The following is a 68,532-nucleotide window of genomic DNA, read 5'->3' on the forward strand; positions in this document are numbered from 1 at the left end:
TGGCGGAGTAGGAGATGTGAGAAAGTGCTGATTGCTTGGTATGCTGAAGTCCAGCTGCCCCTGAGAAGGGAGGCAAGCAAGATAAGGAGGAGGCGAGATCTGGGAAAGAGAGCAATTAGGCCGGATAGAAGAATTCCACAGAGTTGTGAAAACAATGATGTAACCTTTTAGAGAGCAACCAATAGTATGTTGCCAAGTGGGCATAATTATAGCAAACTGTATATAAGATGTGTCTGATGCTCAATAAAGTTGGAATCCGCTGATCAAATTGGTCGAATAAGCGGCCCCCTTCTTGCAGTAGAGGCCCCTTCCAACCTCAGCCCTTCTATGCTCTTTCAAACACAACTCACCCTACGAAGCAGTCTTGCTTTTCACTCACCTCAGACAGGGAAGAGCACTGCAGGATGCACAGCCCAGAGTGGCTCCCAGAGCCCCTGCTCAGGCAGCATTGCCCCTGGCAGCTAAAGATCTGCTTGGTTTCAGCAGCAACCTGACTCTGTCAAACTGCTCAAAGGAACTACAGAGCCTGCACGTCCCCCACACTCCCGGGGGGGGTCAGGGTCGCTGAGAGATGTCTGTGTTCCTCTTGGCCCCACACTCCCTTGCTGCCCAGGAGGCCCATGGTGGGCTGCAGGACACGGTCAGCATGCTGTGCAGCACTGCTGCAGGTGCTGGCAGGGACACTGCCAGTGCCCTTCCTTCAGCTGGCCCAGGATGTCACCCAGCTGCTTCACCACTCCTCCAGGCGTGGCTGGAGACCGGGGAGCACAGTGCTCAGTCAGCTCAGCATCTCCCACAGCCATGCCCAGGACCTGCTTGGCCAAGCAGAGGCCCCAGCCAGGCCCCAGCTGCAGTTCCTTGACCCCCAAACCCACCTCCTCTCAGCCAGGTGTACCTGCTGGCAAAGATTCTGCTCAGCTCCTCCAGGACATGGTTGAGTTTCACCTGCAGGTCCTTGAGGCTACCTCTGGCTTCTGGGTCCAGCTGGAGGAGGGACAGATTGGAGAAGCCATCAGGGTCCCTGGTGCAGCCCTGGGGGACAAGGCCCTGGGGATGCCTGCAGAGCATCTCCCAGCAGCAACAGCAGCTGAGGGAGAGCAGCCATTGACCACAGCCAGCGACTCCAAGAGCCCCTGCTCAGGCAAAGTTGCCACTCTGCAGCCATTGCACTCTGCAGCCATTGCACTCTGCAGCCATTGTGGCTCCAGAGCTGACTGGCACCGGCACCGGCACCAGCACCGGCACCGGCGTGCTTGAGCTGAGAGCTTCCTCTGTTGGTTTATAGTATTTAGGGGAAATGCAAATGATTGTATTTATAACTATAGCACTGAAATAAATACATGATAGTATCGAGGTGGAACAGATATATGTATTGATTAGTTTGTTTTAACAGCTAACAACAGACCCCTAAGCCATGGCAACAACTCAGCCAAAGGCTATTAGAAAATCACTTGGTGCCCAGACAGAGTTGGTGCACAAACACACAGGAGTCCAGGCTGCTGGCTGCAGAGAGTGCTGGAGCCTGGCACTTGGAATGGAGGGGGAAGGAGACAACACCTCTGTCAGGTGTGAGCAGGTGAACTTTCTCCTCAACCTGGTGGCTGAGCTTAAGGATGAAGTGGCCGAGCTGCAGGATGAAGGATCTAGGCTCAGGACTACAGGGGAATGTCAAAGGCAGTTAGAGATGTGGGAGCAGGCTCTGCAGCCCTCCCCTGTTGAGGGAGGCATCCCTGGAGACAGGGAGGGATGGGTACAGGTCCCTTTCAGGGGAAGCAAGGGGAATCCATCCCGGCCCTCTCCCCCCCCAGTTGCCCTTGCACAATCAGTATGAGGCCCTGCAGGCCGAGGGCAACGGGGATGAGAGGGCTGAAGAGGAACCATTGAGGGAGATGCCTAAGGCCAAGCAGTCCCCACCAAGTGTAAGGACCAGCACTGTCCAGACAAAGAGAAGGGTTATAGTTGTTGGGGACTCTCTCCTGAGGGGGACTGAAGGAGCCCTATGTCATCCTGACCCATCCCATAGGGAAGTGTGCTGCCTGCCTGGGGCCCAGCTAAGGGACATCACCAGGAGACTCCCTAAGCTGATCCAGCCCTCTGACTATTACCCATTGCTGGGAATCCAAGCTGGAAGTGATGAGGTTGATAAGAAGGGCAGCAGGACAATCAAAAAGGAACTCAAGGCCCTGGCACAATTGATTGATGGGGCAGGAGCTCAAGTGGTGCTCTGCTCAGTCCCCTCAGTGGCAGGGGAGTACACTGAGAGGAACAGGAGAGCCCAGACCATCAACAATTGGCTCAGGGGATGGTGCCAGCAGTGGAATTTTGGGTTCTTTGATCATGGGGCAACTTCTCCTGCACCCAACCTGCTGGGTCCTGATGGGGTGCAGGTATCCAGAAAGGGCAGGAGGGTACTAGCACTGGAGCTGGCAGGGCTCATTGGGAGGGCTTTAAACTAGGTCTGAAGGGGGTGGGTGAGGAAAGCAGTCTCTCTGGAGAGGAGAGAGTGGGACACAAATGAGGGTGGATTGAGAAGTTGAGAGCCCAGCTGCAGTGCAGCTCCACCAATGCACCCAGCATGGGCAACAAGCAAGAGGAGCTGGAAGTCCTGGTCCACCAGGAGGACTAGGATACAGCTGCTAGTACAGAAGCATGGTGGGATGATTCACACAAGTGGGGCACTGCACTGGGGGGTTCCAGGCTCTTCAGGAGAGACAGGGGAGGGAGAAGAGGAGGAGGGGTGGCTCTGTGCGTTAGGGAATGGCTCGATGCCGCAGAGCTTGAGGAGGAGGATGAAAGGGTTGAGTGCCTGTGGGTTAAGATCAGAGGGAGGCCTAACAAATCTGACATCCTGGTTGGAGTCTGTTGCAGACCACCCAGCCAGGATGAGGAGGCTGATGAAATACTCTCTAAGCAACTGGAGGCTGTCTCAAGATCATCAGCTCTTGTCCTTGTGGGTGACTTTAACCTGCCAGCTATCTGCTGGGAACTTAACTCAGCAGAGAGGAGGCAGTCCAGAAGGTTCCTGGAGCGCATGGAGGACAGCTTCCTGAGGCAGCTGTTAAGTGAGCCTAGCAGGGGTCAGGCTCTGCTCGACCTGCTGGTCTCCAACAGAGAAGGGCTGGTGTGAGATGTGATGGTGGGAGGATGCCTAGGGTGCAGTGATCATGAGAGAGGGAAGGTTTCAGTATGCAGGGAGATAGGGAGGAGCAGGAACAGAAGCCTCGCTCTGGACTGCCGGAGGGCAAACTTCAGCTTGTTCAAGCAGCTGACTCGGAAAGTTCCCTGGGCAGCAGCCCTCAAGAACCAAGGGGTCCAGGCTGGTTGGCCCTACTTCAAACAGGAGCTCTTGAAGGCACAGGAACTGGCAGTTCCCATGGGCTGAAAGATGAGCCGAGGGGAAGGCTCTGGGCCTGGATGGGCAAGCAGCTCCTGAAGGCATGAAGGGAAACAAGAGGCTGTATCCCCTTTGGAAAGGGGGGAGGCAACTGGAGATACATTTAAGGATGTTGCTGGAACGTGCAGGAGACAAATGAGAGAGGCAAAGGCCCAGCTGTTCCTCAAGCTGAACTCTGCTGGGAAGGAGAACAAAAAGCAGCTTTCTAAATACATGAATGCTAAAAAGAGGGCAAGAAGAACCTGCACTCCTTCTGGGACCTGGAGGGGAACACTGTGACTGAAGAGGAGGCAAAGGCTGAGGTCCTGAACACCTTCTGTGCCTCAATGTTTAACAGCAAGGCAGGAGGAGTTCAGGGCGAGTGGCCTCCGGAGCTGGGCGATGGGGTCAGGGAGCAGTGTCATGGAGACTCCAGGCCTGGCAGCCTGAGCTCAGTGCCAGGGAAAGTGATGGAGCAGATTGTCCTGGCGGCAATAACTGCGCACCTGAAGGACGGCCAAGGGCTCAGGTCCAGCCAGCATGGATTTAGGAGGGGCAGGTCCTGCCTCTCCAACCTGATCTCCTTCTATGACCAGGTGACTGCCTGGTGGGTGTGGGGCAGGCTGTGGATGTGCTCTGCCTGGACTTCAGCAAGGCCTTTGACACCGTCCCCCACAGCAAACTGCTGGCCAAGCTGTCAGCCCCTGGCTGGGACAGCAGCACTCTGAGCTGGGTTAGGAACTGGCTGGAGGCTGAGCCCAGAGAGTGGTGGTGAATGGTGCCACAGCCAGCTGGCAGCCAGGCACCAGTGGTGCCCCCCGGGGGTCAGTGCTGGGCCCCATCCTCTTTAACAGCTTCATTGATGATCTGGATGAGGGCATTGAGTCAGGCATCAGCACATTTGCAGATGACACCAAGCTGGGGCAGATGTTGGTCAGTTAGAGGACAGAAGGGCTCTGCAGAGGGACCTCGACCGACTGGACAGATGGGCAGAGTCCAACAGGATGGCATTCAACAAGTCCAAGTGCCAGGGGCTGCACTTTGGCCACAGCAACCCCAGGCAGAGCTACAGGCTGGGGTCTGAGTGGCTGAGAGCTGCCAAACAGAGAGGGACCTGGGGGTGCTGATTGACAGCTGCCTGAACATGAGCCAGCAGTGTGCCCAGGTGGCCAAGAAGGCCAAGGGCATCCTGGCCTGCATCAGGAAGAGTGTGGCCAGTGGGAGCAGGGAGGTCATTGTGCCCCTGGACTCTGCTTTGGTTAGGCCACACCTTGAGTCCTGTGTCCAGTTCTGGGCCCCTCAGTTTAGGAAGGAGGTTGACTTGCTGGAAGGGGTCCAGAGAAGGGCAACAAAGTTGGTGAGGGGCTTGGAACACAGCCCTGTGAGGAGAGACTGAGGGAGCTGGGGTTGCTTAGCCTGGAGAGGAGGAGGCTCAGGGGTGACCTTATTGCTCTCCACAAATACCTGAAGGGAGGTTGTGGACAGGCAGAGGCTGGTCTCTTCTCTCTAGCAACCAGCCCCAGAACAAGAGGACACAGTCTCAGGCTGTGCCAGGGGAGGTTTAGGCTGGAGGTTAGGAGGAAGTTCTACACACAGAGAGTGATTGCCCATTGGTGTAGGAAAGCAGAAAGTATCTATGGAAGGTTTCAGGATGACAAAGAACAACAGGCCACTGATACTGGAAGGATGGCTTGATGATAAAGAAGAGCTGACCGTGGTAAACAACCTGACGTGCCAGACAAGAGGATGCTTGCCTCCATGCTGGAGAAGACCAACCTGATATGGGATGAAGATAACAATGGACAGCTGCATATCAAATGAGAAAACCCAATTAGCAGCAGTGGTGCAAGAATGTCAGGGAATTGCTTTCCCTGCCCGATTTTTCCTATATAAGCTGCTTGTTCTGTACCAATAAACGATTCCTGCCTCACCAACATGGGAGTCCGTCCATGCTTTCCGAAAGAGAAGGGCAGCTAGAACAGGGGGGAGATAAGGAAGCTGCCTGAGCAGCAAGAGTCCTGGTTAGGAAAGCCAAAGCAGAGTTTGAATTGAATCTAGCCAGGGAGGTTAAAGGGAACACTAAGAACTTCTACAGGCATATGAATGGGAAGAAGAAGCCTAGGGAAGGTGTGGGCCCCCTCAGAAAGGAAACTGGTGACATGGCCACAAGTGATGAGGAAAAGGCTGAGGTACTCAATAACTTCTTTACCTCAGTCTTCACTGCAAGGGCCTCCAGCCACACTCCTGATGTTATGGAAGACAATGCCAGGGACGGGGAGGAAGAACTGCCCATGGGAAGTGAAGATCAGGTTGGTGATCACCTGAAGAACCTGGAAGTGTTCAAGTCCATGGGACCCCACGGGATACACCCACGGGTACCGAGAGAACTGGCAGAGGAGGTTGCTAAACCCCTCTCCATTCTATTTCAAAAGTCATGGCAGTCTGGGGCAGTCCCCACAGACTGGAACAGGGGAAACATTGCCCCCATCTTCAAAAAGGGTAAGAAGGAGGAACCAGGGAACTCCAGGCCAGTCAGTCTCACCTCTGTGCCTGGAAAGATCATGGAGCAGATCCTCCTGGAGGCACTACTGGCTCAGAAGAATAGTCCCTGACAAGTTGGCCTGAAGGTACCAACTGTGCTAAACCTCCAGAGGAGAAAGTAACTCGTGCTGAGGAAGCTCCTCCTTACAATGACCTTTCTGATGATGAAAAGAAAGATGCTTTGTTCACAGACGGTTCCTGTCATCTTGTCGGGAACAAGCGAAGGTGGAAGTCTGCAGTGTGGAGTCCAACACGCCGAGTTGCAGAGGCGAAGGATGGAGAAGGAGAATGCAGTCAGTTCGCAGAGGTAAAAGCTGTCCAGCTAGCTCTCGACGTGGCTGAACGTGAGAGATGGCCAAAGCTTTATCTCTACACCGACTCATGGATGGTAGCCAATGCTCTATGGGGTTGGCTAAAGAACTGGAAGAAGAGTGGTTGGCAGAGGAAAGGAAAACCCATTTGGGCAGCCGACCTGTGGCAGGACATTGCTGACCGAATCGAGAGAATTCCAGTGAAGGTGAGACACATCGATGCTCACATTCCTAAGAGCAAAGCTACTGAGGAACAGCAACACAACCAGCAGGCAGATCTGGCTGCAAGAGTGTCTCAAGCAGCCATGGACTCTAATCTTGATCTCGACTGGACACACCGAGGTGAGATGTTCTTAGCTCGGTGGGCTCACGATTCGTCAGGACATGAAGGCAGAGATGCAACATACCAATGGGCTCGTGACAGATCCATAGACATTTCTATGGATGCTATCACAGCTGGGTTAGGAAGTGGCTGGAGGCTGAGCCCAGAGAGTGGTGGTGAATGGTGCCACAGCCAGCTGGCAGCCAGGCACCAGCGGTGTGCCCCAGGGATCAGTGCTGGGCCCCATCCTGTTCAATATCTTCACTGATGATCTGGATGAGGGCATTGAGTCCATCATCAGTAAATTTGCAGGTGACACCAAGCTGGGGGCAGGAGTTGATCTGCTGGAGGGTAGAGAGGCTCTGCAGAGGGGCCTCAACAGGCTGGACAGATGGGCAGAGTCCAAGGGCAGGAGATTGAACACATCCAAGTGCCAGGTGCTGCACATTGGCCACAGCAACCCCAGGCAGTGCTAGAGGCTGGGGTCAGAGTGGCTGAGAGCAGCCAGGCAGAGAGGGACCTGGGGTGCTGGTTGATGGCAGGCTGAACATGAGCCTGCAGTGTGCCCAGGCAGCCAGGAGGGCCAATGGCATCCTGGCCTGCATCAGGAAGAGTGTGGCCAGCAGGAGCAGGGAGGTCATTGTGCCCCTGGACACTGCACTGGTTAGGCCACACCTTGAGTCCTGTGTCCAGTTCTGGGCTCCTCAGTTTAGGAAGGAGGTTGAGTTGCTGGAAGGTGTCCAGAGAAGGGCAACAAAGCTGGGGAGGGGTTTGGAACACAGCCCTGTGAGGAGAGGCTGAGGGAGCTGGGGTTGCTTAGCCTGGAGAAGAGGAGGCTCAGGGGAGACCTCATTGCCCTCTCCATCTCCCTGAAGGGAGGTTGTAGACAGGCAGAGGTTGGTCTCTTCTCCCAGGCAGCCAGCACCAGAACAAGAGGACACAATCTCAGGCTGTGCCAGGGGAGGTTTAGTTTGGAGGTTAGGAAGAAATTCTTCCCAACTAGAGTGATTGCCCATTGGGATGTGCTGCCCAGGGAGGTGGTGGAGTCACCATCACTGGAGGCGCACAGGAGGAGACTTGATAGGGTGCTTGGTGTCATGGGTTACTTGATTAGGTGGTGTTGGATGATGGGTTGGACGTGATGATCATGAAGGTCTCTTCCAACCTGGTCTACTCTATTCTATTCTATTCTATTCTATTCTATTCTATTCTATTCTATTCTATTCTATTCTATTCTATTCTATTCCCCTTCACAAGGGGAGGATTAGGTTGGACTCTAGAAGAAATTGCTCCACCAAAATGGTTCTCAGCTCCTGGTACAGGCTGCTCATGGAGGTGCTTGAAGCCCCATCCCTGGAAGGGTTTTGAAGAGGCAGAGTTGTGGTGCTGAGGGTCAGGCTTTAACACCAGCCTTGGTAGAGTTAGACTCCATCATCTCAGAGGTCTTTTCCACCTGAGATGATTCTCCCTTGTCTCTGTCCAGTTGATCTCTGGTGTGTTCATATTACCAAAGGGCAGGAGCAATGTGCACAAACTCCCTCCTCCCAGAAAATCTTTGTCAGTTGTGCCTGATGCTGCCAAGAGTTTCAGCTTCTCTGTTGTTGGCATTGGTATTAGAAACAAAAGCATTCACAGAATCACAGAAAGCATCTGGTTGGAAGAGACCTCCAAGCTCCTCCACCCAGCACTGCAGGCTCAACACCAAACCCTGTCCCTAAGCTCCAGCTCCACAGCTGTTGGAACACCCCCAGGGATGGGGACTCCAGCACTGCCCTGGGCAGACCATTCCAATGGCTGAGAGCCCTCTCTGGCAAGAAATAGTTCCTAGCATCCAGCCTGAGCCTCCCCTGCTGCACCTTGGGACCATTGCCTCTGCTCCTTTCCCTTGCCACCAAGGAGCAGAGGCTGTCCCCTCCTGGCTCCAAACTCCCTTCATGGAGCTGCAGAGAGCAAAGAGGTCTCCCTCACCTTCCTCTTCTCCAGCCTGAACACCCCCAGCTCCCTCAGCCCCTCCTCTAGCCCAGGGGCTCCAGGCCCTTCCACACAGTGGAGCTGCAGCTCTTCCTTAAGAACTTCTGGTTCCTGCTTTAAGGATTGATTGAAATGTGTAGCTGTGGCACTCTGTGGCATGGTTGAATGGCCCCAGTGGTGTTGGCTTGACAGCTTGAGCTGATGGCCTCAGAGGTCTTTCCTAACTGAAGAGATTCTCTGATGTTTATGATCCTAATGCAAAGGCTGGGGCACCTTCCCCTGGGGACAGGCTGAAGAGTTGGGGCTGTTCAGCCTGGAGAAGGGAAGGCTCCAAGGAGACCTTAGAGCAGCCTTCCAGTACCTGAAGGAGGCTACAGAAGAGCTGGGGAGGGACCTCTGACAAGGGCTGGGAGTGCCAGGATGAGAGACAATAGCTTTGAGCTGGGGGATGGAACAGCCACTGAACACTGGCAAGACACATACACAGTCAGAGGCAAGACACTGGAACAGGTTGCCCAGGGGGGCTGTGGATGTCTGCAGCCTGGAGGGGCTCAAGGTCAGTTGGATGAGGCTGTGAGCAACCTGGGCTAGCAACAGGTGTCCCTGCTCTGAAAGGTCCCTTTCAAGCCAAACCATTCTGTGGTTTGTGACATGAAACACCTCACTAAAAATCTGCAGGCTGCCAAATACTCTTCCTTCCTTTACAGGCTCACAGGATGTCAGGGGTTGGAAGGGACCTCTGGACATCTTCCAGTCCAAGCCAGAGCAGGAGCAGAGAATCCAGCACAGGTCACCCAGGAACACATCCAGACAGGGATGGAAAGGCTCCACAGAAGGAGACTCCACAACCTCTCTGGGCAGCCTGCTCCAGGCCTCTGAGATGCTTAGAGTATGGAAGTTCCTCCTCATGTTGAGCTGGAACCTCCTGTGCTGCAGTTTCCATCCATTGCCCCTTGGCCTATCCCAGGGCACAGTGAGCAGAGGCTGTCCCTGTCCCTTCCTTCCTGACCCCCTGCCCTCAGCTCTGGATAGACATTATTCCTTTACTTTGACTTAGCAGTGCCCAAGACCATTGGTTGCTCCTAGTGGGATGTGGGGTTTTTTAACCATGGGTTGTTACCTAATTAGCACTAATTAGACTTTGCAAACATACAAATGTTGTGCTGCAGAGGAGGAGAGCTCAGTACTATTTTTACATCTTGACACAAAAGCTTCCTAGTGACAAACAAAATCCAGAACAATTACATTGTTCATGTTCTTGCCTACAGCTAAGAGGCACTCAGCAGTGCCCCCCAGCACCCACCTCACTCCAGCCTCCCTTCAGGGACTTGTAGAGAGCAAGAAGGCCTCCCCTATGCCACCTCCTTTCCAGACTGAATACCCCCAGCTCCCTCAGCTGCTCCTCCCCAGACTGAATTCCCCCAGCTCCCTCAGCTGCTCCTCCCCAGCCCTCTTCTCCAGACTCTTCCCCAGCTTTGTTGCCCTCCTCTGGGCATGCTCCAGCCCTCAGTGTCCTTCTGGGAGTGAGGACTCCAAAAGCAACCCCAGTATTTAGGAGGTGGCCTCACCAGTGCTGGGCACAGGGCAGAATGACTTCCCTGCTCCTGCTGGCCACACTAGTGCTGACCCAGGCCAGGATGCACTTGGCCTTCTTGAGCCCCTGGGCACACTGCTGGCTCATGTTCAGGCAGCTGTCAATCAACACACCAGGTCCTGTTTCTGTTCCTGAGGCCTTATCTGCAGCCACTCTGCCTCAAGCCTGGAGTTTTGCAGGGGGTTGTTGTGACTCAAGTGCAGGACCTGGCACTTGGCCTTGTTGAACCTCAACCTGAGCTGCAGCAAGAGAAGTGTGGGCAGCAGGGCCAGGGAGGGGATTCTGCCCCTCTGCTCCACTCTGCTGAGACCACAGCTGCAGCTCTGGGGCCAGTGCTGGAGCCTCTGTGCCAGGAAGGCTCTGGAGGTGCTGGAAGGTGTCCAGAGAAGGGCCACGAGGAGGAGCAGAGGGCTGGAGCTGCTCTGCTGTGAGGACAGACTGAGAGAGTTGGGGTTGTGCAGGCTGGAGAGGAGAAGGCTCCCAGGAGACCTCATTGTGGCCTTGCAGGATCTGCAGGGGGCTCCAAGAAAGCTGGGGAGGGACTTTTGAGGGTGTCAGGGAGGGATAGGACTGGGGGGGATGGAGCAGAACTAGAAATGGGGAGATTGAGATTGGCTGTGAGGAAGAAGTTGTTGCCCATGAGAGTGGTGAGAGCCTGGCACAGGCTGCCCAGGGAGGTGGTGGAAGCCTCCTGCCTGGAGGTGTTTGCAGCCAGGCTGGAGGTGGCTGTGAGCAACCTGCTGTAGTGTGAGGTGTCCCTGGCCATGGCAGGGGGGTTGGCACTGGCTGAGCCTTGAGGTCCCTTCCAGCCCTGACAATTCTATGATGCTGTGATCCTGTTGGTCTCAGCTCAGTCTTTCCAGCTCCTTCTGTAGAGCCTCCCTCCCCTCAAAGAGGTCCACACCACCTCCTTCTGTATGGTTTGCAGTGATCATAGAGCAAAAGGCAGGCATGAATCTTCAGCAGCATTAATCACAGGAGCTGAAAGCCTTCCTCAAGAGGGACAGACCTCCTCTTCAGTCTACCCCTGTGCACCACTGAAAGGAGGTGCTGCCTAGCAACACTGAGCATTAATATCCATGGTGTGCTCTTTGGGGATGTAATTTGTCCTAAACTTAGTGAGACTGTTGTGTTATGGTGGGCTGGGATCCATGCTGTTCCAGTTCAGAGCAGTTACATGACTTGCTAGCATAGCAGCAGGTAGAAGTGTAGGGGCTGCATGGGTGAGGCCTTTCTCCACATGGCTCTAAGAGAATCAAACATCTCTCTGCTGGCAATTCATTGGGAGAGGAAGAGAAGGGGAACAGAGGAAGTGAATTTACTTCCTCCACTACTGCTTCACAGAAGGCATACAAGTGAAATGGGAGCTCCTGTTGCACAAAGACATTCCAGGGCTACAGGCCAATTAACTTCAATGAGTTGATTACTCAAACCAAGTGGCCTGTTTGCAGCTGCTGGACCACATCACTTGAAGGCTCAGGCTGCCCAGAGGGGTTCCCAGCTCTTCCCAGGCAGAGTGGCTGCCCAAGGGGAGGTGCTGGGGTCATAATGCCTGGGGGTGCATAAGAAGGGAGTGGATGAGGGACTTGGTGCCATGGTCTGGTTGGTTAGTTAGGGTTGGGTGATTGGTTGGGTTTAATAATCTTGAAGTGCTCTTGTTTGGATTCTGGACAGAAGGGTGGAGTCCAACAGGATGGCATTTAACAGGTCTGAGTGCCAGGTTCTACACATTGGCCACAGCAACCCCAGGCAGTGCTGTAGGCTGGGGACAGAGTGGCCGAGAGGGACCTGGGGGTGCTGGTGGACAGCAGCTGAACATGAGCCAGCAGTGTGCCCAGGGGGCCAAGAAGGCCAATGGCATCCTGGCCTGAATCAGGAAGAGTGTGGCCAGCAGGAGCAGGGAGGTCATTGTGCCCTGTGCTCAGCACTGCTTAGGCCACACCTTGAGTCCTGTGTCCAGTTCTGGGCTCCTCAGTTTCAGAAGGACATTGAGAGACTTGAAGGTGTCCAGAGAAGGGCAACGATGCTGGGGAGGGGTCTGGAACACAGCCCTGTGAGGAGAGGCTGAGGGAGCTGGGGTTGCTTAGCCTGGAGAAGAGGAGGCTCAGGGGAGACCTCATTGCCCTCTCCAGCTCCCTGAAGGGAGGTTGTAGCCAGGTGGGGGTTGGTCTCTTCTCCCAGGCAAGCAGCACCAGAACAAGAGGACACAGTCTCAAGCTGTGCCAGGGGAAGTTTAGGCTGGAGGTTAGGAAGAAGTTCTTCATAGAAAGAGAGATTGGCCCTTGGGATGTGCTGCCCAGGGAGGTGGTGGAGTCCCCATCCCTGGAGGTGTTCAGGAGGGGATTGGATGTGGCACTTGGAGCCATGGTTTAGCAGTCAGGAGGTGCTGGGTGACAGGTTGGCCTTGATGATCTCTGAGGTCTTTTCCAACCTGATTGATTCTCTGATTCTCTGCCCACGGGAGCTAAATGCCTGATGCCTAGGAGAAGGCAGGAGTCTAGGTGTCGACAGCTCCTTTTGATCCCTGGCTCTCAACTGCTGTGTTTAGGGAGAAGCAGCCAGGTTGCTCCTGGGAGGGGGCACTCAATTTTGCAGCAGGCAAAGTGAGGCAGCAAATTAGCAGTGTTTCTAGAAATCCTTTGCCCCTGCTTGCTGGGTGGCATTGAATCTCACAGGTGGTGAGTGGATGAGGTAAAGAAAACCAACAAAACAACAAAGCCCCCAGGCTCTGGCTGAGTGAGGAGGTGTGAGTGCAATCAGGAATGCACAGCAACTTGAGAGGCTTGAAGCCTTTCACTACCTAAATGAAGGTTTCACCTGCAGGAGTGTCCCAGGTGAGGCAGACTCTCTAAGAGCTCTGCACACTGACATAACAAAATGATAACCTTTGGGTTTTAAGAGTGGTGGTGTTAAAGGTAAAAGCTTGGATGCAGAAGTTAACTGACAGGAATCTTTTCTGTCTCCTCCAAGAGCTTTTTCTCTTGTCTGAGACAGTTCACAGGCCCACAGGATGTCAGGGGTTGGAAGGGACCACTGGACATCTTCCAGTCCAAACCCCCTGCCAGAGCAGGAGCATAGAACCCAGCACAGGTCACCCAGGAACACATCCAGACAGGGATGGAAAGGCTCCACAGAAGGAGACTCCACAACCTCTCTGGGCAGCCTGCTCCAGGGCTCTGGGACCCTCACAGTCAAGAAGTTCCTCCTCATGTTGAGCTGGAACCTCCTGTGCTGCAATTTCCATCCACTGATATCCAGGATATGGATATCCAGATATGGATAAACATTTATTAAATCCTCTCTCAGCCTTCTCCTCTCCAGACTCAACAGCCCCAGGGCTCTCAGCCTCTCCTCCCCAGGCAGTGCTGCAGTCCCTTCAGCAGCCTTGCAGCCCTCCCTTGGACTCTCTCTAGCAGTCCCTGTCTCTCCTGAGCTGGGCAGCCCAGAGCTGGATGCAATATTCCAGGTGAGGTCTCAGCAGGGCAGAGCAGAGGGGGAGGAGAACCTCCCTGGCTCTGCTGGACACCTCCTCTGAATGCCCCCCAGGACCCCCTTGGCCTTCTTGGCTCCCAGGGCACATTGCTGTCCCATGCAGAGCTTGCTGCCCACCAGAACTCCCAGCTCCTTCTCCCCAGGACTGCTCTCCAGCAGATCCCCTAATTAATCACCCAGTTAATTTTATACTGGAAGTCAATTTTGGTATAGGCAGCAACAAGAATTCTTTTTTCTTATCTCAAAGCAGTTTGTTAGGAATCATGTCCATGACTGAGGCTTAACATAAAATAGAATCAGAGAGTCACTCCAGCTGGAAAAGTTCTCTAAGATCATCAAGTTCAGTCATGAACCTTACTGCACCCTGCCCAGGAAGCCACATCCCAAAGTGCCATATTCACTCATTCCTGGAACACCTACAGGCATGGGGACTCCACCACCTCCCTGGGCAGCCTGTGCCAATCCCTGACCACTCTGGCAGGAAAGACTTTTCCTGATCTCCAGACTAAACCTCCCTTGGTGCAACTTGAGGTTGTTTTCTCTTGTCCTGTGACTTGCATCTAGGGAGAAGAGCCCAACCCCACTCCACTCCAATCTCCTTTCATGGAGACTCCCATGAGTCTCTTCCCCATGAGTCTCTCTTCTCCAGGCTGAACAGCCCTACTTTGCTCAGCTGCTCCCCTGCAGCCCTGTCCTCCAGACCCTTCCTCAGCTGTATTGCCCTTCCCTGTACCAGCTGCAGGACTCCAATGGCCTCCTTGTAGTGAGGAGCCCAAAATTCCTCAAGGTGTGGCCTCACCAGTGCCCAGCACAGGGGCACAATCATAGAATCAACAAGGTTGGGAAAGACCTCAGAGATCATCGAGTCCAACCTAGCACCCAACACCCCCAGACAACCAAACCATGGCTCCAAGTGCCTCATCCAATCCCCTTTTGAACACCTCCAGGGATGGTGGCTCCACCACCTCCCTGGGCAGCACATTCCAATGGCAAATTACTCTACCAGTGAAGAACTTTCTCCTCACCTCCAGCCTAAACTTCCCCTGGCACACCTTAAGACTGTGTCCTCTTGTTCTGGTGCTGGCTGCCTGGGAGAAAAGACCAACCCCCACCTCCCTTCAGGGAGTTGGAGAGAGCAATGAGGTCTCCCCTGAGCCTCCTCTTCTCCAGGCTAAGCAACCCCAGCTCCCTCAGCCTCTCCTCACAGGGCTGTGCTCCAGACCCCTCCCCAGCTTTGTTGCCCTTCTCTGGACACCTTCCAGCATCTCAACCTCCTTCCTAACCTGAGGGGCCCAGGACTGGACAGGAGGAGTTAGGTATTGGGTGAGAGGTTGGACTTGATGATCTCTGAGGTCTTTTCCAACCTGATTGATTCTGAGATTCTGTGATTCTATGACTCCAATCACTTCCAAACCCACCTGTGACAGTTTCTACCTCCTCAGAGGTCACAAGTTCAGGATAATGCTGGGAAGTGCTTCCCCAGGCTCTGCTCTCATTTGGTTTCAGTGTCATTTTTATTCCAGGCCTTTTGTCTCCTTAGCACCAGAACAAGCTGAACACAAGCAAGTGATGCCAAACACTGCCCCACAGCCTCCTCAGTTAACAGCAGGAAGGACTTGTTGTGGTTTAGGGAGTTCAGTAAGCAGAATGTCCTCACCAACAAATCAATGATTTGATTAATCAGTTCCTAGTTAGTCAGCAACACAGAGAGAATAAATGCTGCAGACCACCCAGACTGTGAGACAGCAAAACCTCTCATGAAAGCCACTGTTGTGCTCATAGTAAAGAACTTCTTCCTCATCCAATCCAAACCTACCCTGCTCCAGTTTCAAGCCACTGCCCCTGGTCCTCTGGCTGCATACCTTTGGAAACAGCTCCTCCTCAGCCCCCTTCAGCCACTGGAAGGCTACTGTAAGGTCTCCTTGGAGCCTTTGCTCCCCAAGCTGAACTCCTTCAACTCTCCCAGACTGTCTTTAGAGGAGAGATGCTCCACGCTGCTGCTCTCAGCTTTGTGGCCTTCCTTGGGGCCTCTTGGTATAGAATCATTGAATCACTAAGGGTGGAAAAGACCTCAGAGATCATCAAGTCCAACCTGCCACCCAACAGCTCCTGACAACTAAACCATGGCTCCAAATGCCAAGGTTGAACACCTCCAGGGATGGTGACTCCACCACCTCCCTGGGCAGCACATCCCAATGGCCAATTTCTCCTCAGCTCCAGCCTGAATCTCCCCTGGCACAGCTCCCCTGAGCCTCCTCTTCTCCAGGCTAAGCAACCCCAGCTCCCTCAGCCTCTCCTCACAGGGCTGTGCTCCAGACCCCTCCCTGGCTTCATTGCCCTTCTCTGGACACCTTCAAGTCTCTCAATGTCCTTCTGAAACTGAGGGGCCCAGAACTGGACACAGGACTCAAGGTGTGGCCTAAGCAGTGCTGAGCACAGGGCACAATGACTTCCCTGCTCCTCCTGGCCACACTACTCCTGATGCAGGCCAGGATGCCCTTGGCCCTCTTGGCCCTGTGGGCACACTGCAGGCTCATGTTCAGCTGCTGTGCACCAGCACCCCCAGGTCCCTCTCTGCCTGGCTGCTCTCAGCCACTCTGACCCCAGCCTGTAGCACTGCCTGGGGTTGCTGTGGCCACTGTGCAGAACCTGGCACTTGGATGTGGTCAATCTCCTGCAGGAATCCTCTAGCTACTAAATTCTTCAGGACGTAGCTTCCTCCTCCTTGCTGCTGCAAGACTTATTGTTGGAAACCACCAGTAACTAATTACAGACCAGGTCCTTGTGTCAGGAGCTCCAAAAGAAAGGAAATATTCATTAGAGATGTCTGCTTCCCCTCCAAATGAAATAGCACCCACAAGCAACTCCTTATGGGCCACAACTGAGGGAGTGGAGCCTGCAATGAGCAAGGGCAGGTGTCATGCCAGGGCTGTGGTCACTGAAAGTCCTCCTAAGATGTAATCTGGCAGAGAGAGTGCACAGCAAGCCCTTGAATCATAGAATCATAGGGAAGGCTGCCTGGGGAGGTGGTAGAGTCACATCCCTGGAAGTATCTCAGAGAGCTGTGGATGTGAGTCATGGTCCAGACAGGGGACTGGTGGTGCTTTGTGAGAGTGATCTCAAATGCAACAACTCAGGAGACTACACCAGGGGTTCACTTCCATCAACAGTGAACCTTCACTGTGTCATCACAGAATGCCAGGGGGGGAAGGGACCCCCAGAGCTCATCCAGGCCAACCCCCCTGCCAGAGCAGGAGCACCCAGAGCAGGTCACACAGCAACACAGCCAGGCAGGTCTTGAATAGCTCCACAGAGGGAGACTCCACAACCCCCCTGGGCAGCCTGCTCCAGGCTTCTCTCACCCTCACAGGGGAAAAATTCTTCCTCCTCTTTCCATGGCACTTCCTCTGCCTCAGCTTCCACCACTGCCCCTTGTGCTGCCATTGGGCATCCCCCAGCAGAGCCTGGCTCCAGCCTCTGGGCACTCCCCCTGCACAGCTTTAGCCACAGCAAGGAGCTCACCCTCAGGTTCCTCCTCTGCAAGCTCCAGAGCCCTCAGCTGCCTCAGGCTCTCCTCCTAAGGAAGATCTTCCACTGCCTGCAGCATCTTTGTGGCTCTGTGCTGGACTCTCTCAAGCAGCTCCCTGTCCCTCTTGACCTGAGGGGCCCAGAACTGGACACAAGATTCCAGATGTGGCCTCAGCAGGGCAGAGCAGAGGGGGAGGAGAACCTCTCTTGACCTACTCACCACAGCCCTTCTAACCCACCCCAGGATGCCCTTGGCCTTCTTGGCCACCAGAGCACATTGCTAGCTGATGCTCAACCTCCCATCCAGCAGCACCCCCAGGTCCCTTTCCCCTTCCCTGCTCTCCAGCAGCTCAGTCCCCAGCCTGTACTGCTGCATGGAGTTGTTCCTTCCCAGGTGCAAGACTCTCCCCTGGCTCTTGTTGAACTTCATCAAATTTCTCCCTGCCCAGCTCTCAGCCTGTCCAGGTCTTACTGCATGGCAGCACAACCTTCTGGTGTGTCAGCCACTCCTCCCAGCTTGGTGCCAGCAGCAGACTTGCTGGCAGTGCCCTCTGGCACTGTTTGCCCATAAGCTGGTGTGCAATAGGTAGGGAAAAGTGAGAGGAGAAAGGTGGAAAGGTAAAGTGAAGAGAGGAAGAAGTTTATGGCTACCACCACTGTGAGGGTCCAAAGCTGTCTCTCTGGTGCAGTCCTGCTGCTCCTTCTGATCTTCTCTGGATCCTGGTGGGGAAAGCTTTCCTCCTAGGTATTCTTTGCCTTCTTGTGGCAGCCTCTTCTTCTTCTTCTTCTTCTTGTAACCTGTCCCATTGAAAAGGAGACCTCTGTTATAACCAGCTTCACACCTGCCTGTGTCCAAACTCCTCCTCTTTCTCCCCCTCCTGCCCCCAAGAGTAAGGCTTCCACTCATGCCCAAGGAGGAGTGCCTGAGGTGGGGTGTGGGCCCAAGGCATGGTCTGCCTTGGAGCTGGGCAGCTGTGGGCCAGGAGCTGTGTTTGTGTATTCTAATGACATCAGAAGGAGCAGAGCTGCTTCCACCCTCAACAGACCTGGGATGCTGTGGTTCCACACTGCCAGTCACAGAGTCACAGAAACACTCAGGTTGCAAAAGAGCCTCAGGGTCACCAAGGCCAACCCAGAACCCTGCTCTGCAAGGGTCACCCCTCAACCATAGCCCCAAGCACCACAGCCAAACCACAGGAACACATCCAGACAGGGATGGAAAGGCTTCAGAGAAGGAGACTCCACACTTTCTGTGCTTGGATCCTGGCTGGGGAGGAGCTGGGCAAAGAGGAATCCCTGGGGAGCTGCTTGGCAGCTCAGGGGCAGCCCGAAGCCCCCACACTGTCCCCTACCCTGCGAGGGCTGTGCCCCCTGGGGGCCTTCAGGGAGTCTGTGGGGCTGGAGGTGCCCTGACCCCAGGGGCTGGCACAGCCACTGTCCCTGGGGCTGTCCCTGGGGGGCAGGGTGGGGATGCCAAGTGCCACTTGTGGGGTACCTCGGTGCCCCAGAGCAGGTGTCTGTGTGGGCAGAAGCCCTGCCTGGCACTGCTGCCAGCGGCCCAGGACAGCCCCAAGGGCACAGAGCTGGCTGGGCACGAAAGGCAATCCAGCAGCCTCAGTGCCACCAGCCCTCTGCTCCCCAGAGCCTCTGGGTCCCCAGAGCTGGCACCCAGGGGCCATGGGGCTGCAGGGAGGCCTCTGCCCCGGGCCTGGCTGGGTGCCAATGGCCTCTTTGCCTTCCTCAGAGCCCTTTGCCCCCCGGGGGCGGGCAGCAGGCACAGAGCTGATGCAGGCAGCAGGGCAGGCAGAGCAATCTATGCCTCAGGCTGGGAGTGAGGATGGGGACCAGGTGCCTGCAGCAGAGCCAGGGCAGCAGGTCAGTACCTGCAGGGCAGGATTCAAGAGCAGAACCTCTCAGCACTGCCCTGCAGCTCTCTGGTTCCCTACTGCAACTCCTGCCCCACGAGCAGCAGCTGGGCAAGGAGCTCGGTGCCAGCGTGGGGCTGGGTTAAGCAGCTGATTGCCAGCTGCCCTCTGAAGCAAAGCCTCTGCTCGGGACAGGGACTGCGGCAGCCGGCAGGAGCGGAGCTGCGTTTGCTGCTTGTGCCCAGCGCTGCCTCCTGCCCTTCTCTGCTCTCTCGGCAGCCCCGCAGCATCCTTCAGGCCCTCTGAGTGGCAGCGCAGCGAGAGGAGCCCCAGAGTGCTCCGTGCCCCGGCTCGGAGAGCAGAGCCCTTGGCGATGTGTGGGCAGCGCTGGGGCTGGGGCCGGGGCCGGGGTGGGGGACCCCTTGCAGGCCCTGAGGGGTGCCCGGGGCTGGCTCCTCAGGGCAAAGATGGCGGCCAGGCCCCGGCGGCCTACAGCTCCCATGGTGCACTGCGCGGAGCGGCCGCGGCTCGCGGGCGGAGCGGCCGGCAGCAGGCGGGGCTCGTGGGCGGGAGCGGGCGGGGCTCGCGTTGCTGAAGAGCCAATGGGAGGCTCTGCTCGACGATTGACCAATGAGCGCAGGGGGCGTGGTCGGCGGGACTGTTTGAGCCCTCATCGGTGGAAGCAGCGGTAAGAGGAGCTCCGGCGCCCAAAGGGCTATGGGAGAGGGATGGGGACGGCTGCGGGGCCCGGGGGCAGCCTGGAAAGGCAGGGGAGGACTGCGGGGCTGAGGCAGGATTGCGGGATCCGGGACAGCCTGCAAGGTCAGGGGCAGCCTGTGGGGGCTGCGGGGCTGCGGCGGGCTGCGGGAGGCGGCGGTGGAAGCGCCCTGGGCAGTGCTGGGTGCGGGGCCGGGGGAGCGTTGCGGGGCCGGGGCTGTGGAGCGTTGCGGAGCCGGAGCCGGGGGAGCGTTGCGTGGCGGGGCCGGGGCCGGGGGAGCGTTGCGTGGCGGGGCCGGGGCCGGGGGAGCGTGGCGGGGCCGGGGGTGCGTTGCGGGACCGAGGCTGTGGAGCGTTGCGGGGCCGGGGCCGGGGGTGCGTTGCGGGACCGAGGCTGTGGAGCGTGGCGGGGCCGGGGCCGAGGGAGCGTGGCGGGGCCGGGGGTGCGTTGCGGGACCGAGGCTGTGGAGCGTTGCGGGGCCGGGGGTGCGTTGCGGGGCCGGGGGAGCGTTGCGGGACCGAGGCTGTGGAGCGTTGCGGGGCCCGGGGGTGCGTTGCGGGGCCGGGGCCAGGGGAGCGTTGCGGGACCGAGGCTGCGTTGCGGGGCCGGGGCCCGGGGGAGCATGGCGGGGCCGGGGCCCGGGGGAGCGTGGCGGGGCCGGGGGTGCGTGGCGGGGCCGGGGCCGGGGGATCACGGCCGAGGCTGTGGAGGGGCTCTGGGGACCCGCGGTGGGGTCGGAGCGTTGGGGCGGTTGTGAGGACCCGCAGGGGATGCAGGCTCCTTCCGGACCGGGAGAAGGCGCAGGGCTGGGGGGGTGTAACGGCAGCCCCGGCGGCAGCGGCGGCGGTTAGGGCAGGCAGGGCTCGGGAGCAGGCTCCGGGCTCGAGAGGTAAAGGCTTTCTCCAGCCTCAGGCTCCCCCTCCGCCGCTTCCCCTCCCCGCCTGACCCTTGTTGTGTCTTCTCAGAGTGCACTCTCAGGACTTTCGAGCCCAGAGCTGTGTTCTTCGGTGTTCTTCAGCCGGCGCTTTCCTTCGAGCGGTGCTTTGCTTTTCTTGTGGCGGTGCTGTGCGAACCCTAAGGGGAGTGCCCTGAGCCTTGTGTCACCTTCGTCGCCGCCATGGCGGCGGCCCCTGCCCCCCAGGAGGGCACCGTGACCGTCATGGTGCGAGTGCGACCCCCGGCCCCCGGCGAGGGAGCTGCGCAGCACCCGCTGCTGAGGGTGGTCGACCATCACACCCTCCTGTTCGACCCTGAGGGGACTGCTGGTGCCTCCGGCGGTGTGCTGCCTGCTGGCCGCGGCAAGAACCCAGGCAAACATCAGAAGTTCCTCTTCGACCGGGTTTTTGCTGAGCAGGCCACCCAGGAGGAGGTGTTCCAGCACACCACCCGCCAGATGGTCGATACTCTCCTCGACGGCTACAACTGCTCTGGTGAGCCCTAGCAGCCTGCTCTGGCCCTTGCAGGAGCTCCTGCCCATCTGCCCCTGCTCTGGGTGGGCTCAGCAGAGCTGGGGGTTGGTTCCAGAAGCCCTGAGCGGCTGTGGCAGCAGTGGGGACGCAGAGGCTCTGCAGAAAGAGAAAGCCTTGACCTTGTTGTTGGCACCAAGCTGGGGCCGTGACAAGTGTGGCCGGGACAGGGCCAGTGCTGGCCTGGAGATGTCATCCGAGGGCTCTGGGGGCAGGCAGGGCCCAGGCCAGCAAGAGGAGAGCAGAGACAAGCCCAGATGAGTGTGGAGTCCTGCCTGTGGGGTGGCATCAGCTGGGAGCCCTGTGCAGGCTGGGCAGCAGGCTGGTGCAGAGGGCCCCGGGGGCCCTGCTGGACAGGATGTGAGTGGGAGGCAGCAGTGCCCCACAGCAGGAGCTGGGTTTGGGGCTGTGTCCCCAGCTGAGGCAGAGCTGGCAGCATCCCCCCAGTGCTGCTGTCGATGGAGGCTACTCTCAGGGCTCCTCCCTTTCTCCTCCCAGTGTTTGCCTACGGAGCAACCGGAGCAGGGAAAACCTACACCATGCTGGGCTCGGAGAACAGCCCTGGCATCATCTACCTCACCATGGAGGAGCTGTTCAGGAGGCTGGAGGCCAGGCAGGAGCAGAAGAGCTGCGAGGTCCTGGTCTCCTACCTGGAGGTAGGCTGTGCCCAGCTGTGCCCCTCCTGCTGCCAGGCCACCACCTCCAAGGTCTGGGCTTGTAGTGCCAGGGCTACCCCTGTGCTGCCAGCTGTGCCCAGGGCAGCCCCAGACTGGAAGCAGGCTGCCCCTGGCCAGGCTGCTGGGCTGGTGCTGCTGGCCTGCCCCCTCTGGAGCTGGGGGCCACAGGGCAATGAGGGCTTCCTGGCTGCAAGGCCTTTGGAGGAGCAGTGGCTCAGTGCCTGGCTGCTGAAGCCTCCTGAGCTGTCCCCTGCCTTAGGGCACCTTCAGCTGCTCCTGCTGGCGGCAGGTGCCAGAGGTGCTGTTGGGTGGGCAGCAGGCCCTGGGGTCCCAAGCTCCTCTGCCTGCTGCCCTCTGGGGCCCCAAGCCTCATCCTGAGCTGGAGCTGCCTGCTGCAGGTCTACAACGAGCAGATCCGTGACCTGCTGGAGCCCAAGGGCCCTCTGCCCATCCGGGAGGATCCTGAGAGAGGAGCTGTGGTTCAGGGCCTCTCCATCCAGCAGGTGGGGGTGGAAGCAGGCACAAGGTGTGGGCAGCGCTGTGCCCGCCCCAGGGGTGCCAGCTGGGACCGGGGGAGCTGGAGGGGGAGGGGAGGGCTGCGGGGCCCCGGGGCAGGGGCTGCGGGGCCCCGGGGGTGCCGGCTGGGTGGGTGCCGGCTGGCAGCAGCGCTGAGCCCGAGGCCAGAGGAGCCCTGCAGGGGCGCAGGAGGCCTCAGCCTGTGGGCGCTCGGTGCCCGTGCCGGGGCTGCGCTGATCCCTGCCCTCTGCCTGCTCCCCGCCAGCCCAGCTCGGCAGAGCAGCTCCTGCAGATGCTGCTCGGGGGCAGCAGGAACCGCACGCAGCATCCCACCGATGCCAACGCCTCCTCCTCCCGCTCCCACGCCGTGCTGCAGGTGAGGGGTGGTGCTTGGGGCAGCCCTTGGCACCGCTGCCCGGAAGGGGGCAGGCGGCGATGCTGTGCCAGGGCCGGCGTGCCAGGGCTGCTGCCGCGGCTGCGAGCGGCGAGCCCGAGCGTCCTGCGGAGCTGCAGCCTGCCCTCTGTGTGCCCTGCCAGGTCTACGTGAAGCAGCAGGACCGCGCCGAGGGCCTCGCTGGGGCCGTGCGGGTGGCCAAGATGAGCTTGGTCGACCTGGCCGGCTCGGAGCGAGCCGCGGTGGCCAAGACCAGCGGCGAGCGGCTGCGGGAGGGAGCCAGCATCAACCGCTCGCTGCTGGCCCTGCTCAGCGTCATCCAGGCGCTGGCTGGGGCCAAGGTGAGGCTGCCGCTGAGGGGCCCTGAGCGCCGTCCCCACGGCAGAGCTGCCGTGGGCTGGGCCTGGCCGGGGCTGGGAGCCGAGGGCCAGCCCCTGAGCGGAGCCTCGCTGTGCCGGGCAGGGCAAGCAGAGCCACGTCCCGTACCGGGACAGCAAGCTGACGCGGCTGCTGAAGGACTCCATCGGCGGCAACTGCCGCACCCTGATGCTGGCTGCCCTCAGCCCCTCGCCGCTCTGCTGCCAGGACACCCTCAACACCCTCAAGTATGCCAGCAGGGCCAAGGAGATCCAGGTCTCGGTGAGCACCTCGCCCCGCGGCCGGCAGCTGCTGGGGCTGGCTGGGAAGGAGCCTGGGGCAGGCTGCTGCGGGCTGCTGCCTCCCTGCCGCCTCCCTGCTGCAGCCGGGCTGCCTCTGGAGCCCCTCTCAGAGTCAGCTGCAGCCCCTCGGGCCCCACCAGCCCAGGGCAGGCTGAGGAGCTGCCCCGCTGCCGCCTCAGCGGAGGGGAAGGAGCTGTCCCGGTGCTGCTCTCAGCTCCGCTCCTCCCTCTCCCCGCAGCTCAAGAGCAACCTGCCGAGCCCGGACTCCCACGTCTGTCCGTACGTTGTGCTGTGTGCGCAGCTGAGAGCGGAGGTGAGCTGCCGGGGGCAGGGCTGGGCTCTGTCTGCGGCTCTGCTTTGCCTGGCACCCAGCCTGCTGAGCTGCTGGGGCTCAGGGCATGCTCTGAGCCAGGGCTGCCCCTTGCTCACAGGTGGCAGAGCTGCAGGCCAAGCTCCGTGCCTATGAGGATGCTGCCCGCGGGGCACAGAGCCAGGCGCCAGAGCCGCTGCCTGCCCTCGGCTCCAGCCCCTTGGAGCTGCCCAGGTGAGGCTGCTGGGCAGGAGGGAGGGAGCCTGGGCTGGCACCTTGGGGTCCCCCAGGGCCAGGAGCTTGCAGAGTTTGGCTGCTGGCTGCAGCCCAAGTGGCTGCCAGGATGCAGCTGAGCTGCTCTGCTGCTGTGCCACAGCCTCTCCGCTGCCCAGCTGGAGTGAGGAGCCTGGCAGCCCCCAGAGCTGGGGGACAAAGGCCAAAGCTGCCCTTGGCTCCATCCCAAACCTTGGTAGGCCAAGGGATGGCTTCCCCAGAGGCTCTTCCCTGGCTCAGGGGCTGCTGCTGTGACTTGTGTAGGGTGGAGGAGGCTGTGCCCGAGGCGTGCCTGGAGCTCCCTGGTGGGGAGAGTGCTGGAGAGCAGCAGGAGCTGGCAGCTGGGTGTCCTGCTGCCTTGCAGCTGGCCTTGGAGGAGGTGAGAGGAGGGCTTGGCCTGGTGATGGGACCCAGCTCAGGTACCTTGCTGGGCTGCACTGGGAAGGCTGGGAGAGGGCAGGAGCTGAGCTGCTCTGGGAGGTCTGGGCTCAGCAGGTGCTGGGCTGTGGAGTGCTGGAGAAAGCTCTGAGCCTGGCAGGGAAGGGGCAGCTGGGGGCCCAGGCTCAGCTCAGCTCTGGCCTGATGCTGCTCTGGGGGCTTGCTGCAGGCTGCAGAGGAAAGGTCTGCCCCAGCCATCCAGCAGGCAGATGTGCAGCAGGAAGCAAAGGAAGCAGCCCCCCTCCTGCAGGGCTTGACTGCCAGCCAGCCAGAGGGGTGAGTGTCCTTGTGCCCCCTCCCTGTGCCACTTGCTCCTGGCTGCTCAGAGAGTTTCAACCTTCCTGTGGTGTGCAGCCCCCTGAGGGTGCTGGAGGTGGGGGAGGGCCCAGGCCTTGGCTTACAGAGCAGTGCCTGCCCTCTGAGGTGGGATTTGGCTCCTAGAGAGCCAGTCCCAGGGGAGAAGCTCCCCTGGAAGGGTCAGCAGGGAAGGTTTCCAGGCACAGCAGCTGAGAGCCTTCAGTGCCTCTTGCCAGGCCTGGAGCTGCCTCCCCCAGGGCTCTGCTGCTGCCTCTGCTCCCCGAGGTGCTGCCCTGGCACCACCTGCTGCTGTCTGTGCCCCAATGTCCTGGCAGGGGGAAGGTCTCCCGAGGGAGGCTGCCTGTGCTGTGTGCCTGAGGCCCAGCACAGCTCTGGGGCTGCTGTTGGGTGCCCTGCAGCCCACAGGTGATCTCCCAGCTCAGGTCCTGCAGTGCCAGCCTGGGCACCCCTCAGTCTCAAAGCTTGCCTGGCCCAGAGCTCCCCCCAGGCTGTGCCCCAGCTGAGGAGGGGGCTCAGAGGTGCTGCTGGTGGTGCTGAGCCTGTCTTGGGTGCCAGGGGCTGAGGTTCAGCCCCTGACTGCTCCTTGGCTCTGTCTCTCTCTGCCCCAGGGCTGCAGCTGCTGCCAGGAGCTCCTCCCCAGAGCAGCAGTCCCTGCCCCAGGCTGGCAGCTTCCTTGCTGCTGCTGTGGCCTCTGAGGCACTGCAGCCCCTGGCCCCTCAGGAGGCTGCTGCCAGCCAGGAGCAGGCCTCCTCCCCAGGGAGGGCTGCAGAGGCCAGCAGGGCCAGCCCAGCCCAGAAGAGCCAGCAGGGCAGTGCTGCTGAGGATCCAGGTTGGTGCCCTCTCTCTCCTCTGTCCCAGGCTCTGCTGCAGGGCTGGGGGGTGGTGGGAGGCAGCTGCCAGCTGTGGGCACAGGGCAGGGGCAGAAGTTTCTCCTGCCCTGGCACCCAGTGGGGGCTGAGCCTGCCTTTATCTCCTGTGGGTGACCGCTCTGGGCTGCATCTGCCCCGCTCAGCCCAGCTGTGGCCTGGCTGCTGGCAGCCTGTGTCTGGGCGGGGCTGACCTCTTCCTCCTCATCCTCGGTGCCCATGCATGAGGCCAGCAGCAGAGCCTGGCTCTGCAGAGGCTGCTGCTGGGCACAGGCCAGGCCCTGCCACGGGGCACTTGCTCTGGGCCCAGGATGGTTGGTGCTGGCTCTTGGGCTTGGTGTGGTTTGGGGCAGTCCCAGCAAAGAGCTGAGGGGGGTGGGGGGCAGGGGGGGAGGGCCTGGGAGCTGCAGCCAGGGAGCTGACTCGGTCTCTGCTCTGCTCCTCCAGCCGAGAGCTGCGTGGCTGTGCCTGGCGCCCCCGTGACCAGCTCTCCCCTGCCAGGCTGGCAGCACCTGGCTGCGCTCAGCAGTGCCAGGCTGCTGGCCCTCAGCCCCATCGGGAAGAGGAGGAGGTCCCCTGAGATGCCAACTCCTGCCCAGCCGGCCTCTGCCTGCAGCCTCTCCCCGCGGCCCAAACGCCGGCGGCCGAGTGGGCAGCCGGCAGAGGCTGCCAGGGCGGCACAGAGCCCCCCCAGCCCCTGCCCCCCGGCTGCAGCCCCCCCAGCCCCTGTGGCGCTGCCAGCCTGGCCCTGCGGCTCCAGCCTGTGCCCGGAGAGGCTCTCCCGGAGCCGCCTGCCCCTGGCGCCGCTGGCAGCTCCCCAGGGCTGTGCCCTGCCCCCAGGCCCTGACCTGGATGGCACCTACCAGGTGTGCAGGCTGCCAGCCTCAGCCAGCCCTGGGCCCCCGGGCTGCAGGGGCCTGGAGCCCCCCAGCCAGGACCTCCTCCGGCAGCAGGATGCCCTCTCGGTGCCCAAGTGAGTGCCGCCCTGGGGCCCTCCCTGCGGGGTTGGGGACCCCCTGGGTGCCTCCTGGGGGGTGGCTGCGGCTCTGTGGGGAGGGAGGGTGGGCAGGGGGCACAGGGCTGGGGGGTGGGCAGCAGTGGGCTGAGCTCACCTGGGCAGGGGTTGCTGAAGAGAAAAAGCCAAGCAGAAGGCCCCCCTGTGTGCCACTTGCCCTGGCACAGTGTGTGCCCCCTCCTCCTGCACGTAGCTGCCCCAGGGATGAGCTCTGCCTCAAAGCTTGCCTGGCCCAGAGCTCCCCCCAGGCTGTGCCCCAGCTGAGGAGGGGGCTCAGAGGTGCTGCTGGTGGTGCTGAGCCTGTCTTGGGTGCCAGGGGCTGAGGTTCAGCCCCTGACTGCTCCTTGGCTCTGTCTCTCTCTGCCCCAGGGCTGCAGCTGCTGCCAGGAGCCATGACCTCAATGTCACCTACCAGGTCTGCAGGCTGCCAGCCTCAGGCAGCAGCCCTGAGCCCTTGGGCTGCAGGGGCCTGGAGCCCCCAGGCTGGCAGCACAAGCAGGATGCCCTCTCGGTGCCCAAGTGAGTGCTGCCCTGGGGCCTTCCCTGTGGCTTTGGGGATCCTGCCCTCCATGGCTGGGTGCCTCCTGTGGGGATGGCTGCAGCTCTGTGGAGGGCAGAGGGTGGGCAGGAGGCACTTGGCCAGGAGGCACTTGGCCAGCAGGCACAGGCTGAGCTCACCTGGGCACGGCTGCACAGGGCAGAGAGCATTCCAAGGGAAGCTTTTCCTGCTCCTGCTCCTCCCTTTGGCCCTGGAGCATCCTCCAGATTGCTTCAGGAGTGCTGGCTGGGAGCAGGTTGGGCATCTGCTCTGCTGGCACTGGGGGTCAGGGCTGTGCCCTTGGGGGCCTGGGCATCTTTGGGGTGGCTTTTGGCTGGTGCAGCAAAGAGGCTCTGGCTCTTCTGGAGCCCTGTGGCTGTGCAGAGGCTGAGCCCCACCTGGCCCTGGTGGTGCAGGACACCCCCAGGGAGACCTCCTTGCTTCTGGGGCTCTGCAAATAGCTCAGAGTGAGGAGAGCTGGAAATGGGGACAGGGCAGGGCCCAGCCCCGTGCCAGGGGCAGTCAGGATCCCCCCTGGCACTAACCATCTCTGCCCTGCCTGCAGGCCCTGCAAGCTGGCCTGTGCCCCACGGACACCCTCTGTGCCCAGGCTGCCTGTGGGCTGCAGAGCCTCTGCCCTGAAGCAGGAGGCAGCTGAGAGGTGAGAGAGCTGCCAGCAGCTGCCTGTGCTCCCCAGTGTGGGCCCTGCCCCATGGCTGCAGCTGCACCTTGCCAGTGCCCTCTGCCCCGAGCCTGCCTGGGTGCCAATGGCCTCTTTGCCTCCCTCAGAGCCCTTTGCCCCCCCGGGGGTGGACAGCGGAGCCGCATCCCCCAGCTGCGCAGCAGGCAGCGAGCTGCCAAGGCCTCTGCAGCCCAGGTGAGGCTGCCCTGGGAGTGAGCCCTGCTGCTGTGCCAGCCCCGTGCCAGCTGGAGCAGAGCCCTGCCATGGGGATGGTTGGTGCTGGGGGTGGCTGCAGCCTGCTGCTGTGCCAGCCCCGTGCCAGCTGGAGCAGAGCCCTGCCATGGGGATGGTTGGTGCTGGGGGGTGGCTGCAGCCTGCTGCTGTGCCAGCCCCGTGCCAGCTGGAGCAGAGCCCTGCCATGGGGATGGTTGGTGCTGGGGGGTGGCTGCAGCCTGCTGCTGTGCCAGCCCCGTGCCAGCTGGAGGCACAGCCCTGCCATGGGGATGGTTGGTGCTGGGGGTTGGCTGCAGCCTGCTGCTGTGCCAGCCCCGTGCCAGCTGGAGCAGAGCCCTGCCATGGGGATGGTTGGTGCTGGGGGTGGCTGCAGCCTGCTGCTGTGCCAGCCCCGTGCCAGCTGGAGGCACAGCCCTGCCATGGGGATGGTTGGTGCTGGGGGAGGGCAATAGAGCAGGTATCTGCCAGGGCCTGGGTGTGCCCGGCGCTGCCTGCTGCCCTTCTCTCCTCTCTCTGCAGCCCCAGAGCATCCTTCAGGCCCTCTGAGCAGCAGCGCAGCAGGAGCAGCCCCAGAGTGCCTCCAGCCCCGGGTGAGAGAGCAGAGCCCCTGGGGAGGTGTGGACAGCCCTGGGCGTGCCCCGTGCGGGCCCTGGTGGGTGCCCGGTGCTGGCTTCTCAGCGCTGCTGAGGGGCAGGCGGCGCTGGGCTGGCCGCGGGGGCTGGTCGGGGCCGGAGCTGCCGGCAGGGAGCTGGGAGGAGAAGCTGCCAGGGCAGGGCTGGGGCTGAGGGCAAAGATGGCGGCCGGGCCCCGGCGGCCTACGGCTCCCATGGTGCTCTGCGCGGGCGGGAGGGGGCGGGGCTGTCGGCGTTCGAGAGCCAATGGGGGGCTGCGTTCGGGCACCGGCCAGTGAGCGCAGGGGGCGTGTCCGGCGGCAGCGTTTGAAGCCCTGCGGCGCAGGCGGCGGTGAGTAGCGCTGGGGCCCCGGGAGCGGCGAGGCAGAGGGATGGGGACGGCTGCGGGGAGCGGGGGCTGGGGGAGGCAGGGAGTGCTGGAGGCGGCGGTGGCAGCGCTGGGGGGAAGCTGGGGAGGGCGCCGGGGAGGGCTAGAGGCCGGGGATGTGGGCGTGGGGAGGGGGTTGCGGATCAGGGATCAGGGCTCTGGATGTGGGGGCGTCCCGGGGCGGTTGTAGGAGCGTTAGGGTGGCTGTGGGGACCCCAGGGTGATGTAGGATCCTTGCAGATGCTGGGAACCTGTAGGGCTGGAGGGTATTGGAAGGGCAGCTCTCGGGGGTACCGGTGGGAGTTACCACAGGGGGGGTGTGGGAGCAGGGTCCCGGGTGGGGGGCTGGGGGTGTCCAGGCTTTCTCCAGCCTGCGGCTCCCCCTCCGCCGCTTCCCCTCCCTGCCTGACCTTTTTTTCTCCCGAGAGTGTGCCCTCAGGACGTTGGAGCCCGGAGCTGTGTTCTTCAGCCAGTGCTGTCCTTGGAGCGGTGCTGTGCGGACCCCAGGGGCAGTGCCCTCAGCCCTGCGTCGTCGTCGCCGCCATGGTGCTGGTCCCTCCCCCCAGGAGGGCGCTGTGGCCGTCACGGTGCGAGTGCGACCCCTGGCCCCCAGGGAGGGAGCCACGCAGCACCCAGGTGCCTCCCAGCCCCGTGCCAGGGGCAGTCAGGATCCCCCCTGGCACTAACCATCTCTGCCCTGCCTGCAGGCCCTGCAAGCTGGCCTGTGACCCACGGGCACCCTCTGTGCCCAGGCTCCCTGTGGACTGCAGAGCCTCTGCCCTGAAGCAGGAGGCAGCTGAGAGGTGAGAGAGCTGCCAGCAGCTGCCTGTGCTCCCCAGTGTGGGCCCTGCCCCATGGCTGCAGCTGCACCTTGCCTGTGGCCTCTGCCCTGAGCCTGCCTGGGTGCCAATGGCCTCTTTGCCTTTCCCAGAGCCCTTTGCCCCCCGGAGAGTGGGCAGTGGAACTCCAGAGCAGGAACAGAGCTGCCCTGTCCTCTGCAGCCCAGGTGAGGCTGCCCTGGGAACCACTCAGCCAGGAATGAGCCCTGCCCCGCGGCAGCCTGCAGCCTGCTGCTGTGCCAGCCCTGTGCCAGCTGCGAGGCAAAGCCCTGGCAGGGGCATGGTTGGTGCTGGGGGGGAGGGCGGGAGAGCAGGGAGGTGCCAGTGCCTGGGTGTGCCTCAGGAGGGGAGCTGCGTTTGCTGCTTGTGCCCCAGAGCTGCCTGATGCCCTTCTCTCCTCTCTCTGCAGCCCCGGAGCATCCTTCAGGCCCTGTGAACGGCAGTGCAGCAAGAGGAGCCCCAGAGTGCTCCCAGGCTTCGGCAGCAACCTCTCTCCTTCCAGCCCCCATCCAGTGAAAACTTCAGCAGCCAGGACCCCAGCCCAAGCTGGAGGTCCCGTCGGCGGCGTCCCTGCCCCCGGTCCCGGTCCCCATCCCGTCCCGGTCCCTGGTCCCGTCGCGTCCGCCGTGTCCCTGCCCCGGTCCCTGGTCCCGTCGCGTCCGCCGTGTCCCTGCCCCGGTCCCTGGTCCCGTCGCGTCCGCCGTGTCCCTGCCCCGGTCCCTGGTCCCGTCGCGTCCGCCGTGTCCCTGCCCCGGTCCCTGGTCCCGTCGCGTCCGCCGTGTCCCTGCCCCGGTCCCTGGTCCCGTCGCGTCCGCCGTGTCCCTGCCCCGGTCCCTGGTCCCGTCGCGTCCGCCGTGTCCCTGCCCCGGTCCCTGGTCCCGTCGCGTCCGCCGTGTCCCTGCCCCGGTCCCTGGTCCCGTCGCGTCCGCCGTGTCCCTGCCCCGGTCCCTGGTCCCGTCGCGTCCGCCGTGTCCCTGCCCCGGTCCCTGGTCCCGTCGCGTCCGCCGTGTCCCTGCCCCGGTCCCTGGTCCCGTCGCGTCCGCCGTGTCCCTGCCCCGGTCCCTGGTCCCGTCGCGTCCGCCGTGTCCCTGCCCCGGTCCCTGGTCCCGTCGCGTCCGCCGTGTCCCTGCCCCGGTCCCTGGTCCCGTCGCGTCCGCCGTGTCCCTGCCCCGGTCCCTGGTCCCGTCGCGTCCGCCGTGTCCCTGCCCCGGTCCCTGGTCCCGTCGCGTCCGCCGTGTCCCTGCCCCGGTCCCTGGTCCCGTCGCGTCCGCCGTGTCCCTGCCCCGGTCCCTGGTCCCGTCGCGTCCGCCGTGTCCCTGCCCCGGTCCCTGGTCCCGTCGCGTCCGCCGTGTCCCTGCCCCGGTCCCTGGTCCCGTCGCGTCCGCCGTGTCCCTGCCCCGGTCCCTGGTCCCGTCGCGTCCGCCGTGTCCCTGCCCCGGTCCCTGGTCCCGTCGCGTCCGCCGTGTCCCTGCCCCGGTCCCTGGTCCCGTCGCGTCCGCCGTGTCCCTGCCCCGGTCCCTGGTCCCGTCGCGTCCGCCGTGTCCCTGCCCCGGTCCCTGGTCCCGTCGCGTCCGCCGTGTCCCTGCCCCGGTCCCTGGCCCCGTCGCGTCCGCGCCGCCCCTGCCCCGGTCCCTGGCCCCGTCCCGTCCGCGCCGCCCCTGCCCCGGTCCCTGGTCCCGTCGCGTCCGCCGTGTCCCTGCCCCGGTCCCTGGTCCCGTCGCGTCCGCCGTGTCCCTGCCCCGGTCCCTGGTCCCGTCGCGTCCGCCGTGTCCCTGCCCCGGTCCCTGGTCCCGTCCCGTCCGCGCCGTCCCTGCCCCCTGTTCCTGCCCCCGTCTCGTCCGCCGCGCCCCTGCCCCCGGTCCCCGTCCGCGCCGTCCCTGCCCCGGTCCCCACCCCGGTCCCCGTCCGCGGCTTCCCTGGCCCCGGCCCCGTCCCGTCCGCAGCGTCCCGGCCCCGTCCCTTTTTGCAGCTCGGTTCCCCCTACCCCACTTCGCGGTTCCCGGCCCTGTCCCCTCCCCTCTGCGGCGCGGTTCCCCCCTCTGTTTGTGTTGTTCACTAAAGGTTTGGTTTTTGGTTCTTCAGACCTTTTCTGGCTGCTTTTTCCCTCCCCTTGGGGGACCCTGGGGCTGGGGCTCCCTCGGGGGTTGCCTGGGCCAGGCCATTCCTCCTGGCCTGGGCTCTAGTCTGGCTTCCCCCTCTCTACCATCATCGCAGGGGCTCTGGGGCTCTTCTTCTTAGCCTCTGTGGATCAGGCAGCCCCACTCATCTTCACAGGGGGAAGTTGAAACCAAAGGGCTCTCTTCTTTCATCCCCAACCTCCTGTGCTGCAGTTTCCATCCATTGCCCCTTGGCCTATCCCAGGGCACAGTGAGCAGAGGCTGTCCCTGTCCCTTCCTTCCTGACCCCCAGCCCTCAGCTCTTGATAGCCATTGATCAGATCCCTCTCAGCCTTCTCCTCTCCAGACTCAACAGCCCCAGGGCTCTCAGCCTCTCCTCCCCAGGCAGTGCTGCAGTCCCTTCAGCAGCCTTGCAGCCCTCCCTTGGACTCTCTCTAGCAGTCCCTGTCCCTCCTGACCTGGGGAGCCCAGAGCTGGATGCAATATTCCAGGTGGGGTCTCAGCAGGGCAGAGTAGAGGGGGAGGAGAACCTCCCTGGCTCTGCTGGACACACTCCCCTGAATGCCCCCCAGGACCCCCTTGGCCTTCTTGGCCCCCAGGGCACATTGCTGTCCCATGCAGAGCTTGCTGCCCCCCAGCACTCCCAGGTCCTGTTTCAACCTCTTCAAGGATGTGCTGCCTGTGGGAGCCTGGATGCTGCTCAGGGCTCCTGGGAGGAGCTCCAGACAATGAAATACTCTCTTCACTTCTTTTGATCCCCTGTTCCAAACCATTTCCCCGTGTGCCTCACAGCCAGCAATTTGATAACCTCTCCCACTGCCAGCCACACAAGGTGAGTTTCTCACATCAATCTTCATGCTACCTGTGCTTGCAGACAGGGCAAGATCAGCTAGGAGTCCTCAGGGAAAGGGCAAAACAAACCAAGGTTCTTTTGAGACCTTCAGAATGCCAAATCATTTGTTGCTCAGGTGTCAACCACCTGAGTTTCACCAATCATCTTTAATTCTTGTGAGGTGCTGAAGTCAGAACTGGGGGGTGGGGGTGGCTGACACCCCTCAGGCTGTGCTGTCATCCAGGGAACTCTGGAAGAGCTGAGAGCTGGCTGCAGGCAAACCTCATGGAGGTCAGCCAGGACAAGAGCAGGGTCTTGCATCTGGGGAGGAGTAACAGCAGGCACCAGGACAGGTTAGGAGCTGTCCTGCTGGAGAGCAGCTCCATGGAGTCCTTGTGGACAAGTTCTGCATGGGACAGCAATGTGCCCTGGGGGCCAAGAGAGCCAATGGGGTCCTGGGGTGCAGCAAGGAAAGTGTGGCCAGCAGGGCTGGGGAGGTTCTGCTCCCCCTCTGCTCTGCCCTGCTCAGACCACAGCTGCAATCCTGTGTCCAGCTCTGGGCTCCCCAGGTCAAGAGAGACAGAGACCTGCTGGAGAGAGTCCAAGGGAGAGCCAGGAGGATGCTTAGGGGACTTGAGGATCTCCCATGTGAAGAGAGACTGAGAGCCCTGGGGCTGTTTAGTCTGGAGAAGAGGAGGCTCAGGGGAGACCTTCTTGCTCTCTCCAACTCCCTGAAGGGAGGTTGTAGCCAGGTGGGGGTTGGCTTCTTCTCCCAGGCACCCAGCAGCAGAACAAGAGGCCACAGTCTCAAGCTGTGCCAGGGGAGATTCAGGCTGGAGCTGAGGAGAATTTGGCCATTGGGATGTGCTGCCCAGGGAGGTGGTGGAGTCACCATCCCTGGAGGTGTTCAACCTTGGCATTTGGAGCCATGGTTTAGTTGTCAGGAGCTGTTGGGTGGCAGGTTGGACTTGATGATCTCTGAGGTCTTTTCCACCCTTAGTGATTCAATGATTCTATACCAAGAGGCCCCAAGGAAGGCCACAAAGCTGAGAGCAGCAGCGTGGAGCATCTCTCCTCTAAAGACAGTCTGGGAGAGTTGAAGGAGTTCAGCTTGGGGAGCAAAGGCTCCAAGGAGACCTTACAGTAGCCTTCCAGTGGCTGAAGGGGGCTGAGGAGGAGCTGTTTCCAAAGGTATGCAGCCAGAGGACCAGGGGCAGTGGCTTGAAACTGGAGCAGGGTAGGTTTGGATTGGATGAGGAAGAAGTTCTTTACTATGAGCACAACAGTGGCTTTCATGAGAGGTTTTGCTGTCTCACAGTCTGGGTGGTCTGCAGCATTTATTCTCTCTGTGTTGCTGACTAACTAGGAACTGATTAATCAAATCATTGATTTGTTGGTGAGGACATTCTGCTTACTGAACTCCCTAAACCACAACAAGTCCTTCCTGCTGTTAACTGAGGAGGCTGTGGGGCAGTGTTTGGCATCACTTGCTTGTGTTCAGCTTGTTCTGGTGCTAAGGAGACAAAAGGCCTGGAATAAAAATGACACTGAAACCAAATGAGAGCAGAGCCTGGGGAAGCACTTCCCAGCATTATCCTGAACTTGTGACCTCTGAGGAGGTAGAAACTGTCACAGGTGGGTTTGGAAGTGATTGGAGTCATAGAATCACAGAATCTCAGAATCAATCAGGTTGGAAAAGACCTCAGAGATCATCAAGTCCAACCTCTCACCCAATACCTAACTCCTCCTGTCCAGTCCTGGGCCCCTCAGGTTAGGAAGGAGGTTGAGATGCTGGAAGGTGTCCAGAGAAGGGCAACAAAGCTGGGGAGGGGTCTGGAGCACAGCCCTGTGAGGAGAGGCTGAGGGAGCTGGGGTTGCTTAGCCTGGAGAAGAGGAGGCTCAGGGGAGACCTCATTGCTCTCTCCAACTCCCTGAAGGGAGGTGGGGGTTGGTCTTTTCTCCCAGGCAGCCAGCACCAGAACAAGAGGACACAGTCTTAAGGTGTGCCAGGGGAAGTTTAGGCTGGAGGTGAGGAGAAAGTTCTTCACTGGTAGAGTAATTTGCCATTGGAATGTGCTGCCCAGGGAGGTGGTGGAGCCACCATCCCTGGAGGTGTTCAAAAGGGGATTGGATGAGGCACTTGGAGCCATGGTTTGGTTGTCTGGGGGTGTTGGGTGCTAGGTTGGACTCGATGATCTCTGAGGTCTTTCCCAACCTTGTTGATTCTATGATTGTGCCCCTGTGCTGGGCACTGGTGAGGCCACACCTTGAGGAATTTTGGGCTCCTCACTACAAGGAGGCCATTGGAGTCCTGCAGCTGGTACAGGGAAGGGCAATACAGCTGAGGAAGGGTCTGGAGGACAGGGCTGCAGGGGAGCAGCTGAGCAAAGTAGGGCTGTTCAGCCTGGAGAAGAGAGACTCATGGGGAAGAGACTCATGGGAGTCTCCATGAAAGGAGATTGGAGTGGAGTGGGGTTGGGCTCTTCTCCCTAGATGCAAGTCACAGGACAAGAGAAAACAACCTCAAGTTGCACCAAGGGAGGTTTAGTCTGGAGATCAGGAAAAGTCTTTCCTGCCAGAGTGGTCAGGGATTGGCACAGGCTGCCCAGGGAGGTGGTGGAGTCCCCATGCCTGTAGGTGTTCCAGGAATGAGTGAATATGGCACTCTGGGATGTGGCTTCCTGGGCAGGGTGCAGTAAGGTTCATGATTGAACTTGATGATCTTAGAGAACTTTTCCAGCTGGAGTGACTCTATGATTCTATTTTATGTTAAGCCTCAGTCATGGACATGATTCCTAACAAACTGCTTTGAGATAAGAAAAAAGAATTCTTGTTGCTGCCTATACCAAAATTGACTTCCAGTATAAAATTAACTGGGTGATTAATTAGGGGATCTGCTGGAGAGCAGTCCTGGGGAGAAGGAGCTGGGAGTGCTGGTGGGCAGCAAGCTCTGCATGGGACAGCAATGTGCCCTGGGGGCCAAGAAGGCCAAGGGGGTCCTGGGGGGCATTCAGAGGAGGTGTCCAGCAGAGCCAGGGAGGTTCTCCTCCCCCTCTGCTCTGCCCTGCTGAGACCTCACCTGGAATATTGCATCCAGCTCTGGGCTCCCCAATTCAGGAGGGACAGGGACTGCTAGAGAGAGCCCAAGGGAGGGCTGCAAGGCTGCTGAAGGGACTGCAGCACTGCCTGGGGAGGAGAGGCTGAGAGCCCTGGGGCTGTTGAGTCTGGAGAGAAGAAGGCTGAGAGAGGATTTAATAAATGTTTATCCATATCTGGATATCCATATCCTGGATATCAGTGGATGGAAATTGCAGCACAGGAGGTTCCAGCTCAACATGAGGAGGAACTTCTTGACTGTGAGGGTCCCAGAGCCCTGGAGCAGGCTGCCCAGAGAGGTTGTGGAGTCTCCTTCTGTGGAGCCTTTCCATCCCTGTCTGGATGTGTTCCTGTGTGACCTGTGCTGGGTTCTATGCTCCTGCTCTGGCAGGGGGTTTGGACTGGAAGATCTGCAGTGGTCCCTTCCAACCCCTGACATCCTGTGAGCCTGTGAACTGTCTCAGACAAGAGAAAAAGCTCTTGGAGGAGACAGAAAAGATTCCTGTCAGTTAACTTCTGCATCCAAGCTTTTACCTTTAACAACACCACTCTTAAAACCCAAAGGTTATCATTTTGTTATGTCAGTGTGCAGAGCTCTTAGAGAGTCTGCCTCACCTGGGACACTCCTGCAGGTGAAACCTTCATTTAGGTAGTGAAAGGCTTCAAGCCTCTCAAGTTGCTGTGCATTCCTGATTGCACTCACACCTCCTCACTCAGCCAGAGCCTGGGGGCTTTGTTGTTTTGTTGGTTTTCTTTACCTCATCCACTCACCACCTGTGAGATTCAATGCCACCCAGCAAGCAGGGGCAAAGGATTTCTAGAAACACTGCTAATTTGCTGCCTCACTTTGCCTGCTGCAAAATTGAGTGCCCCCTCCCAGGAGCAACCTGGCTGCTTCTCCCTAAACACAGCAGTTGAGAGCCAGGGATCAAAAGGAGCTGTCGACACCTAGACTCCTGCCTTCTCCTAGGCATCAGGCATTTAGCTCCCGTGGGCAGAGAATCAGAGAATCCATCAGGTTGGAAAAGACCTCAGAGATCATCAAGGCCAACCTGTCACCCAGCACCTCCTGACTGCTAAACCATGGCTCCAAGTGCCACATCCAATCCCCTCCTGAACACCTCCAGGGATGGGGACTCCACCACCTCCCTGGGCAGCACATCCCAAGGGCCAATCTCTCTTTCTATGAAGAACTTCTTCCTAACCTCCAGCCTAAACTTCCCCTGGCACAGCCTGAGACTGTGTCCTCTTGTTCTGGTGCTGCTTGCCTGGGAGAAGAGACCAACCCCCACCTGGCTACAACCTCCCTTCAGGGAGCTGGAGAGGGCAACGAGGTCTCCCCTGAGCCTCCTCTTCTCCAGGCTAAGCAACCCCAGCTCCCTCAGCCTCTCCTCCCAGGGCTGTGCTCCAGACCCCTCCCCAGCATCGTTGCCCTTCTCTGGACACCTTCAAGTCTCTCAATGTCCTTCTGAAACTGAGGAGCCCAGAACTGGACACAGGACTCAAGGTGTGGCCTAAGCAGTGCTGAGCACAGGGCACAATGACCTCCCTGCTCCTGCTGGCCACACTCTTCCTGATTCAGGCCAGGATGCCATTGGCCTTCTTGGCCCCCTGGGCACACTGCTGGCTCATGTTCAGCTGCTGTCCACCAGCACCCCCAGGTCCCTCTCAGCCACTCTGTCCCCAGCCTACAGCACTGCCTGGGGTTGCTGTAGCCAATGTGTAGAACCTGGCACTCAGACCTGTTAAATGCCATCCTGTTGGACTCCACCCTTCTGTCCAGAATCCAAACAAGAGCACTTCAAGATTATTAAACCCAACCAATCACCCAACCCTAACTAACCAACCAGACCATGGCACCAAGTCCCTCATCCACTCCCTTCTTATGCACCCCCAGGCATTATGACCCCAGCACCTCCCCTTGGGCAGCCACTCTGCCTGGGAAGAGCTGGGAACCCCTCTGGGCAGCCTGAGCCTTCAAGTGATGTGGTCCAGCAGCTGCAAACAGGCCACTTGGTTTGAGTAATCAACTCATTGAAGTTAATTGGCCTGTAGCCCTGGAATGTCTTTGTGCAACAGGAGCTCCCATTTCACTTGTATGCCTTCTGTGAAGCAGTAGTGGAGGAAGTAAATTCACTTCCTCTGTTCCCCTTCTCTTCCTCTCCCAATGAATTGCCAGCAGAGAGATGTTTGATTCTCTTAGAGCCATGTGGAGAAAGGCCTCACCCATGCAGCCCCTACACTTCTACCTGCTGCTATGCTAGCAAGTCATGTAACTGCTCTGAACTGGAACAGCATGGATCCCAGCCCACCATAACACAACAGTCTCACTAAGTTTAGGACAAATTACATCCCCAAAGAGCACACCATGGATATTAATGCTCAGTGTTGCTAGGCAGCACCTCCTTTCAGTGGTGCACAGGGGTAGACTGAAGAGGAGGTCTGTCCCTCTTGAGGAAGGCTTTCAGCTCCTGTGATTAATGCTGCTGAAGATTCATGCCTGCCTTTTGCTCTATGATCACTGCAAACCATACAGAAGGAGGTGGTGTGGACCTCTTTGAGGGGAGGGAGGCTCTACAGAAGGAGCTGGAAAGACTGAGCTGAGACCAACAGGATCACAGCATCATAGAATTGTCAGGGCTGGAAGGGACCTCAAGGCTCAGCCAGTGCCAACCCCCCTGCCATGGCCAGGGACACCTCACACTACAGCAGGTTGCTCACAGCCACCTCCAGCCTGGCTGCAAACACCTCCAGGCAGGAGGCTTCCACCACCTCCCTGGGCAGCCTGTGCCAGGCTCTCACCACTCTCATGGGCAACAACTTCTTCCTCACAGCCAATCTCAATCTCCCCATTTCTAGTTCTGCTCCATCCCCCCCAGTCCTATCCCTCCCTGACACCCTCAAAAGTCCCTCCCCAGCTTTCTTGGAGCCCCCTGCAGATCCTGCAAGGCCACAATGAGGTCTCCTGGGAGCCTTCTCCTCTCCAGCCTGCACAACCCCAACTCTCTCAGTCTGTCCTCACAGCAGAGCAGCTCCAGCCCTCTGCTCCTCCTCGTGGCCCTTCTCTGGACACCTTCCAGCCCCTCCAGAGCCTTCCTGGCACAGAGGCTCCAGCACTGGCCCCAGAGCTGCAGCTGTGGTCTCAGCAGAGTGGAGCAGAGGGGCAGAATCCCCTCCCTGGCCCTGCTGCCCACACTTCTCTTGCTGCAGCTCAGGTTGAGGTTCAACAAGGCCAAGTGCCAGGTCCTGCACTTGAGTCACAACAACCCCCTGCAAAACTCCAGGCTTGAGGCAGAGTGGCTGCAGATAAGGCCTCAGGAACAGAAACAGGACCTGGTGTGTTGATTGACAGCTGCCTGAACATGAGCCAGCAGTGTGCCCAGGGGCTCAAGAAGGCCAAGTGCATCCTGGCCTGGGTCAGCACTAGTGTGGCCAGCAGGAGCAGGGAAGTCATTCTGCCCTGTGCCCAGCACTGGTGAGGCCACCTCCTAAATACTGGGGTTGCTTTTGGAGTCCTCACTCCCAGAAGGACACTGAGGGCTGGAGCATGCCCAGAGGAGGGCAACAAAGCTGGGGAAGAGTCTGGAGAAGAGGGCTGGGGAGGAGCAGGTGAGGGAGCTGGGGGAATTCAGTCTGGGGAGGAGCAGCTGAGGGAGCTGGGGGCATTCAGTCTGGAAAGGAGGTGGCATAGGGGAGGCCTTCTTGCTCTCGACAAGTCCCTGAAGGGAGGCTGGAGTGAGGTGGGTGCTGGGGGGCACTGCTGAGTGCCTCTTAGCTGTAGGCAAGAACATGAACAATGTAATTGTTCTGGATTTTGTTTGTCACTAGGAAGCTTTTGTGTCAAGATGTAAAAATAGTACTGAGCTCTCATCCTCTGCAGCACAACATTTGTATGTTTGCAAAGTCTAATTAGTGCTAATTAGGTAACAACCCATGGTTAAAAAACCCCACATCCCACTAGGAGCAACCAATGGTCTTGGGCACTGCTAAGTCAAAGTAAAGGAATAATGTCTATCCAGAGCTGAGGGCAGGGGGTCAGGAAGGAAGGGACAGGGACAGCCTCTGCTCACTGTGCCCTGGGATAGGCCAAGGGGCAATGGATGGAAACTGCAGCACAGGAGGTTCCAGCTCAACATGAGGAGGAACTTCCATACTCTAAGCATCTCAGAGGCCTGGAGCAGGCTGCCCAGAGAGGTTGTGGAGTCTCCTTCTGTGGAGCCTTTCCATCCCTGTCTGGATGTGTTCCTGGGTGACCTGTGCTGGATTCTCTGCTCCTGCTCTGGCTTGGACTGGAAGATGTCCAGAGGTCCCTTCCAACCCCTGACATCCTGTGAGCCTGTAAAGGAAGGAAGAGTATTTGGCAGCCTGCAGATTTTTAGTGAGGTGTTTCATGTCACAAACCACAGAATGGTTTGGCTTGAAAGGGACCTTTCAGAGCAGGGACACCTGTTGCTAGCCCAGGTTGCTCACAGCCTCATCCAACTGACCTTGAGCCCCTCCAGGCTGCAGACATCCACAGCCCCCCTGGGCAACCTGTTCCAGTGTCTTGCCTCTGACTGTGTATGTGTCTTGCCAGTGTTCAGTGGCTGTTCCATCCCCCAGCTCAAAGCTATTGTCTCTCATCCTGGCACTCCCAGCCCTTGTCAGAGGTCCCTCCCCAGCTCTTCTGTAGCCTCCTTCAGGTACTGGAAGGCTGCTCTAAGGTCTCCTTGGAGCCTTCCCTTCTCCAGGCTGAACAGCCCCAACTCTTCAGCCTGTCCCCAGGGGAAGGTGCCCCAGCCTTTGCATTAGGATCATAAACATCAGAGAATCTCTTCAGTTAGGAAAGACCTCTGAGGCCATCAGCTCAAGCTGTCAAGCCAACACCACTGGGGCCATTCAACCATGCCACAGAGTGCCACAGCTACACATTTCAATCAATCCTTAAAGCAGGAACCAGAAGTTCTTAAGGAAGAGCTGCAGCTCCACTGTGTGGAAGGGCCTGGAGCCCCTGGGCTAGAGGAGGGGCTGAGGGAGCTGGGGGTGTTCAGGCTGGAGAAGAGGAAGGTGAGGGAGACCTCTTTGCTCTCTGCAGCTCCATGAAGGGAGTTTGGAGCCAGGAGGGGACAGCCTCTGCTCCTTGGTGGCAAGGGAAAGGAGCAGAGGCAATGGTCCCAAGGTGCAGCAGGGGAGGCTCAGGCTGGATGCTAGGAACTATTTCTTGCCAGAGAGGGCTCTCAGCCATTGGAATGGTCTGCCCAGGGCAGTGCTGGAGTCCCCATCCCTGGGGGTGTTCCAACAGCTGTGGAGCTGGAGCTTAGGGACAGGGTTTGGTGTTGAGCCTGCAGTGCTGGGTGGAGGAGCTTGGAGGTCTCTTCCAACCAGATGCTTTCTGTGATTCTGTGAATGCTTTTGTTTCTAATACCAATGCCAACAACAGAGAAGCTGAAACTCTTGGCAGCATCAGGCACAACTGACAAAGATTTTCTGGGAGGAGGGAGTTTGTGCACATTGCTCCTGCCCTTTGGTAATATGAACACACCAGAGATCAACTGGACAGAGACAAGGGAGAATCATCTCAGGTGGAAAAGACCTCTGAGATGATGGAGTCTAACTCTACCAAGGCTGGTGTTAAAGCCTGACCCTCAGCACCACAACTCTGCCTCTTCAAAACCCTTCCAGGGATGGGGCTTCAAGCACCTCCATGAGCAGCCTGTACCAGGAGCTGAGAACCATTTTGGTGGAGCAATTTCTTCTAGAGTCCAACCTAATCCTCCCCTTGTGAAGGGGAATAGAATAGAATAGAATAGAATAGAATAGAATAGAATAGAATAGAATAGAATAGAATAGAATAGAATAGACCAGGTTGGAAGAGACCTTCATGATCATCACGTCCAACCCATCATCCAACACCACCTAATCAAGTAACCCATGACACCAAGCACCCTATCAAGCCTCCTCCTGAACACCTCCAGTGATGGTGACTCCACCACCTCCCTGGGCAGCACATCCCAATGGGCAATCACTCTAGTTGGGAAGAATTTCTTCCTAACCTCCAAACTAAACCTCCCCTGGCACAGCCTGAGACTGTGTCCTCTTGTTCTGGTGCTGGCTGCCTGGGAGAAGAGACCAACCTCTGCCTGTCTACAACCTCCCTTCAGGGAGTTGGAGAGGGCAATGAGGTCTCCCCTGAGCCTCCTCTTCTCCAGGCTAAGCAACCCCAGCTCCCTCAGCCTCTCCTCACAGGGCTGTGTTCCAAACCCCTCCCCAGCTTTGTTGCCCTTCTCTGGACACCTTCCAGCAACTCAACCTCCTTCCTAAACTGAGGAGCCCAGAACTGGACACAGGACTCAAGGTGTGGCCTAACCAGTGCAGTGTACAGGGGCACAATGACCTCCCTGCTCCTGCTGGCCACACTCTTCCTGATGCAGGCCAGGATGCCATTGGCCCTCCTGGCTGCCTGGGCACACTGCAGGCTCATGTTCAGCCTGCCATCAACCAGCACCCCAGGTCCCTCTCTGCCTGGCTGCTCTCAGCCACTCTGACCCCAGCCTCTAGCACTGCCTGGGGTTGCTGTGGCCAATGTGCAGCACCTGGCACTTGGATGTGTTCAATCTCCTGCCCTTGGACTCTGCCCATCTGTCCAGCCTGTTGAGGCCCCTCTGCAGAGCCTCTCTACCCTCCAGCAGATCAACTCCTGCCCCCAGCTTGGTGTCACCTGCAAATTTACTGATGATGGACTCAATGCCCTCATCCAGATCATCAGTGAAGATATTGAACAGGATGGGGCCCAGCACTGATCCCTGGGGCACACCGCTGGTGCCTGGCTGCCAGCTGGCTGTGGCACCATTCACCACCACTCTCTGGGCTCAGCCTCCAGCCACTTCCTAACCCAGCTGTGATAGCATCCATGGAAATGTCTATGGATCTGTCACGAGCCCATTGGTATGTTGCATCTCTGCCTTCATGTCCTGACGAATCGTGAGCCCACCGAGCTAAGAACATCTCACCTCGGTGTGTCCAGTCGAGACCAAGATTAGAGTCCATGTCTACTTGAGAAACTCTTGCAGCTAGATCTGCCTGCTGGTTGTGTTGCTGTTCCTCAGTAGCTTTGCTCTTAGGAATGTGAGCATCGATGTGTCTCACTTTCACTGGAATTCTCTCGATTCGATCAGCAATGTCCTGCCACAGGTCGGCTGCCCAAATGGGTTTTCCTTTCCTCTGCCAACCACTCTTCTTCCAGTTCTTTAGCCAACCCCATAGAGCATTGGCTACCATCCATGAGTCGGTGTAGAGATAAAGCTTTGGCCATCTCTCACGTTCAGCCACGTCGAGAGCTAGCTGGACAGCTTTTACCTCTGCGAACTGACTGCATTCTCCTTCTCCATCCTTCGCCTCTGCAACTCGGCGTGTTGGACTCCACACTGCAGACTTCCACCTTTGCTTGTTCCCAACAAGACGACAGGAACCGTCTGTGAACAAAGCATCTTTCTTTTCATCATCAGAAAGGTCATTGTAAGGAGGAGCTTCCTCAGCACGAGTTACTTTCTCCTCTGGAGGTTTAGCACAGTTGGTACCTTCAGGCCAACTTGTCAGGGACTATTCTTCTGAGCCAGTAGTGCCTCCAGGAGGATCTGCTCCATGATCTTTCCAGGCACAGAGGTGAGACTGACTGGCCTGGAGTTCCCTGGTTCCTCCTTCTTACCCTTTTTGCAGATGGGGGCAATGTTTCCCCTTTTCCAGTCTGTGGGGACTGCCCCAGACTGCCATGACTTTTGAAATAGAATAGAGAGGGGTTTAGCAACCTCCTCTGCCAGTTCTCTCGGTACCTGTGGGTGTATCCCGTGGGGTCCCATGGACTTGCACACTTCCAGGTTCTTCAGGTGATCACCAACCTGATCTTCACTTCCCATGGGCAGTTCTTCCTCCCCGTTCCTGGCATTGTCTTCCATAACATCAGGAGTGTGGCTGGAGGCCCTTGCAGTGAAGACTGAGGTAAAGAAGTTATTGAGTACCTCAGCCTTTTCCTCATCACTTGTGGCCATGTCACCAGTTTCCTTTCTGAGGGGGCCCACACCTTCCCTAGGCTTCTTCTTCCCATTCATATGCCTGTAGAAGTTCTTAGTGTTCCCTTTAACCTCCCTGGCTAGATTCAATTCAAACTCTGCTTTGGCTTTCCTAACCAGGACTCTTGCTGCTCAGGCAGCTTCCTTATCTCCCCCCTGTTCTAGCTGTCCTTCTCTTTCGGAAAGCATGGAGGGACTCCCATGTTGGTGAGGCAGGAATCGTTTATTGGTACAGAACAAGCAGCTTATATAGGAAAAATCGGGCAGGGTAAGCAATTCCCTGACATTCTTGCACCACTGCTGCTAATTGGGTTTTCTCATTTGATATGCAGCTGTCCATTGTTATCTTCATCCCATATCAGGTTGGTCTTCTCCAGTATGGAGGCAAGCATCCTCTTGTCTGGCACGTCAGGTTGTTTACCACGGTCAGCTCTTCTTTATCATCAAGCCATCCTTCCAGTATCAGTGGCCTGTTGTTCTTTCTCGTCCTGAAACCTTCCATAGATACTTTCTGCTTTCCTACACCAATGGGCAATCACTCTCTGTGTGTAGAACTTCCTCCTAACCTCCAGCCTAAACCTCCCCTGGCACAGCCTGAGACTGTGTCCTCTTGTTCTGGGGCTGGTTGCTAGAGAGAAGAGACCAGCCTCTGCCTGTCCACAACCTCCCTTCAGGTATTTGTGGAGAGCAATAAGGTCACCCCTGAGCCTCCTCCTCTCCAGGCTAAGCAACCCCAGCTCCCTCAGTCTCTCCTCACAGGGCTGTGTTCCAAGCCCCTCACCAACTTTGTTGCCCTTCTCTGGACTCCTTCCAGCAAGTCAACCTCCTTCCTAAACTGAGGGGCCCAGAACTGGACACAGGACTCAAGGTGTGGCCTAACCAAAGCAGAGTCCAGGGGCACAATGACTTCCCTGCTCCCACTGGCCACACTCTTCCTGATGCAGGCCAGGATGCCCTTGGCCTTCTTGGCCACCTGGGCACACTGCTGGCTCATGTTCAGGCAGCTGTCAATCAGCACCCCCAGGTCCCTCTCTGTTTGGCAGCTCTCAGCCACTCAGACCCCAGCCTCTAGAACTGCCTGGGGTTGCTGTGGCCAAAGTGCAGCCCCTGGCACTTGGACTTGTTGAATGCCATCCTGTTGGACTCTGCCCATCTGTCCAGTCGGTCGAGGTCCCTCTGCAGAGCCCTTCTGTCCTCTAACTGACCAACATCTGCCCCAGCTTGGTGTCATCTGCAAATGTGCTGATGCCTGACTCAATGCCCTCATCCAGATCATCAATGAAGCTGTTAAAGAGGATGGGGCCCAGCACTGACCCCTGGGGGGCACCACTGGTGCCTGGCTGCCAGCTGGCTGTGGCACCATTCACCACCACTCTCTGGGCTCAGCCTCCAGCCAGTTCCTAACCCAGCTCAGAGTGCTGCTGTCCCAGCCAGGGGCTGACAGCTTGGCCAGCAGTTTGCTGTGGGGGACGGTGTCAAAGGCCTTGCTGAAGTCCAGGCAGAGCACATCCACAGCCTGCCCCACACCCACCAGGCAGTCACCTGGTCATAGAAGGAGATCAGGTTGGAGAGGCAGGACCTGCCCCTCCTAAATCCATGCTGGCTGGACCTGAGCCCTTGGCCGTCCTTCAGGTGCGCAGTTATTGCCGCCAGGACAATCTGCTCCATCACTTTCCCTGGCACTGAGCTCAGGCTGCCAGGCCTGGAGTCTCCATGACACTGCTCCCTGACCCCATCGCCCAGCTCCGGAGGCCACTCGCCCTGAACTCCTCCTGCCTTGCTGTTAAACATTGAGGCACAGAAGGTGTTCAGGACCTCAGCCTTTGCCTCCTCTTCAGTCACAGTGTTCCCCTCCAGGTCCCAGAAGGAGTGCAGGTTCTTCTTGCCCTCTTTTTAGCATTCATGTATTTAGAAAGCTGCTTTTTGTTCTCCTTCCCAGCAGAGTTCAGCTTGAGGAACAGCTGGGCCTTTGCCTCTCTCATTTGTCTCCTGCACGTTCCAGCAACATCCTTAAATGTATCTCCAGTTGCCTCCCCCCTTTCCAAAGGGGATACAGCCTCTTGTTTCCCTTCATGCCTTCAGGAGCTGCTTGCCCATCCAGGCCCAGAGCCTTCCCCTCGGCTCATCTTTCAGCCCATGGGAACTGCCAGTTCCTGTGCCTTCAAGAGCTCCTGTTTGAAGTAGGGCCAACCAGCCTGGACCCCTTGGTTCTTGAGGGCTGCTGCCCAGGGAACTTTCCGAGTCAGCTGCTTGAACAAGCTGAAGTTTGCCCTCCGGCAGTCCAGAGCGAGGCTTCTGTTCCTGCTCCTCCCTATCTCCCTGCATATTGAAACCTTCCCTCTCTCATGATCACTGCACCCTAGGCAGCCTCCCACCATCACATCTCACACCAGCCCTTCTCTGTTGGAGACCAGCAGGTCGAGCAGAGCCTGACCCCTGCTAGGCTCACTTAACAGCTGCCTCAGGAAGCTGTCCTCCATGCGCTCCAGGAACCTTCTGGACTGCCTCCTCTCTGCTGAGTTAAGTTCCCAGCAGATAGCTGGCAGGTTAAAGTCACCCACAAGGACAAGAGCTGATGATCTTGAGACAGCCTCCAGTTGCTTAGAGAGTATTTCATCAGCCTCCTCATCCTGGCTGGGTGGTCTGCAACAGACTCCAACCAGGATGTCAGATTTGTTAGGCCTCCCTCTGATCTTAACCCACAGGCACTCAACCCTTTCATCCTCCTCCTCAAGCTCTGCGGCATCGAGCCATTCCCTAACGCACAGAGCCACCCCTCCTCCTCTTCTCCCTCCCCTGTCTCTCCTGAAGAGCCTGTAACCCCCCAGTGCAGTGCCCCACTTGTGTGAATCATCCCACCATGATTCTGTACTAGCAGCTATATCCTAGTCCTCCTGGTGGACCAGGACTTCCAGCTCCTCTTGCTTGTTGCCCATGCTGGGTGCATTGGTGGAGCTGCACTGCAGCTGGGCTCTCAACTTCTCAATCCACCCTCATTTGTGTCCCACTCTCTCCTCTCCAGAGAGACTGCTTTCCTCACCCACCCCCTTCAGACCTAGTTTAAAGCCCTCCCAATGAGCCCTGCCAGCTCCAGTGCTAGTACCCTCCTGCCCTTTCTGGATACCTGCACCCCATCAGGACCCAGCAGGTTGGGTGCAGGAGAAGTTGCCCCATGATCAAAGAACCCAAAATTCCACTGCTGGCACCATCCCCTGAGCCAATTGTTGATGGTCTGGGCTCTCCTGTTCCTCTCAGTGTACTCCCCTGCCACTGAGGGGACTGAGCAGAGCACCACTTGAGCTCCTGCCCCATCAATCAATTGTGCCAGGGCCTTGAGTTCCTTTTTGATTGTCCTGCTGCCCTTCTTATCAATCTCATCACTTCCAGCTTGGATTCCCAGCAATGGGTAACAGTCAGAGGGCTGGATCAGCTTAGGGAGTCTCCTGGTGATGTCCCTTCTCTGGGCCCCAGGCAGGCAGCACACTTCCCTATGGGATGGCTCAGGATGACACAGGGCTCCCTCAGTCCCCCTCAGGAGAGAGTCCCCAACAACTATAACCCTTCTCTTTGTCTGGACAGTGCTGGTCCTTACACTTGGTGGGGACTGCTTGGCCTTAGGCATCTCCTTCAATGGTTCCCCTTCAGCACTCTCCTCCCCGTTGCCCTCGGCCTGCAGGGCCTCATACTGATTGTGCAAGGGCAACCGGGGGGGGAGAGGGCCGGGATGGATTCCCCTTGCTTCCCCTGACAGGGACCTGTACCCATCCCTCCCTGTCTCCAGGGATGCCTCCCGCAACAGGGGAGGGCTGCAGAGCCTGCTCCCACATCTCTAACTGCCTTTGACATTCCCCTGTAGTCCTGAGCCTGGATCCTTCATCCTGCAGCTCGGCCACTCCAGCCTTAAGCTCAGCCAGCAGGCGGAGGAGAAAGTTCACCTGGTCACACCTGACAGAGGTGTTGTCTCCTTCCCCCTCCATTCCAAGTGCCAGGCTCCAGCACTCTCTGCAGCCAGCAGCCTGGACTCCTGTGTGTTTGTGCACCAGCTCTGTCTGGGCACCAAGTGATTTTCTAATGGCCTTTGGCTGAGTTGTTGCCATGGCTCAGGGCTCTGTTGTTAGCTGTTAAAACAAACTAATCAATACATATATCTGTTCCACCTCGATACTATCATGTATTTATTTCAGTGCTATAGTTATAAATACAATCATTTGCATTTCCCCTAAATACTATAAACCAACAGAGGAAGCTCTCAGCTCAAGCACGCCGGGGCCGGTGCCGGTGCCGGTGCCGGTCAGCTCTGGAGCCACAATGGCTGCAGAGTGCAATGGCTGCAGAGTGGCAACTTTGCCTGAGCAGGGGCTCTTGGAGTCTCTGGCTGTGGTCAATGTCTGCTCTCCCTCAGCTGCTGTTGCTGCTGGGAGATGCTCTGCAGGCATCCCCAGGGCCTTGTCCCCCAGGGCTGCACCAGGGACCCTGATGGCTTCTCCAATCTGTCCCTCCTCCAGCTGGACCCAGAAGCCAGAGAGAGCCTCAAGGACCTGCAGGTGAAACTCAACCATGTCCTGGAGGAGCTGAGCAGAATCTTTGCCAGCAGGTACACCTGGCTGAGAGGAGGTGGGTTTGGGGGTCAAGGAACTGCAGCTGGGGCCTGGCTGGGGCCTCTGCTTGGCCAAGCAGGTCCTGGGCATGGCTGTGGGAGATGCTGAGCTGACTGAGCACTGTGCTCCCCGGTCTCCAGCCACGCCTGGAGGAGTGGTGAAGCAGCTGGGTGACATCCTGGGCCAGCTGAAGGAAGGGCACTGGCAGTGTCCCTGCCAGCACCTGCAGCAGTGCTGCACAGCATGCTGACCGTGTCCTGCAGCCCACCATGGGCCTCCTGGGCAGCAAGGGAGTGTGGGGCCAAGAGGAACACAGACATCTCTCAGCGACCCTGACCCCCCCGGGAGTGTGGGGGACCTGCAGGCTCTGTAGTTCCTTTGAGCAGTTTGACAGAGTCAGGTTGCTGCTGAAACAAAGCAGACCTTTAGCTGCCAGGGGCAATGCTGCCTGAGCAGGGGCTCTGGGAGCCACTCTGGGCTGTGCATCCTGCAGTGCTCTTCCCTCTCTGAGGTGAGTGAAAAGCAAGACTGCTTCGTAGGGTGAGTTGTGTTTGAAAGAGCACAGAAGGGCTGAGGTTGGAAGGGGCCTCAGAGATCAACCTTCCCAGCCTGGGCAGGGACAGCTCTCAACTGGACTCAGCTGCTGGAGGCCTCATCCCAGCTGGCCTTGGACACCCCCAGGGAAGAGGCAGCCACAGCCTCCCTGGGAAGCCTGGGAGCAGCCTGCAGCCTCGGGGTGCCGGTGGGTGAGAGACTGGAGGGGAGGCAGCAAGGGGCACTTGCAGCACAGGAGGCCAGTGGCAGCCTGGGCTCAGCCAAGGCAGCAGGGCCAGAGGGGCAGGCAGCCGGTTTGTGTCTCCTGGGGCAGCAGGAGCTGTGTGGGGGCTCCCCGCAGGAGCAGCTTGGCAGCCCTGGGGCCCGAGAGGCTTTCTGGGCCTGCCCTGGGGGAGCTGGAGCAGGGCTCCACAGGCAGCTCCCCTGTGGGCTCTGGGCAGCCCTGTGCCCGCTGGCTGCCGTCTGGTCCCAGCGCTGGGCACTCCTCTCTTTGTGCCGCGGTTGCCAGGGGGCCGCTGGGTGGCCTCAGGCTCTGTCGCTGTGGCAACCAGGCACAGCCCGGCCGCGACTGTGTGGCAGTGGGATCGCTGCTGGGTGCTGCTGGGTCCTGGTGGGTGTTGCTGGGTCCCGTTGGACGCTGGTGCCGGCCCCGGGCCGAGGTGACGATGGCTGTGTCCCCTCCCCAGCCCCAGCCCGGGGGGACTTTGGCTGCTGAGCTCAGGAGGGAGGGCTGGGAGCAGGGCCGGGCAGGGAGGGTGGAAGCCTGAGCGCCGCTGTCCCGCACAGCAGTGCTGAGGCCATTGCCGGCACCCAGCTGCTGCTCGGGGCAGGATGGGAGGGAGGAGGTTGCCCCTTAGCCAAGCGCAGGATCTTGTGCTGGGGGAGAGCCCCCTGGAGCTGCAGCACTTGCCATGCTGGTGTGACAGTCTAATAAGTTTGTCTCTCTCTATGTGAGTCAACAAAGATAAAAGTGATAGCAGAGCCACTGGAAAGAAGGTGGAAAGAATCCTGTCCACCAATCCTGGATGCAAATCAGCTTGTGATTGCATCGTGATAACACGGGACTACAACAATGGACCCAAGGACCCAGCCATCACACCTTTAGGGCAAGATAATCACCACCTGTTTCCTGAGCTTTGTCTGGATGGAGACAGGGTAGACGGAGATTCCCCCCTCCTCCAGCCAGGGTCTTGCCTAAACACACAGATTTCCTGCCACTGGAATTCCTGAGGGACAATATTTTGACTACATACCTAAGGACTAAAAAACTGTATAAAAGACTTGAGCAACTACTGGTTTGTAGAGAGAAACACAAGAGAGAAACAAAGGAGAGAAACAGAGGAGAAAAACGGGGAGAAAAACGGAGATGAAGGAAAACACAGGAGACGGGCCAGGCCGCTGAGAAGCCGGGACAATGCTGCTCCGGAGAACAGAAGCTGCCCGGAGGACCACAGCTCCAGCCAAATCCTCAGCACCGTTCCTGTATCAACCCAACATCTCCCCAGAGGACCACAGCTGTTCTCCAGCAAAAGCCTCACCACGGTGTCTCTACAAACCCAACATCTCCTGCAGCACCTTTCCTCCACAGACTTTAACTGTCCTGGGGGGGATGAGGGGTGTGGTAATATAATTCCTTTCCTTTCCTCTTCTCTCTCTCTCTTTTCTCCCTCCCTTCTTATGTCCACTTTCTCTATTTTCTCCCTCTCCCTTTCTTATTTATCTAATAAATAGTCTAGCTGTTGATACTTTGGCCTCGTTTGTGCCTTTAATTTCACAACACGGGAATATTTAAAAGAACTGTGTCTCTGGACCGAGACATCTAATGTCTCCGGACCGTGACAGCTGGGCACCCCCGGAGGAGCTGGAGCCCCTTCTCCCTGCCCCCACAGCTGGACAAACTGCTCCCTGAAACACAAAATCCCTCTGGGTCTTCTTTGTTGCCATGGGATGCTGCTGTGTCTGCCTCCAGGCTGGGACTAAACGCGGAGGGGAGAGAGGCTGCCTGTCTCCCTGCTGCCAGTCTGATCCTCCTTCCCTTGCACCTGGGCTTTGGGATGTCTTTGCCTTCCGTTTTCACCTGTGCTGCCCCATCTGCAAGTGAGGGGTGAGAGGATTTCTCCTCTGCCTAGCAAACACTGTGCAGGCTGAGGATGAAAGATGCAGCAGCTGCCTAGGTAGCAGAGACTGCAAAGCTCCCCCAGCCCAACTCTCCTTTCCTTGCATTTTAAAACCCTAGGGGATTTCCTGAGAAGCAGCAATTCCTGCATCTCTCTCTTGAAAATCCAGAGGCTGGACGGCTTCAGGAGGCTGCAGGTAACTCAGGACAGGTTGTCCAGCCTTGCCTCTGAACTGAGGGATGGGAAACAACTCAGTGAAGTCCAAGCTTCACCAGCACGGGGTCCCAGGCAGTGCTGCAGCAGGGCAGCCGCTGGTAATGTTCCCTGTCCTGGCAGCCAGCAGTGTGTGTGTGCTGGGGAGCCGGCACCAGGCTGAGCCTGCCAAGGTCAGGCTGGAGGCTGCATTCCTGCTGCTGCTTTTGGTCACTTCCCCTTCTGCAGCTGGATGCCTCTGAGCTGAGTGTTTCTGTTCTTCCAGAGGCTGGGCCCCAGTGTGGGGGTGGGGCAGGCACACTGAGAATTATTTGCCCAAGAAGGTTTGGAGGATTGAGATGAAAGCAGCTTGGTTGGGACTGAGGTTTCCTGAGCGTTTCAGACCTCTCAGGGAGGCTCCAGGAAGGCAGCTGCTCAGGATGTGACCATCAACAGCCTCTGCTGGACACTGGCAAGTGCTGCTGCAGAATCTGCAGCTGGCTCAGCAAGGGGGAGAGGATGTTGCTTAGGGCTGCTGGCAGTGCCTCTTGTGCCAGCTTGGCTGTGGATCACTGGTGCCCCTCAGCAGAGTGGAGCTCACTGTTGATAGCTTTTGGTTGATGAAGAGAGGTGGTGGCCATGCTGCTGAGTGGAAGAAGTTAACCTGGACCTGCTTCACTCAGGGGGACCTGTTAAGCCATGCTACTTGTAGGCTAAGGAGGCTGGAGAGCCTCTGCTGCTGTTAGGATGAAGCCTTAAGTGGCCCTGCTCTCACCCCTGCAGCATTTCTTGCTGAGCTGCTTCCTCGAGTGGTTTCCTGCTTTTCTTTCTGCTGTTGCAGCCTCTGTGGTGCCTGTAGGGAGCCTGGAGTTTGGGTGTCAGGGAGTGAAGAGGAGGGCCCCCATTCTCCATGGAGAAATGCTCCTGGGCACTGTGGTAGTTGTGTGTCTGGAAGGAGTCATCTTTGCTGGCTCATTTCTGTCCCTGAAGCCAAGCAGAGCAGCCCTGAGCAGCTCTGCTGAGCAGCTCTGCTTCTTGCCCAGGGAATGGAGCTCTGTGCTCCCCGAGTCAGAAACAGCAGCAGGGCAGCCCAGGTGCTCTCCCCTGGGGAAGGATGCCCCAGCCTGGAGACACTGTGGAGCCTTTGGCTTTGCTGGGAGTGGGCTTCTGGCTTTTCAAAGGTCTGCTGCTGCTCCTTGCAGGTGAGCTGAGCCATGGCCACTGAGCAGAACCAGCGCTCCAGGAGGCCCTCCAAAATGCCTGAGGGGCTCCAGGGCACAGTGGCAGCACCTGGCCACCTGAAGCCAGCCAGAGAGGCAAAGCAGCCTGCAACTGTAAGTAGCTGCTGTGGTCAAGAAGGAGCCCTGGGGCAGGCTGCCCAGAGAGGTCCCAGACATTCCAAAACCACCCAGATGTGATCCTGGGCAAGCTGCTCTGGCTGACCCTGTGTTTGCAAGAGGGTTGGACTGGCTGAGCCCCAGAGGTGCCTTCCAACCCCCACCCTGCTGGGATAGCCTCCATGGAGCACAGATCCAGCCCTGCAAACAGTGGAGTCAGGGCAATTCTTCCTTCCTCTCCATCCATGTCCCCTTTGCTGACTGGAGCTGCCCTGCTGCTGAGGGTCTCTCAAGGAGATGTCTCTGTGGAGGGCTCTGTGAGGCCAGGGCAGAGAGAATGAAGGAGAACTCAGACTTGGAGGCATTCCTCTGCACCTCAGCCCTGGCACAGGGCTGCTTTTCTGCCCTCCTCTGCCTCCCCCAGCAGTGCCATCTCCACAGGGCAGGCTGGGGAGCCTGGGCCAAGGGCAGAGCTGGGGCAGCTCTGAGCACTCTTGCCCTGCTCTCTTCAGAGCTCCCTGCCTCTAGCCAGCAGCACTACAGAGGGAACAAGTGCCCAGAGAGCAGCAAGCCCCAGGAGTGCCCCAGCAAAGCAGGCAGCAGCTCATGGGACAGAGCCCCTTGCTTGGAGCTGCTCTCTTCTGCTCTGCCTCAGGAATGCTCTGGGGTGAAACACTGCAGCAGGTCCCTCAGGAGGCTCGCAGGACTGGCCTGGTAGCTCTGACCACAGATTACTCCTCAGTGACACTTGGACAAGAGGAGCAGAGGGGTTGCTGTGGCTTGTGCTGGTGGTGTGTGTTTCAGCTGACTCCCTCCTCCTTCCTGCAGGAGATGCCTGAGCTCATGGAGCAGAGCCTGAGTGGCACTCAGAAGGGGAGCCTGCCCCAGATCATCCAGAGGGGTGGCAAGGCTGAGGAGAGGAGGCTGCCCCAGCTCAAGCAGAGGCTGGGCAACATTCAGAAGATGTGGCTGCCCCCAGTCTCCACCCAGAGGGGCAGCAGCCAGGAGGGGAAGCTGCCCCCAGTCTCCACCCAGAGGGGCAGCAGCCTGGAGAGGAAGCTGCCCCCAGTCTCCACCCAGAGGGGCAGCAGCCAGGAGGGGAAGCTGCCCCCTGTTCCCAGGAGGGGCAAGCCTGAGGCCAGGACCCTGCCCCTGATTGCCCAGCTTGCAGACTCCAGTGAGGCCTCCTGTCCAAAGGTAAACTTTTCCTGCCCTGTTCCTTGCTGTTTGGGGAGGCATTTGGAGAGGAGCCTGCTGGTGGCAGGCCTGCCTCCAGCTTCTCTCTAGAGCTGGCTGGCCAGGTCCGGCTGTGCTGTGCAGCTGCTGGCAGTGCTGAGTTCCTCCTGCCAGCAGAAAGCTCAGCCATTGCTCCCTGCTGAGATGTTCAAGTCCTGAGCTGTGCTGCAGAAGCTCTGCTGCAGCTGGGGGGGTTCCTGGAGCTGAGCCCCTGGCACTCAAGCCCCATGCAGGGGGCAGGCTGGGGCAGGACACAAGGGCAGGAGCTTGCCATTTGCCATCCTCCTGCTGCCACAGGCAGCTGCTGCTTGGGGTGGTCGCTGCCAAGGGCCTGGGGCTGGGACTCCTTCGCTGCTGCCAGCCTTGGCCTTGGAGGGCTGAAGGCCTGCAGGAGCTGCTCAGCACTGAGCACACTCAGCTGCAGTGGTGCTTTGGGGTGGAGCAGCAGGGTGGGGCCCTCCCAGGGGGCTGGCTTTGCAGGCTGCAGGCTCCTGCCAGCTGCAGAGGGGCCTCAGCCCCTGGCTGTGCCTTGTCTGGCTCAGTGTTTGCTGCAGCTGTGCCTCAAGCTGCTTTGCTGCAGCTGTGCCTCAAGCTACTTTGCTGCAGAGCTGCTGGCCAGAGCACACAGCCCCGAGGGCAGAGCAGGGAGGGAGGCTGCTGAGCAGCAATTGCCAGCAGCACACCTGTGACATACTGCTTGAGGGTTGCCCTGGCCAGCCCAGGAGGTTGGGAAGCCCTCAGCTGGGCACACAGAGGGCTGGCAGCATGCTGCAGCTGCTGGCTTCAGCCTGGCCATGGCTTGTGTGGAGCAGCAGGAGAGCTGCCTGGGTCTGGTGAGTGGGAGCAGCACAGCTGGGAGAGGGGAGGCAAAGCAGGGAGGAACTTTCTCCTAGCAGTGCCTCTGCTCTGCCAGCATTTGCTGCTTGTGTGCATTGCCAGGCTGCTGCTGCAGTGGAGTTGAACAAAAGCAGCAGCACCAGAGCAGGACCAAATAGCCACTGAAAGCTCCTGGCAGAAGGAGCTGCCAAGTCCAGTCCTCCTCCAGCTGCCCAGTGCTGCAGAGAAAGGAGCTGAACCTCGCCAGCACTCAGCTCTCCTTGTCCTGCCTTCCCTCCTCTGCTGCTGTTCTCTCCTTAGCAGCTCCCAGGCTTTACACTGGCAAAGCTCTTTGGGGCTGTGTGGGCCTCGGCCTCCCTGCCTCAGAGCAAAGATCATCCCCAGAGTGTTTCCCCTGGAGCCTCCTGTCCATTGCTGGCCCTCAGCTGCTCCATGAGTGCTGCCAGCACTGTCAGGGAGTGCTCTGGTGCTGTGTGACCACAGCAGCACAGGGCTGTGCCCCGTGTTTGGGAGAGGGAACCTGGAGAGACAGCCCAAGAACTGCTTAGCCTGAGCCTGCTCAGCACAGCCCAGCTCCTCTTGAGCCACCCAGGAGCCAGGTGGGAGAGCTTCTGCTTGCCCAGGCTGAGCTGGGCAGAGGGACTCGCCAGGAGACTGGGCTGGACTGGAGAGCAGTGTAGGGTTGTCACTCATGAGTCCTGCTGCCAGCAGCTGAACCTCTGCCTGCTCTCTGTGCACCCCCAGCTGCCAGCTGCCCTGCAGCAGAGCTGCTTTGAGCCTCTCCCAGCAGAGGTGCTCTTCCAGAACTACCTCCCCCACCAGGTCTACGAAGCGACGCTGTTTCTGCGCAACAAGGGCAGGGTAAGTGCTGGGGCGTGGGAGGAACCTGCCCTCTCTGGGCATGCTGTCTCTGACACTGCCATGTGCTGCTGGGATCTAGCCCAGAGGAGCTTGCCTAGAGAGCAGCCTTGCCTCTGAAAGCCCTGGCTCTCTGACAATGTTGAGGGCTCTGCAGCTGTTCTCTCGTCTCACGCTCTGCCTCAGGTGTGCACCGCATCCTGATGGCTCCTTGGTTAGTCTTGCCTTTGGGGAGGGCCTCTCTGCCTCTCACAGCCTGCTTAGCTGCTTCAATCCCCTGACAAAGCTCAGGGGTTGTCTTCTCTGCTTGAGGCTGGAATAAGTCCTAGGGAGTGGCACTGAAACTCCAGGAGAGGTGTTTGGAAAGAGCAGTGGAACAGACTGATGGAGCAGCAGCAAGGGGAGGCCTTTAGGCACGACCTGGGGGTCCTGCTACGCTTCATTCAGCCCTGCTGGGGCTTTTCTGGAGCTCTGCTTTCCCTTTGGAACACCACAGCACATCCAGAGCCATCTCCTCCTGAAGGTCTCCACCTGTACTTGGAAAGAATTGGTGGTGCTGAGGAGATTCCCCAAAGAAGTGGAGCAGGGAAATGCTGCCAAATGCCAGCAGTTTTGTTCCTGTGGAAAGAGAAAGATTTGAGACCCTTTGAATTTGAGCTGGGGAAATATTTGCTGGAGTGAGGCAGGTGCCCGGAGCAAGCTGGTGAGAAGAGACAGGAGGGAGGAGTGGGGCTGGGTTCAAAGGTGCTCCAGGAGAGAACCCTGTGCACACAGGGGCTTCTCTTGCCATGCAGCAGGCAGTGTGCTGGAGGCAGAGAAGGGTCAACAAAGGAAGTGTCCTGGAAGTTGCTGCTCTGCAATGGAGAGCAAGATGGGAAGGGGAGAGGATGGCAGCTGGGAAGGCAGAAGCAGCCTGCATGAGAGCAGGGGAAGGAGCTCCTCCCCACACACCTCCCTCCTGGGGGAAACAAGGGGACAACAAAAGCTGTGGGGGAAGAGCAAGAGCAGTCCAAGTGTGTCCTGAGAGAAGAGGCTTTGCCAGGGCTGTGGCTGGAAAGAGAAGCCCCTTTGGCAAGGAAGGCTGCAAAGTGTGGTCCCTCTCAGTTACTGCTGGGGAGAACAGAGCCACTCCTGCTCTGGTGCCTGGCTTGGGAGTGTTGGCAAGAGGCCCCTGGGACATTGGTGTGCTCCACACTGACCCCAGACACTGTGCTGCTCTTTCCCCTTTCCTCATTAAAATGGGCCTCAGTTTCTCCTTTCCTCTGGCTCTGCTTCACAGCAGGGCTTGGGCCTGCAGCCCATGTCCCAGAGCTCCTTTGCCCAGGCAGCAGGCACTTGGCTCCAGCCTGGTGCTCTGTGCTGGAAGTGCCTTGGGAAGGAAGGATGGCAGCTGGCCATGGCCAGGTTTCTTCTCACAGTGCCACAGGTGGCAAAATCCCAGTTGTGTCTTCCCTGCAGGTTCCTCAGTGGGTGAAGGTCATCCTGGAGACCTCTCCTTACTTCAAGTTGGTTGGCCCAAAGGATGTGTGCCAGAAGGTAGCACCTGGCATGGCTTCTACTTACTGCATCCTTTTCACCCCTGAGGAGAACAAGGTGAGGCTGCAGGTCTCAAGAGGTTGCTGCCTTCAGTGGTAGGAGGAGCCAGGGAATTCCAGGCCTGTCAGCCTGACCTAAGTGCCAGGCAAGGTTATGGAACAGGTCATCTTGAGTGCAATCACACAGCCCTTACAGGATGGCCAAGGGCTCAGGCCCAGCCAGCATGGATTTAGGAAGGGCAGGTCCTGCCTGACCAACCTGATCTCCTTCCATGCCCAGGTGACTGCCTGGTGGCTGTGGGGAGCTGGGAGCCACTGCTGATGGTGATGTGGCAAAGGCCTTTGGGCAATGTGCCTGAGCATCCCTGCCAAGCTTCCAGGAGGTGCCTGCATTGCTAGGACTGCACTTGGCACCGTGGCACAGCTGGGTGCCTTTCCCAGGCTTCAGTGCCCCAGCCTTTGCATTAGGATCATAAACATCAGAGAATCTCTTCAGTTAGGAAAGACCTCTGAGGCCATCAGCTTAAGCTGTCAAGGGAAGGGAAGGGAAGAATTCTAAGGATCATTTTGACTGCCTCCAGAAGTTAGATCAGATGGCAAATTGGATTTGGTGCTAGGTCTTTCCCTTTAGCTTTTAACCCCAACAATGTATTCATTAGTTTCGCTCACTCTCGAAATCAAGCATTTTACAGCAGGTTGGAGCACCCTGTATCTCAGCAGAGGAATAAGGTAGGGAAGAATTCAAATACTCATTTTGACTGCCTCCAGAAGTTAGATCAGATGCTCCAACCTGCTGTAAAATGCTTGATTTCGAGAGTGAGCGAAACTAATGAAATCATTATTGGGATAAAACCCAACGGGAAAGGCCTAGCACCAAATTGCATTGGCCATCTGATCTAACTTCTGGAGGCAGTCAAAATGAGTATTTGAATTCTTCCCTACCTCGTTCCTGTGCTGAGATACAGGGTGCTCCACACTGCTGTAAAATGCTTGATTTCGAGAGTGATCGAAACTAATGAAAACATTGTTGGGGTAAAACCTAAAGGGAAAGGCGTAGCACCAAATTGCATTGGCCATCTGATCTAACTTCTGGAGGCAGTCAAAATGAGTATTTGAATTCTTCCCTACCTTATTCCTGTGCTGAGATACAGGCTGCTCCAACCTGCTGTAAAATGCTTGATTTCGAGAGTGAGCAAAACTAATTATAACATTGTTGGGGTAAAACCTAAAGGGAAAGGCCTAGCACCAAATTGCGTTGGCCATCTGATCTAACTTCTGGAGGCAGTCAAAATGAGTATTTGAATTCTTCCCTACCTTATTCCTCTGCTGAGATACAGGCTGCTCCAACCTGCTGTAAAATGCTTGATTTCGAGAGTGAGCGAAACTAATGAAAACATTGTTGGGGTAAAACCTAAAGGGAAAGGCCTAGCACCAAATTGCATTGGCCATCTGATCTAACTTCTGGAGGCAGTCAAAATGAGTATTTGAATTCTTCCCTACCTTATTCCTGTGCTGAGATACAGGCTGCTCCAACCTGCTGTAAAATGCTTGATTTCGAGAGTGAGCGAAACTAATGAAAACATTGTTGGGGTAAAACCTAAAGGGAAAGGCCTAGCACCAAATTGCATTGGCCATCTGATCTAACTTCTGGAGGCAGTCAAAATGATCCTTAGAATTCTTCCCTACCTTATTCCTGTGATGAGATACAGGCTACTCCACCCTGCTGTAAAATGCTTGATTTCCAGAGTGATCGAAACTAATGAAAACATTGTTGGGGTAAAACCTAAAGGGAAAGGCCTAGCACCAAATTGCATTTGCCATCTGATCTAACTTCTGGAGGCAGTCAAAATGATCCTTAGAATTCTTCCCTACCTTATGTGGTGAAGAGGTTATTAAATTTATTAATATGAAATATGAATTATGAAAAATAGTATTTTATTAATTATCAAACTATTAATAACCGATGAATCACCAACTTATATACATGTTCTAGTGCACGTTCGTGAAATAGATTCCACAACTGGCTTAGTGTTATGATTATAACGTAATTGAACTATCTATAAACCCTTTCTATATTTTTATGACGAAGGGTGCAGTTCCGCCGCTTGGCCACTAGATGGAGACTCGGAGGGACGGGGGCGGCTTCTGGCTATATACAGCAATATTATAATCTTTCTATGCGTCAGCGCTTACTCTGCTAGACGCGGATATTTTGAACTGGGTGCTAGTGGGTGGAAAGCACGTGGACAATATTCAATCCCCTTCAGACAACAGGGATCGGTCCTGGTCGGGGTCGGCCCGTGGGGTCGGCCCTCAGAAGTCGGCTCGCACGGCAGGGCGGGACGACGGTGGCCGGTAGGTGGGCTCGAACGACGGAAGCAGGCGAAGCTACGGGGGTCGGCCCAACCACGGCGGTTCTCGGGGCTGAGGCAAACAGCCTCAGGGGGAGAATGCGGCTGCGTTAGGCGGCGGATTCTCTTTACCGAGGTTAAAGGAGCAACAGGACTCTCGGAGTGGTCCCGGGTCCGGTGCAATACAAGCACGAACAATGCTCTGGTTTTCCCTGGAATTCACAGGGCTCAGAGCGGCACTCGGCGGCTCTGAGAGAGCGGCACTCGGTATTGATCAAGTCCCTTCTCCCCGGCAACTGGGCAGATCTTACCCGCGGGGGTTGGTCCAGTCCTCCGGTGGCACGATGGGCTCTTCCGATCGACACGACTGGTTGTAGCAATGCTGAGCTCCTCAGGCTCAGTGAAGGTCCTCCCTCTGGGCTTCTTCAACAATGCAGAGGCTTCCAGTATGCGTGCATGTATAACAGAAGCTAACAACAATAAGCTCAATGGCAAAGGCTGCAGCTCGAGAGTTACTCTCTGGAGCAAGCACAGAGACAAAGTAAATGAGGGGGCAACGTGTTCACCAACTGGGGTGATACTTATAGATTCCTCGAGGCTGGGCTTGACCAATGGGCACTCTCATAAGCAACTGGCTTCAGCCTATAGAAAGCGTGGAGCTAGAATTATGCCCATACTTGGTGTAAGCACAAGCACTGCATGCGCTGGGTGCGTGCAAGCCTGGCTAATGCCTTGGCATTTGTCTCCCTCCTAGAGGGAGGGGGAACTTGCCCACATGCTGGGACAAGATTCAGTACCAGGGCATAATGTGCCTTCACCACACCTTATTCCTGTGCTGAGATACAGGCTGCTCCAACCTGCTGTAAAATGCTTGATTTCGAGAGTGAGCGAAACTAATGAAAACATTGTTGGGGTAAAACCTAAAGGGAAAGGCCTAGCACCAAATTGCATTGGCCATCTGATCTAACTTCTGGAGGCAGTCAAAATGAGTATTTGAATTCTTCCCTACCTTATTCCTGTGCTGAGATACAGGCTGCTCCAACCTGCTGTAAAATGCTTGATTTCGAGAGTGAGCGAAACTAATGAAAACATTGTTGGGGTAAAACCTAAAGGGAAAGGCCTAGCACCAAATTGCATTGGCCATCTGATCTAACTTCTGGAGGTAGTCAAAATGAGTATTTGAATTCTTCCCTACCTTATTCCTGTGCTGAGATACAGGCTGCTCCAACCTGCTGTAAAATGCTTGATTTCGAGAGTGAGCGAAACTAATGAAAACATTGTTGGGGTAAAACCTAAAGGGAAAGGCCTAGCACCAAATTGCATTGGCCATCTGATCTAACTTCTGGAGGCAGTCAAAATGAGTATTTGAATTCTTCCCTACCTTATTCCTGTGCTGAGATACAGGCTGCTCCAACCTGCTGTAAAATGCTTGATTTCGAGAGTGAGCGAAACTAATGAAAACATTGTTGGGGTAAAACCTAAAGAGAAAGACCTAGCACCAAATCCAATTTGCCATCTGATCTAACTTCTGGAGGCAGTCAAAATGAGTATTTGAATTCTTCCCTACCTTATTCCTGTGCTGAGATACAGGCTGCTCCAACCTGAGGTAAAATGCTTGATTTCGAGAGTGATCGAAACTAATGAAAACATTGTTGGGGTAAAACCTAAAGGGAAAGGCCTAGCACCAAATTGCATTGGCCATCTGATCTAACTTCTGGAGGCAGTCAAAATGAGTATTTGAATTCTTCCCTACCTTATTCCTGTACTGAGATACAGGCTGCTCCAACCTGCTGTAAAATGCTTGATTTCGAGAGTGAGCGAAGCTAATGAAAACATTGTTGGGGTAAAACCTAAAGGGAAAGACCTAGCACCAAATCCAATTTGCCATCTGATCTAACTTCTGGAGGCAGTCAAAATGAGTATTTGAATTCTTCCCTACCTTATTCCTGTGCTGAGATACAGGCTGCTCCAACCTGCTGTAAAATGCTTGATTTCGAGAGTGATCGAAACTAATGAAAACATTGTTGGGGTAAAACCTAAAGGGAAAGGCCTAGCACCAAATTGCATTGGCCATCTGATCTAACTTCTGGAGGCAGTCAAAATGAGTATTTGAATTCTTCCCTACCTTATTCCTGTACTGAGATACAGGCTGCTCCAACCTGCTGTAAAATGCTTGATTTCGAGAGTGAGCGAAACTAATGAAAACATTGTTGGGGTAAAACCTAAAGGGAAAGACCTAGCACCAAATTGCATTGGCCATCTGATCTAACTTCTGGAGGCAGTCAAAATGAGTATTTGAATTCTTCCCTACCTTATTCCTGTGCTGAGATACAGGCTGCTCCAACCTGCTGTAAAATGCTTGATTTCAAGAGTGATCGAAAATAATGAAAACATTGTTGGGGTAAAACCTAAAGGGAAAGGCCTAGCACCAAATACCATTTGCCATCTGATCTAACTTCTGGAGGCAGTCAAAATGAGTATTTGAATTCTTCCCTACCTTATTCCTGTGCTGAGATACAGGCTGCTCCAACCTGCTGTAAAATGCTTGATTTCGAGAGTGAGCGAAACTAATGAAAACATTGTTGGGGTAAAACCTAAAGGGAAAGGCCTAGCACCAAATTGCATTGGCCATCTGATCTAACTTCTGGAGGCAGTCAAAATGAGTATTTGAATTCTTCCCTACCTTATTCCTGTGCTGAGATACAGGCTGCTCCAACCTGCTGTAAAATGCTTGATTTCGAGAGTGAGCGAAACTAATGAAAACATTGTTGGGGTAAAACCTAAAGGGAAAGGCCTAGCACCAAATTGCATTGGCCATCTGATCTAACTTCTGGAGGCAGTCAAAATGAGTATTTGAATTCTTCCCTACCTTATTCCTGTGCTGAGATACAGGCTGCTCCAACCTGCTGTAAAATGCTTGATTTCGAGAGTGAGCGAAACTAATGAAAACATTGTTGGGGTAAAACCTAAAGGGAAAGGCCTAGCACCAAATACCATTTGCCATCTGATCTAACTTCTGGAGGCAGTGAAAATGAGTATTTGAATTCTTCCCTACCTTATTCCTGTGCTGAGATACAGGCTGCTCCAACCTGCTGTAAAATGCTTGATTTCGAGAGTGAGCGAAACTAATGAAAACATTGTTGGGGTAAAACCTAAAGGGAAAGGCCTAGCACCAAATTGCATTGGCCATCTGATCTAACTTCTGGAGGCAGTCAAAATGAGTATTTGAATTCTTCCCTACCTTATTCCTGTGCTGAGATACAGGCTGCTCCAACCTGCTGTAAAATGCTTGATTTCGAGAGTGATCGAAACTAATGAAAACATTGTTGGGGTAAAACCTAAAGGGAAAGGCCTAGCACCAAATTGCATTGGCCATCTGATCTAACTTCTGGAGGCAGTCAAAATGAGTATTTGAATTCTTCCCTACCTTATTCCTGTGCTGAGATACAGGCTGCTCCAACCTGCTGTAAAATGCTTGATTTCGAGAGTGATCGAAACTAATGAAAACATTGTTGGGGTAAAACCTAAAGGGAAAGACCTAGCACCAAATACGATTTGCCATCTGATCTAACTTCTGGAGGCAGTGAAAATGAGTATTTGAATTCTTCCCTACCTTATTCCTGTGCTGAGATACAGGCTGCTCCAACCTGCTGTAAAATGCTTGATTTCGAGAGTGAGCGAAACTAATGAAAACATTGTTGGGGTAAAACCTAAAGGGAAAGGCCTAGCACCAAATTGCATTGGCCATCTGATCTAACTTCTGGAGGCAGTCAAAATGAGTATTTGAATTCTTCCCTACCTTATTCCTGTGCTGAGATACAGGCTGCTCCAACCTGCTGTAAAATGCTTGATTTCGAGAGTGAGCGAAACTAATGAAAACATTGTTGGGGCAAAACCTAAAGGGAAAGGCCTAGCACCAAATTGCATTGGCCATCTGATCTAACTTCTGGAGGCAGTCAAAATGAGTATTTGAATTCTTCCCTACCTTATTCCTGTGCTGAGATACAGGCTGCTCCAACCTGCTGTAAAATGCTTGATTTCGAGAGTGAGCGAAACTAATGAAAACATTGTTGGGGCAAAACCTAAAGGGAAAGGCCTAGCACCAAATTGCATTGGCCATCTGATCTAACTTCTGGAGGCAGTCAAAATGAGTATTTGAATTCTTCCCTACCTTATTCCTGTGATGAGATACAGGCTGCTCCAACCTGAGGTAAAATGCTTGATTTCGAGAGTGAGCGAAACTAATGAAAACTTTGTTGGGGTAAAACCTAAAGGGAAAGGCCTAGCACCAAATTGCATTGGCCATCTGATCTAACTTCTGGAGGCAGTCAAAATGAGTATTTGAATTCTTCCCTACCTTATTCCTGTGCTGAGATACAGGCTGCTCCAACCTGCTGTAAAATGCTTGATTTCGAGAGTGAGCGAAACTAATGAAAACATTGTTGGGGTAAAACCTAAAGGGAAAGACCTAGCACCAAATCCAATTTGCCATCTGATCTAACTTCTGGAGGCAGTCAAAATGAGTATTTGAATTCTTCCCTACCTTATTCCTGTGCTGAGATACAGGCTGCTCCAACCTGCTGTAAAATGCTTGATTTCGAGAGTGATCGAAACTAATGAAAACATTGTTGGGGTAAAACCTAAAGGGAAAGGCCTAGCACCAAATTGCATTGGCCATCTGATCTAACTTCTGGAGGCAGTCAAAATGAGTATTTGAATTCTTCCCTACCTTATTCCTGTACTGAGATACAGGCTGCTCCAACCTGCTGTAAAATGCTTGATTTCGAGAGTGAGCGAAGCTAATGAAAACATTGTTGGGGTAAAACCTAAAGGGAAAGACCTAACACCAAATCCAATTTGCCATCTGATCTAACTTCTGGAGGCAGTCAAAATGAGTATTTGAATTCTTCCCTACCTTATTCCTGTGCTGAGATACAGGCTGCTCCAACCTGCTGTAAAATGCTTGATTTCGAGAGTGATCGAAACTAATGAAAACATTGTTGGGGTAAAACCTAAAGGGAAAGGCCTAGCACCAAATTGCATTGGCCATCTGATCTAACTTCTGGAGGCAGTCAAAATGAGTATTTGAATTCTTCCCTACCTTATTCCTGTACTGAGATACAGGCTGCTCCAACCTGCTGTAAAATGCTTGATTTCGAGAGTGAGCGAAACTAATGAAAACATTGTTGGGGTAAAACCTAAAGGGAAAGACCTAGCACCAAATTGCATTGGCCATCTGATCTAACTTCTGGAGGCAGTCAAAATGAGTATTTGAATTCTTCCCTACCTTATTCCTGTGCTGAGATACAGGCTGCTCCAACCTGCTGTAAAATGCTTGATTTCGAGAGTGAGCGAAACTAATGAAAACATTGTTGGGGTAAAACCTAAAGGGAAAGGCCTAGCACCAAATTGCATTGGCCATCTGATCTAACTTCTGGAGGCAGTCAAAATGAGTATTTGAATTCTTCCCTACCTTATTCCTGTGCTGAGATACAGGCTGCTCCAACCTGCTGTAAAATGCTTGATTTCGAGAGTGAGCGAAACTAATGAAAACATTGTTGGGGTAAAACCTAAAGGGAAAGGCCTAGCACCAAATACCATTTGCCATCTGATCTATCTTCTGGAGGCAGTCAAAATGATCCTTAGAATTCTTCCCTACCTTATTCCTGTGCTGAGATACAGGCTGCTCCAACCTGCTGTAAAATGCTTGATTTCGAGAGTGAGCGAAACTAATGAAAACATTGTTGGGGTAAAACCTAAAGGGAAAGGCCTAGCACCAAATACCATTTGCCATCTGATCTATCTTCTGGAGGCAGTCAAAATGATCCTTAGAATTCTTCCCTACCTTATTCCTGTGCTGAGATACAGGCTGCTCCAACCTGCTGTAAAATGCTTGATTTCGAGAGTGAGCGAAACTAATGAAAACATTGTTGGGGTAAAACCTAAAGGGAAAGGCCTAGCACCAAATACCATTTGCCATCTGATCTAACTTCTGGAGGCAGTGAAAATGAGTATTTGAATTCTTCCCTACCTTATTCCTGTGCTGAGATACAGGCTGCTCCAACCTGCTGTAAAATGCTTGATTTCGAGAGTGAGCGAAACTAATGAAAACATTGTTGGGGTAAAACCTAAAGGGAAAGGCCTAGCACCAAATACCATTTGCCATCTGATCTAACTTCTGGAGGCAGTGAAAATGAGTATTTGAATTCTTCCCTACCTTATTCCTGTGCTGAGATACAGGCTGCTCCAACCTGCTGTAAAATGCTTGATTTCGAGAGTGAGCGAAATTAATGAAAACATTGTTGGGGTAAAACCTAAAGGGAAAGGCCTAGCACCAAATACCATTTGCCATCTGATCTAACTTCTGGAGGCAGTGAAAATGAGTATTTGAATTCTTCCCTACCTTATTCCTGTGCTGAGATACAGGCTGCTCCAACCTGCTGTAAAATGCTTGATTTCGAGAGTGAGCGAAACTAATGAAAACATTGTTGGGGTAAAACCTAAAGGGAAAGGCCTAGCACCAAATTGCATTGGCCATCTGATCTAACTTCTGGAGGCAGTCAAAATGAGTATTTGAATTCTTCCCTACCTTATTCCTGTGCTGAGATACAGGCTGCTCCAACCTGCTGTAAAATGCTTGATTTCGAGAGTGAGCAAAACTAATGAAAACATTGTTGGGGTAAAACCTAAAGGGAAAGGCCTAGCACCAAATTGCATTGGCCATCTGATCTAACTTCTGGAGGCAGTCAAAATGAGTATTTGAATTCTTCCCTACCTTATTCCTGTGCTGAGATACAGGCTGCTCCAACCTGCTGTAAAATGCTTGATTTCGAGAGTGATCGAAACTAATGAAAACATTGTTGGGGTAAAACCTAAAGGGAAAGACCTAGCACCAAATACGATTTGCCATCTGATCTAACTTCTGGAGGCAGTCAAAATGAGTATTTGAATTCTTCCCTACCTTATTCCTGTGCTGAGATACAGGCTGCTCCAACCTGCTGTAAAATGCTTGATTTCGAGAGTGAGCGAAACTAATGAAAACATTGTTGGGGTAAAACCTAAAGGGAAAGGCCTAGCACCAAATTGCATTGGCCATCTGATCTAACTTCTGGAGGCAGTCAAAATGAGTATTTGAATTCTTCCCTACCTTATTCCTGTGCTGAGATACAGGCTGCTCCAACCTGCTGTAAAATGCTTGATTTCGAGAGTGATCGAAACTAATGAAAACATTGTTGGGGTAAAACCTAAAGGGAAAGGCCTAGCACCAAATTGCATTGGCCATCTGATCTAACTTCTGGAGGCAGTCAAAATGAGTATTTGAATTCTTCCCTACCTTATTCCTGTGATGAGATACAGGCTGCTCCAACCTGCTGTAAAATGCTTGATTTCGAGAGTGAGCGAAACTAATGAAAACATTGTTGGGGTAAAACCTAAAGGGAAAGGCCTAGCACCAAATTGCATTGGCCATCTGATCTAACTTCTGGAGGCAGTCAAAATGAGTATTTGAATTCTTCTCCACCTTATTCCTGTGCTGAGATACAGGCTGCTCCAACCTGCTGTAAAATGCTTGATTTCGAGAGTGAGCGAAACTAATGAAAACATTGTTGGGGTAAAACCTAAAGGGAAAGGCCTAGCACCAAATTGCATTGGCCATCTGATCTAATTTCTGGAGGCAGACAAAATGAGTATTTGAATTCTTCCCTACCTTATTCCTGTGCTGAGATACAGGGTGCTCCAACCTGCTGTAAAATGCTTGATTTCGAGAGTGAGCGAAACTAATGAAAACATTGTTGGGGTAAAACCTAAAGGGAAAGGCCTAGCACCAAATTGCATTGGCCATCTGATCTAACTTCTGGAGGCAGTCAAAATGAGTATTTGAATTCTTCCCTACCTTATTCCTGTGCTGAGATACAGGCTGCTCCAACCTGCTGTAAAATGCTTGATTTCGAGAGTGAGCAAAACTAATGAAAACATTGTTGGGGTAAAACCTAAAGGGAAAGGCCTAGCACCAAATTGCATTGGCCATCTGATCTAACTTCTGGAGGCAGTCAAAATGAGTATTTGAATTCTTCCCTACCTTATTCCTGTGCTGAGATACAGGCTGCTCCAACCTGCTGTAAAATGCTTGATTTCGAGAGTGAGCGAAACTAATGAAAACATTGTTGGGGTAAAACCTAAAGGGAAAGGCCTAGCACCAAATTGCATTGGCCATCTGATCTAACTTCTGGAGGCAGTCAAAATGAGTATTTGAATTCTTCCCTACCTTATTCCTGTGCTGACATACAGGCTGCTCCAACCTGCTGTAAAATGCTTGATTTCGAGAGTGAGCGAAACTAATGAAAACATTGTTGGGGTAAAACCTAAAGGGAAAGGCCTAGCACCAAATACAATTTGCCATCTGATCTATCTTCTGGAGGCAGTCAAAATGAGTATTTGAATTCTTCCCTACCTTATTCCTGTGCTGAGATACAGGCTGCTCCAACCTGCTGTAAAATGCTTGATTTCGAGAGTGATCGAAACTAATGAAAACATTGTTGGGGTAAAACCTAAAGGGAAAGGCCTAGCACCATATTGCATTGGCCATCTGATCTAACTTCTGGAGGCAGTCAAAATGAGTATTTGAATTCTTCCCTACCTTATTCCTGTGCTGAGATACAGGCTGCTCCAACCTGCTGTAAAATGCTTGATTTCGAGAGTGAGCGAAACTAATGAAAACATTGTTGGGGTAAAACCTAAAGGGAAAGGCCTAGCACCAAATACCATTTGCCATCTGATCTAACTTCTGGAGGCAGTCAAAATGAGTATTTGAATTCTTCCCTACCTTATTCCTGTGCTGAGATACAGGCTGCTCCAACCTGCTGTAAAATGCTTGATTTCGAGAGTGAGC

The 68,532-nt window shown here is 56.5% G+C and overlaps 1 protein-coding gene and 1 long non-coding RNA gene across 2 annotated transcripts; both read left to right on the top strand.

The window, feature by feature from the left end:
- The first annotated feature begins 20,832 nt into the window (after positions 1 to 20,832).
- Positions 20,833 to 29,146, top strand: LOC137458488 (kinesin-like protein KIF18B). Its single transcript, XM_068169970.1, has 16 exons — positions 20,833 to 21,145; positions 21,680 to 21,837; positions 22,257 to 22,361; positions 22,640 to 22,750; positions 22,912 to 23,109; positions 23,231 to 23,407; positions 23,666 to 23,740; positions 23,859 to 23,971; positions 24,275 to 24,389; positions 24,618 to 24,724; positions 25,375 to 25,595; positions 26,080 to 26,605; positions 27,017 to 27,166; positions 27,751 to 27,846; positions 27,975 to 28,062; positions 28,621 to 29,146. The coding sequence occupies exons 1-16, from the start codon at positions 20,833 to 20,835 to the stop codon at positions 28,645 to 28,647; spliced, it is 2,580 nt and encodes an 859-aa protein (XP_068026071.1). The 3' UTR covers positions 28,648 to 29,146.
- Positions 29,147 to 29,837: 691 nt separating this feature from the next.
- LOC137458489 (uncharacterized) lies at positions 29,838 to 30,627 on the top strand. Its single transcript, XR_010991771.1, has 3 exons — positions 29,838 to 29,903; positions 30,032 to 30,106; positions 30,349 to 30,627. It is a non-coding gene; the product is annotated as an uncharacterized lncRNA (long non-coding RNA).
- Positions 30,628 to 68,532: the final 37,905 nt, after the last annotated feature.

The sequence above is a fragment of the Melanerpes formicivorus genome, unplaced genomic scaffold, assembly GCF_026170545.1.
Source record: "Melanerpes formicivorus ecotype bairdi unplaced genomic scaffold, bMelFor1.0.p_v2 SCAF_252, whole genome shotgun sequence".
Lineage (NCBI taxonomy): Eukaryota > Metazoa > Chordata > Aves > Piciformes > Picidae > Melanerpes > Melanerpes formicivorus.

Excerpts from the sequence above, each read along its gene's own strand:
- LOC137458488 (XM_068169970.1), top strand. The coding sequence starts at position 20,833 with ATGGCGGCGGCCCCTGCCCCCCAGGAGGGCACCGTGACCGTCATGGTG. Across the intron at positions 26,606-27,016 it reads GATGCCCTCTCGGTGCCCAA|GGCTGCAGCTGCTGCCAGGA; the intron begins GTGAGTGCCGCC and ends TCTCTGCCCCAG. Across the intron at positions 28,063-28,620 it reads CCAAGGCCTCTGCAGCCCAG|CCCCAGAGCATCCTTCAGGC; the intron begins GTGAGGCTGCCC and ends CTCTCTCTGCAG.